Here is a 72089-nt window from a genome sequence, read left to right as displayed (position 1 = left end):
CACAAAACATTCCTCAAGTTCACGCACCTATCACAAATGGTCTTTGCGAAATTTTTTAATTTTTTAATTTAAAATTCATAAAATTTTGGTTTTCTTTTTCAAATTTAAAAAAAATATATATTGTATTTTAAATACATGTGAAACTATATTTTTGAAGGTGTGAGCTCCACATATATGCCACATCAACAAACTAATGAAGTTTTTTTTTTTTTAAAATAATTTAAAATTCATAAAATTTAAAATTGAAAAAACCATTTATAGAAGATTTTAACCTTGCGGACCATTTATGAACCCTAAACACTTGATTTTTTTTCATTTTTAAGTTTTATGAATTTTAAATTATTTAAAAAAAAACTCTATTAGTTTGTTGATGTGGTATATATGTGGAGCCCACGCATATCTAATAATATATGTCACGTGCATTTAAAATTCATAAAATTTAAAAAGAAAACCAAAATTTTATGAATTTTAAATTAAAAAATTTCGCAGGGACCATTTGTGATAGGTGTGTGAACCTTAGGGATGTTTTGTGATATATATATGTCACGTCAGCAAATTAACAGAGTTTTTGATGGAACCTAATGGCAGGGACCATTTGTGATCACACATACTAACCTTGAGGACCATGAATGACTATTTATACATTTATATATTTCGATAGAGAAAGAGAGTTCGTAGGCCACTTTGTTTGGCCTTTAGGCCCCGTTTGGTTCACGGAATGGATTTGAGGGGAAATCAATTCCCATGTCATTTTCCAAGGAATGGGAATGAAAGATTCCTTTCCCACGTTTGTTAATGTTGGGAAAGTAATCGGGAGATTTCACTTTGTTTCCTTTCCCATGTTTGTTTTGAGTAGGAATGGAAAAAAAAATTTGTATAATTTTCCAATTATACCCATATTAAATCAAAGAAAAAAAGAATGCATTTAATGATACGTTGTAATTATAAATTGTTCATAGGGACAAAATAGTCATGAAAATTGTGCATTGAATGTTGGCATATTTTCCCAAACTTTCCCATGAGGAGGGAAAGCAAAACCCAAGTTAAGAGGGGGGCATCACTTTCCCCCCTACTTTCCCATGTGCCAGGAATCCGTTTCCCATTCCCGGACTTACCAAACATGGGAAAGCAATTGAATTCCCATTCCTATGCCTCCTTTCCCATGAACCAAACGGCCCCTTAATTCTTGTCCCCAACCTCCCAGGCCATAGGCCTTTAATTTATTATATAATTACACACATATATAAGATATAATATGCAATATATATTGCTCACAGCCATTTTAACACCCATGCCAAGTTGACCCAAGTTTGAGAATACCAAGGTAAACCCACGTGGGTCCTCCCATGCCCAAAACCATCTCTTCAGCCAAGACTTTTATTCTCTAGCCAACTCACCGACATGGGAAGCCAAGACCTTGACTTGGTTTCAGCTAATTATTTGGCCATCCTCTCAGCTAACTTTTAAAAGGACATTCTTTCAGCCAACATATATTCTTCCAGCTATGATAGGACTCGACCCAAATTCCACTTTGGGATTCGACAAATGGCGGGTGCCAGACACAATTGACTAAATTGCCCTTCCGAACAAAATCCAAATAAATTCAAGTACGACTTCTGCCGAAAATTCGACGGAGTCCCCCTTTGTAAATTGAACATTTCCCAAAATTTCCACTTGTAAAACAAGCATACATATATAAATATAACCCATTTGCCAGCATGCATAAAATTATGTCCAAGAAAATCAAGCATCATATCATTTTGTTAACAAACTCAATTCTAATTCTTAAAACATTCTCAGAATGGTATTAGATTTCAAATAACTTAACTGGACTACCTTTCAATCAATTATCCTTGTGGCTGCACCTAGAATTCCAGGTTGCCTATGTACCCTTACCCAGGGATCAAGCCACACATAGTTCTTCCCCTTTATATATTGCATTGTTATACTTATATAGAAACCGAACATGTTCACATATTTTTATATATCCATTCATACGTTTGCATAAGTCTTCACACCAGTTTAAAGCATTGTAAAACAAACATTCCTCTTCCACCTGGGTGTGTCTATCATTATCCGTTAATTCCTCGTGTATAAGTTTGTGACACGCTCTTGCAGGTCCTGGTAACACAAGGTCGCCCGAGCCGCAATTCTCGCAGGATTCAGGAGACGTTTAGTCGGCCTGATCTGCATTCCTTGACATAGTTCATATTCAAACATATGTAAATCACTTATTGACTTCCTCTAGTTCATAAATCAATTTATATATATTTTATATGTCATTGGCTTAAATTATATATACAACGTAATAATAAAAGATAAAGACAAAAATATAGAATGAAGCAAAAATAGAAATGTAAATAAAAATAAAACCGACAAGCTTCGAAGACGCTTTTATCCTTGTTTCAAAACTCACATAAGGTTCATATATATATATATATATATATATATATATATATATATATATATATATATATATATATATATCACAACTTAATTAGAATCTATATCTATATATCTATACATATATATTCATATTTCACTTGTAAAACAACTTTGTCGCTTAAGAAAATAACGGTAATTGTATAAATTCTCCTTTTTAATTTAAAAGCATCTCAAAACTTAAGTTCTCTCCACCTAGGCATACCCCCATTCATATTTCGTCAATTTCGTTATTAATCCGTCAATTACATCCTCGCAGGCCTCGATAACACAAGGTTAATCCGAGCCGCATTCCTTGCAGGCCTCGGTGACACCAAGTCAACCTGAGCCGCAATCCTCGCAGGCCTCGGAGATACCACTTCTATCTGAGCCGCAATCCTCGCACCACACGGTTCAGGGGTCCTCGAAACACGTAGGGCATTATTTATAAATGACATTGTTTCCAGCAACTAGGGGGTACCATTGTGGTGGGTTTGAAAATCATATTCCAAACTTATATCAATAGACCTTTATTTCACAATCCATATCCCGCCCTTAATATCAACTTTCAACAATTTGATTCTCAATTATACATTAAAACATATATGCCATATTCTGATAAAGACCAAGGGCCATGACTCATCATTTTCAGCTACTGAGTGTATGCATATAAACATTTAACTAGTTTGCTAATCACCTCGAACTCTAATTAACAAACCACATCAATACTATTTTTATAGTCTCACTAACTACAAATAACAATATAATTAAATAACAGATAACTAAATAATTAAATATGCAGTCACTACTTCTGAAGATTCCATCATCTCCAACTATGCATACTCATTCCAAAATCATATATATATATATATATATATTCATTAATAACTGCCGTGATTAAGCAAATGAACCCACGCACATACATGCACTTCCTAAAAGTTGACACCCATTCAATATAGCTCATCAACATTAATTAATTTGAAACCCTGGCCCTGGGTTCCTAGATGTACGTGCATCGAGTTTAATGTCATTCCTATGTCCACCTAAGCTTTTCCAAAGTTAAGAATGGTTTAAAATTGCCTCGGGACTCAAAAGTGCTAAAGCCCCAAAAAGTCAACCTGGGACCCCATGGAGTCCACAACCTCAAAATTCCGATATGAGAGTTCCTAGAGGTTCCAATATACTTAGGACACATGTCCCGAGAGTTTGGTCTCAATTGGAGGGTCGGATTTCTCACGATTGCATGATCGGATGAACGAACTATTTTCGTAACCCTCGCCCTAGGGTTGGCATTTTCGGACTATTCGAGACTCCGATTCACGATCCGTCAAATCCCACACGATCCTGGAATTACCTAGATCAACATATTTCAGTTTGACTACGATCCAACAGTCTAAACATATTGAACCCGGAAATCACACAATAGGCGAGATCCGTTCGGGGTTCAAACGTTGTCCAAATTGAAATCCGTAAGTTCCTACACCCTCGTGAGGACACAAGGATCATTCTAGGGCTAGAAGTGGTCCACGATACCTGGCCCACGCGCCGGCAGTGCATGGGTGTGCATAGTAAATTTTGGCAACCGGAAATTCTCCAAACCGCTAGCCCATACTCCTACCCTAGGTAAAACACCTAATTTGGAACCACTTTTGTTCTTGGACTAGGGCCAAAAAGTGGCCGGAATCATGATCTCAAAACGGGCAGAACTTTGAATCCAAAATCAACCCACCTAGGCTAGAAATTTCTCAAATCCTACCAAACTATCAGCTAAAGCATGGAAAATAGGTGGAAAAGCATACCTCACACGACCGGATTGGTGGCCGGAAGAGGGAGAAACCGGCGATGCAAAAATTTCCAAAATTCGGCTATTTTTGCTGCTGTTTCCAGTGGGATTTTTCAGCTGCTGGCGGCAGGGTTGGTCAAGAAGGACGGCTGGGGTGGCGGCGGCTCTGACCCGACCTGTCTGGTGGCCGGTGACGCAAGGTGGCGGCGGTTATGGCGACTTGGACAACCGGCTAGAGAGAGAGAGAGAGAGAGAGAGAGAGAGAGAGAGAGAGAGTTTGTTTTTTAAAAAAAAATATGATTTTCGAAATTACCATTTTGCCCCTCATTGCATTTTAATCGTAACTCTCTCGTTACAACTTGGATTTGAGCCCACTACGTGTCTACGGACTCGTCTTGACGTGCTCTACGCAATGGTCCCATTAAAAATTTCCAAATTACTTCCCGAACTTAAAATGACCTTTTGCCCCTTTTAATATTAAATAATATTTTAATTTTCAAAAATCTTAATTAATTCAAATCATTTTATTTTATCTCAATTTATTTCCTCATTTAAACTTATTTCCTCTTATTTTATTTATATAATCATTCCCGGGGTAAAATTGTCTTTTTCCGGAATAATTTAATATTTAACTATTAATTTAGGACCGGGTTGTTACAAGCCAAGTATTCGACATATGCTCCCTTAATCAACCAATTTAATATTTAACTATTAATTTTTGGCCATCCTCACAGCTAACTTTCAAAAGGACATTCTTTCAGCCAACATATATTCTTCCAGCCAAGTATTCGACATATGCTCCATTAATTAACCAACTTGAAAAAGCCATCCTCTTTCCTCTCACTCTTTGAAGAGCCTCAGCTGCCATGCCATTCTAAGTAGATTATCCATAACAAAAAAGCTTTCAGTGTTGCATAGCTAACAAAAAGATAAAAGACAAGATAATTAGGGGCGGTCCTGAGGTGGTGGAAGTGGCGTCACCGCATAGGGCCCAGAAAAAAAATTTCTTTATATTATATTATATTATATATATATATATATTAATATTATAAGAATCGTATATATAGTATAGCGTCTGGATAATTGTACAATAGCGTGTCTAGGGGAGTTGGCTGGAGCACATATCTATTTAACCAAAGTGCCAGAATTCAATTCAACCTGAGGTCGATCTATTGCCTTTTTTTAATATTATTTTTGCATTCAAACTTTACATAATTATAAATTTAAAAAAAAAAAAAAACAGAAAGCCTTTTAACAGGAGGAGTACACATATCCCCCAAACTATCGTTCTTAAAAATAAAATAAAAAAGGTTTTCTCCTCCAAAATAAGTACTTTCTTCATTCAAAACGAAATGAAAAAAACTTCATGGCTTCTTCTTTCTCTTAAACTCTGATTTTCTGGTAAGTAATTGTCATTATTCATCAATCTCTCTTTGGTTTTTTTTTTCTTTTGGGGGAAAAGCTCTCGTAATAGTTTTAATTCTTCAAATAAGACAACAAATACAATGTGAATGATTTTTGGATAGTCAGGTATGTTTTGTTGTTGCTTTTGTGTTTAATGCAATATAATCTAATTTGTTAATGACATTTGTGTGCAACTGCTCTTTAATTTGTGATTGCCAATTTTTTTTTCCTATTAAACACAGATTGCGTATTGGAGGCAACAAGAGACCTTATAGGGGCACAAGGAGCTTATTTTTGTACCAAGCATTTAACTTTATCAAATGGAAACATTTAAATTTTTATGAATTTGATTTCTGATTGTCATTACATATTTATTGATGGTGACTTTTAGTTATACAAAAATTGTTTATGACATTAAGTTATGGCAAATTTTTATAGTATTTTCATATTAAATTATGTGAGGTCCCATTTTAAGTTTCGCACAGGGCCCTCAAAATCTTAGGGACGGCCCTGGTCATGACATTCATATAGTGTGTGAGTTTAGTATACTTCGTCTCAATAGAAAAGACCCTTAAAAAAAATATCCGAAGAACGGTTTCCTCAAAACAAAAAGAAAGACAATTTTAGTATAAAATCATGCGCAATTCCTCACAAGCTAGCTAAAGACTCTTTCTTCTAAGATGATATGGATTGCAAGTAGAACTTCAGTTTCAATAATTTCCTATTTTCTCCTCCATTTTTGCTTCATCAACATTCATTGCTGAGCTGTTTTTTTTTTTTTTTTTTTTTTTGACATTACATTGCTGAGCTGCTGGATTTACCTTTATATTTTATTTTCTTTTAGACCAATTAACTCACGAACTAACTTCCATTAAAAACCCAAATTGTTTCTTATATTACAAAACACATAAAATTCAAGATCAATGGTTGTTGGGGGTTTCAGGAATTTCCTCTTTGGGGTCCACGTATAAAAGCTCATAAATTTTTTTAGACAAATCTAAAATGCACCATATTATTATTAACCAATCTACAAATATTTAAGACCATATTATTATTAACCAATCTTACAAAGATTCAATGCCTAAAGTAAGCAACTTTAAATTTATCACCCTACTAAGAAAATTTATAAATGTTGCAGCTACAGGGCAAAAATATGTGAAAAACTCCAATAATTACTTGGCGAAAAAAGTGGAAAAAATTAACACAAAAACTAGACTAGTTCTCGACCAAAAAAAAAAAAAACAAGACTAGCTAAATTTAATAACAAAAAATAAAAACTAACACAAAAACTAAACTAATTAACCAAAACATTCTTTAATACTTAATTAAAGCATACAAAAGCTAGAGATATACGACAATCTTTATTAATTAATTAAAGCATAAAAAAAAAGGATAGGAATGCTCTAAGAGCACTTTTTCACCCCTATAGGCAAGGGCAAGGCAAGGCTGTCACTATTCACATGAATAGTGGCAGCCCTTGCAATTTTGTTTCCACCCCTATGGGCAAGGGTAAGGGCAATGGCAATTACTATTCACTTTAATTTATTTTCTATTTTTTTATATTTAAGCGATTAATATTGATAAGATTTTCGGTTTCCACGTGTCACTATTTATTATAAAATTCTCATCTCAAATTTCAGATAAAATTTGCGGATAAATTTTTTTGTTGCCACGTGTCCATATTTATTATAAAATTCACATCTCAAATTTCAGATAAAATTTTTGGATAAGATTTTCGGTTGCCACATGTCCATATTTATTATAAAATTCATATCTCACTCATCATACAATTGAAAATACTCTCGGTCCTCATAGTCCGACACAATCGAGTACAAGGACGACTCAATCATTGGCGGAGTCAATTCCACCGGATCACGATGTGGGGGAGTATTTTCCTTTTGAGGACGTAATAGTGCCATTATTTTCGACACGGAACGCACCACGGGAGCCGACTGTGGGCATTGTTCACTTGAGGAGCCATGTGTAATGGTTTTCCTCTTTTTTGTTTTGCCTTGAATAATCTATTGAAAAATGAAATTGGAAATGCAAGAAAATATCAACAAAAAAAGACATTAAATTGAATAAAACAGCAATTAATTTTTTTTTACCTCATCACCAAGATTTTGACCGCTTCGAATGTTTGTCCACTGGCCTCCTGCTTCGATGGAAAAGGCCATTTGTAATTTACACAAATGGAATTTAGTAGTAGAAAATTTGGTGTGGAAAGTGAAAAATATTGGAAGGAGAAGAATTTGTATGAAGATTTGGTGTGGAAAGTGAATAATATCAGTAGGTATTTATAGGAAATTTTTAAAGAAATTTTAGATATTTTTTACAAATTTTTAAGATTTATTTTAGCCAAAAAATGGGCATTGGAGGTGATTTTCGGATCTGAGCCTCCAGGAGAAGCCACGTGGCTTGTAGCCATTGGTTTCAAGCAACACTGACGCAATGCTAGCGTCAGCACTGACGTCATCTGCCCAAAGGCAATACGATGGGCCAGATCTCCCCATGGGCTTGCTCGGGCTCATGGGTCCTACTTCTTGCCCGGGCTGGGTCTTGCCGGCTGGAGCTTCCTTCCTGGGCTACACCCATGCGGTGGACTTGCTCTAAGGGGGTTCAAGCCCCTTGCCCCAATGCGGATCCGCCCCTTCAAATGCAAGTGGAGGTTGAGACGGAAAGGGCGACTTTGATTCAATTGAAAGTTTGAGGGGAAATGTTTAGAGCTTCAGAAACAAAGCTAGGAGACTACTTTAGCATACGATGCGAAAACAAAACATAAAATGAAATCCTAATGGAAAGCTTCAACTTAAACTATGTCCTTGAAGTGTTGGAGTAGGTCCTCCATGCTCATGACTGTGACATCGGCCTTATCTCTAACCCTTACGCGTGCTAACCTGAAACCATTAGAGGATCAAAGATTAACTTCCCACTAGAAGACTTCACAACTGACTTTAACTTACAACAAAGAACCATGCTCTCTCTCTCTCTCTCTCTCTCTCTCTCTCTCTCTCTCTTAGATAAAATTAGAAAATTAGGGAAAAAAAATTGGACCTATCCATTTTAAACTTCCTCCAGACCGACAACCAAAATGTAATTGTACTGTGCCATCTGAGTTTGTCGAACCTGCAAACACAAGAACAATATCAGTAAACAAACACAAGGCTAGGTTAAACAAGGTTTGGTTCAGGTATTATGTGTTGGAAGTTTGAATGAAATTCAAGGATATTTTTCCCATATTGGTAGAAAGAAGAAATAGTGAGGTCTTTATAAGTGTGGGACTCCCACTCTTGGTAAATGGAAGTGGGCCAAGTGGAAGCCAGTTGGGCTTCAAAATCGATTTGGGCTTTGAATATTATATAAATAATATATAATATTTAATTGTCAAAAAGATGGGCCTTGGGCCTTGGGGCACTTTCAGATTTATGTCTTTAGGACATTTCATCAAATCTGCAAGCCTCTATCTCGAATCTAAGTTAGTTTAATTTGTTATTTGTTTACTGTATTTTGAATTACAGTTGGTTATAAATACAATTTCATTGGTTTATATATATATATATATATGTATATATATGTATATATATATATATATTGTTAATATATAATGATTTTAAATAGTCACTGATTGTTATTTTTTCAACATTATGTCTTGGTTTAGCAAAGAAATCGACAATATCGGAGCCATATTCATAACAAAAATGAATGGGGTGTTGCCCTCACTATGTTCATGCAGTGCAAGAGAGACTGAATCTCTAGGCTCATCAGAATGGTATTATAACATACCTCTCCATCTTGCCATCTTCACCCTCCGCTGAATAATACAGCTTAAAGCAATCGAGAATCAAGCTGCAACCACAACTTTTTTCCAAAATGGTAACAACAACAAGATGAAACGTCAAGAGATCATGAAACGAAAAAAAATAAAAATGCGATCATCATATAATTGTAATGTTACCAACTAGTGATCTTTGCTCAATGCATTAGATATAGTGACATCTATCAATTCTGTTGTACCCACAGATATTCCCGTGGCTAACCTATAAAAATATAAGTATTTAACGCAATTATTAGAGATGAGAAATTTGAAGAGAGTCGGGATAAGGACAAAGATAAGGGACAAGGTTCTCTCAGTGTATTCCTTGTATAGTGTTCTCCTTTCAAGATTCCCTAAGGCCATCTCCAACCCAATGGGTGGAAACCCAAATTATAGGTTTTGAGTCCTAAAAACTTCTCCAACCCATGTATTTTGGGGGGTGGAAATTTGAGAAATCTCAAATCTTGGGTGGAATTCCACCCTAAGTATTGCCTGGACTTATAATTTTTGTGGGCTCGAAATCTGTTTTTTCTTTTTTGTTTTTCTGGTTGGAAGCCCAAGTGAACACCAAAAATTGATGGGCCCCATGTGCATTTTGCTATCTGCCAGCAGTTTGTGCAACAAGCTGGCCCACGTGGCATTTTGAAGCTAACCAACGGTCATATTTTCAAATACATGCTGTGCTATTTTCAAATACAGATAAATAATCGTACAGGGTCTCGCCAGGCTCCGGTTTAGAGAGGATGGGAGTGGCCCTCATGTGCATTTTCATGCTTCGGAAGGTGTCATTGCATTTCTCTGTCCAGTTGATGTGCCTTTGCGCCCCCCATATGGCTTTCAAGAATGGTAGGCATCGGTCGGTGGATTGCGAGATGAAGTGGTTGAGGGTGGCCACACGGCCGGTGAGACTTTGTATTTCCTTTTTGTTCTTAGGGGGAACCATTTCAACCAATGCTCGGATTTTTTCGGGGTTGGCCTCGATTCGTCACTGTCTAACCATGAATCATAGGAATTTCCCTAACTCGACTCCAAACACACATTTGGCGGGGTTCAACTGCATTTTGTATTGCTAGAGAACTGCAAACATCTCGGCGAGGCGATCAACATGCTGGTCGATGGTAAGACTTTTGATAAGCATCCACATATACCTCGATGGACTGACTAAGGTATTTGGCGAACATCCTATTCATAAGTCGCTAGTATGTGGCACCTACATTTTTAAGCCAGAAAGGCATAACTTTGTAACAGTAGAGCCCCCGGTCGATGATGAACGAGGTGTCTTCTTCGTTGGCGGGGTCCATGTGGATCTCTTTGTACCTAGAGTAGGCGTCTAGGAAGTTGAGGAGGGCAAAGCCCGCAATGGCATCGACTAGTTAGTCATTTCTGGGGAGGGGAAAACTGTCTTTGGGAAATTCTTTGTTAAGATTTGTGAAGTCCACACACATCCTCTATTTCTCGGGTGTCTTCCTGACCATGGCGAAGTTTGATACCCCCTTTGGATAATCCACCTCACGGATAAAGCCGACCTCTCTGAGCTTTTGGAGTTTTCCTTCATGGCAGAGTACCAGGCGTTGTCATAGGGTCGACGCTTCTGTCGGATAGGTTGAGCCTCGGGGTCGATCCCTAAGAGATGAGTTATAATCCAGGGGTCGATGCCAGGTACTTTGACATGAGACCATGTGAAGTTGTTCGTGTTGTTGCGTAGAAAGGTGATGAGGCTCTCCCTCTCTGCTAGCTCCATTCCGAATACCTTTCAGAAATGACCACTGACTCAAGGTCTTCCAAGGGTTGGGGTCGGGGATACTCATCCTGGGGGTCGTCCATGGGGGCAGTCAGCTGGCATTCCGTGGAGACGGCATAGACTCCGTTGGTGCTACTCTCGGTTCGGTTGCCAAAGATTGTCACTACCCCTTGGGAGGTCGGGAGGCGCAGCGTTAACGAGCGATAGTGCAATGTTATGCGAAAAGTCCTTAAGAGGGGTCGACCAAAAATGGCGAAGTACGGGCTCGAGTGATCGACCACTACAAAGTGTGCCAGTGCTCCGGACTGTGTTGGGAACATCCCTATTGAGATATGGAGGTCGATACTGCCAAGGGTGAGCACTCTCGCGCCGTCGAAAGCATGTAAGTCACGGTGGTAGGGGGCGAGTGCTCTGGCTTCTAGACTGAGGTGGGAAACTGTTGGGAAGAAAAAGATATTAACTGGGCTTTTTCCTTTAAGAAGGACACGGGGTGTGTCCTGTTGTGCTATGCCGGTTGTGATCGTGAAAGGCCGATCGCAAATATGAGGTTGGTAATTACTCGAAGAAGGGCAAGGCTGGGCCACTGGGCGACTGACGTTGGTAACGACAGCATTGCAAGGGGCATTTTTCAGCCTCATAGCCGTGATGTAGTAGTTCCGTCGCAAGACCTGGTCCCTCTAGACAGTCCATATCCCGTGGGGCGTTCTGAATTTCAGCATGAGATTGCGGTAGCTGATGGTGACATCGAGCTCTGTGAGTGCGGGTCGGCCCAAAATCACATTGTAAGCGGTTAGACAATCCACAACGACAAAGTTGGCAACGATGGTCACTTAGCAAGGACATTCTCCTGTGGTAAGGGCAAGATGGATATTGCTAAGGGGTTGCACTCGAGTTCCTTCGAAAGCATACAGCGGGGGTGTTCTTTTGTCAAGGAGTGCTCGGTTTATCCCAAGTTGATCGAATACGAGCGTGAAGATGATATTGGAGGAACTTCCTTCGTCGATGAGGACTCGGTTTACATCACAATTCGCGATACCAACGGAGATAACCAGTGGGTTGTTGTGAGGTTGCGAGGCATGCTCGTCATCTGGGCTAAAAAAATGGGCTCCTCGTCATCCATACTAGCCCGCTTGCAAGGTTGGGTAGTATCACCGATGAAGAGTTGACTTGGCATTCGTGTCGTGTTTGTAGTGTTTGTGTCAACCTGGTTTTCTTAACGGGTTGACACGACACGACACGATAAGAAAACGGGTGGAAAAAATGAAACACGAACACGACTAGTTACATTTGCGAATCACACGACACGACCCGTTTCACTCGTTAAGAAAATAAATTTTTATTATAAACCTATATTTTTGAACAAATTTTAAATGCAAACAGTACATGCCCAAAAAAATCAATATCATTCCAACAAAAGCTAAAATTCTTGAATTTAATCCAAACTTCAACATCCATGATAACAAAAGGAAAATGCAAAACAAATATGAAGTAACATCCATGAAGATCCTCATTAAAATAAAACATCCATGAAGATGATCCAAACTTCAACATTTCACAAATTGCAATTTTTCAGGAAGAAAAAAAAAATCATAGACAACTATGAGAAAAGTATACAATTATTGAGAAATATTATATTGATAAAATATCAATTACTCTTCAATACCTCTCATCAATCTTCAAGAGAAATACTATTGGAGCTTTGTCCTGATCTAGTATCTTGACAAGTAAGTTTGAAGATATCTTCAGTAAGGCTTTCCACAATAGCACTTTCTTCCTCCATAGCTAAGCATCGAAAACTAAAAAGTTACAAAAAAACATTCACATAATGAAAAAAACAGAAAATAAAACATTAGTTTTAAGTTATATAAAATTTAACTCCCTTGCCAAAAAGCCAATCTCAAGTACACACCAAAGTTTGAACAATTTCAGGCAATAATGAACTACGGTATTGATCTAGTACTTTACCACCAATACTAAAAGCGGATTCGATGCAACCGTAGAAATAGGAATTGTTAACACATCATGAGCTAGATTTGAAAGTATCGGATAATGAAAATACTCCATTTGCCACCAAGCAGGAGATCTTAGTCTACGCTTACCCACATTGGCTCTAACCTTTTTCTTTATAGGGCTTAACTCTTCTTTCTCTTCTATATTTTCAGTATTTGCTGCATCAATACCCATTGAAACGTCAACTGACTGCTCATCATTAATATCAATAGCATTGGCAGTGCTATTTTCTGTAACATCATCCATCCCCTTCAAAAATAAAAACAAAGAGATATAGATATTATTAGACACAACAATAGAACGAACACAACTAATATGAGAACCAATATCAGGTAGTTTGAGAAGTCCAAACTCACAGAAACATCAATAAAATGCAAAAATAAAATAGGCAAGACAAATTTTTGGTCTTTTGAAAAAAAGGAACCAATATCAAAGCCTGTAAATAATAAATTCAAAAAAGATATACCAAGAAATTGTGTTTTTTTTTTCTTCAACAATTGCTTTATGAGAATCCTACCCTTAAACAATTACTTTCTGAGAATCCTTTAATGGTTGGGGAAAGCATTGTGTTTATTTGCAACCAGTCCAAAACTATTTGTTTGATCTCAAAGTCCACATAAATATATCAATTCCAAACTGAAAGTCAAACAAATTTACCAAAAAAAATTAAGAAAAACATTTGTACCTTGAGAGAGGATTTGGCAGGGGAAGATGTTCAAAGACAGAGAGAGGAGAGATCGCAAGAAGAAGGAGAAGATGAGGACTTGAGAGATAGAGAGAGAAAGCTGCGGAGAGGAGAGGAGGAGACGTTCTTGGACTACTTAGCCGACGTGGAATGAAGAGATGCTAGGGTTAGGAGGTAATTTTTTTTTCTTCTGAAATTGAAAATTACAAAATTATCCCTGCTTAATGGGTTGGTTCGTGTATTCACGAATGGGCACCGAAACGACCCGTTAGCTTAATGGGTCAACACGATAGCAACACGGCACGATAACTCAAACCCGAATACTGAATTTTTTGTGCGAATTAGTGTTGTGTTAACGGCTCGTGTGCGATATTGCCAGGTCTAATGGGGAGGGCGTGCCCTGCTGCCTATCTGAGCGATCAAGCATATCGTTTCTTGGAGCTATTGGTGTCGCCGCCTAACAAGGAGCCTCCTCCGATCGTGGCTATCAGCCTCCGGGAGACCGAGGCTTGGGTCGATCTTCTGGAAGGGTCGGTGGCGGTGTCAGGGTGAGCTACATACTCTTTGAGTTTCCCCCTCCTGACGAGCGTCTTGATCTCTTCTTTCAGTTTATAGCAGTCTTTGGTCGAGTGTCCGTACGTGCGGTGGTATTTGCAGTACCGAGCCTTATTGCACTTCCCGATGTATTCGTTCCAGCCATGGCATGGTGCGGGCAATTCTTTCTCGGTGATTGCCAGAATGGCCTCCTTATTGGTATTCAAGGGAGTGTAACTTGAGTAGCGTTCTGAGACATTGTTTGGTCGGTTGGCATTTTTCTGCTATCGGTGCTCCTTCTTTTGAGGATTCCCCCGACGTGAATCTAGAATATGCCGAGGAGGTTCCACGCCTGTGACTTGCGTGCTCGAGACACTGGTTCGAGCCATGCTTAGTTGCTCGGCCCGACTGTAGCACGTGGCCTCTTGGAGGTGTTGGTTTTAAAACATTTTTAAGAAGTTGATTTGAACATTAAACATACAAATTAATCAAATTAATTGTAGCGGAAGAATATGGTGGTTGTTTAAATTCAAAACAAAACTTCTTCCAAGTATCTTAAGCCATGAACATTGATATGATTTCATAAAGTGAAAGTACAAGAGAAAAGGATAAGATATAATTACCCTTGAAGCAATTATATGAACCAATTTGTGTTTGGTCTTCTCTTGATGATTTCCCTTTGTTGATCTCCTCTTTGATCTTTCTCCTCCTTGTGAGCCACAAAAGTATATGGCCTCTAAGTCTCCACACCAATGGAACCTTGAGATGAGAAGAAGTATCTTGAGAATACAAGGATGCTAGTGCAAGATCCTCAAGATTGGTTTCAATCTAAACCCCTTTGAAAGATGATTGTGTTTCACTCTTGAAAACTCACAATTGTCTCTCTTTGATCTCCCAAACCCATTTGGTTGATGTTGGATTGTGTTTGTGTGTAAATTAGCTTATGGAAACAATTTCCATACACATCTACTTAAGCATTTTCGGCCAAACCCCATTGGGCTTCCAAACTTGGGCCTTATGACACTTAAACCATAATATTTAGATGTCTTAAGTCCTTGGGCTTGATACCCAACCATTTGGGCTTCTCATTAACTATTACCGAGGCCCAAATACATTTTTACATGTAGTAAATCATCCACATCAAATCAATCAAATTGATTTCCTCATTCTCATTTGTATTACTCAAAGTTAACCATTTAAGGTGTGCGATCCATTAGGTTCTAATTTACCAAAGCAGTGGGAAAACATTAGAACTCTTTCTAACCAACTGGAATTAAAACCCCCTTTTAATTCTTCCTTTATTTGGATTGATCACAATCAGTCCTAGGACTTCCACAAGCCAAGAGTGACATCTAGCAATATATCATGGCTACCCAAGCTAATTAGAATAGATGAAGAACCTATTCAGTTGGAATTGCAATGCAATACGGTCCTTCTCTTATACAATGTTTCCAATCATATTGTTAGGGTACGGATTGATAATGTCAAACCCCTAATATGATTAACCTCATGTGATTCAATAGAACATAATTAAAAACCACTTTCTAAATAATGTTCAAGTACTTTGGCCGAAGATTCACTGAATCATATCTTGAAACATTCTCCTTTTCTTATCAAAGGTAGAGAGATTCCTTATTGTACATTCACATGCCTCCATGATGAATTAAGAGATCCCAATAACACATAAGGAAAATCTTTTACGACTTGCCTTTGCGAGCTATCAAAGATCAATAACGCATCACAAGACAACCATGATGCCTCAGGTCTAAGGACTAATTTGCATTATTACAACTATGAGTTCTCATTTGACATATAGATAGATACTCCATACGAGAACTACAATTGATCGCGTTCAGTGTACTCATTCACTAATGAGCACCCACATACTTGTATTAGTGTCAACTACACAAATGGTTTGAGACCAACCATCCTCATTATTGAGCATACATAGTATGTGCCAATCTTGACGGTTTATCAATGCCCATTTGATAACCCTATGATTAGGAACATTTTGGGATACTACAGTTAGAGATTAAAGGTCTCCCGAATCTAAACTTCTTTAGATTACTTTATCTCTTATTTAGTACACCTTGGACTTTTGTTTCTTTACTCGACATAAAAGATAACAAAATAATATTGCCCTTTATTTATCATATACGAAATGTATTCTAAGGAGTGTCTGCCGTGCAAATCTCACGGCCTGGAGTTCCGGGCCGAGGGGATGTGCGTTAACACGGGATTTCCTGCTTTTGGGTGCGGTGCGGTTGTGCGCGGGCGTGCCAGCACGGTTTACCGTGCGTTGATGAGTATTGGATGGATGAATGTTGCGCCTGTTTGATCTGTCTTCCTGGTCAAACGATTGTAGCCGAGAGAGGAACTGGTCTCGGCTGTTAGGTTCACGACCTGAACTACAAGGCCGTCGAGTGATGGTGTTGGTGGTGGATTTTGGGCGGTGCTCCGGCGCGCTGCTCAGGGAGCGACGGTCGTATGATATATGGGGTGAATGAACGAACAAACAAGGATGGTGCTCCAGCGCCTTGAAAATCAAGGGTCGTATGATATATTGATGAATGGATTCTGCTTACAACCTAACACTACTCCTAGGAAAGCAAGTAAAGATATTGAAAGTGCATTACAGGAAAAAATAAGTTGCTCCGTGGGAGGCTTGTTTTGGTGTTTGAACCCTTTGAATGTAGCTCGAGTCTTGTATTTATAGGAAGAATCCCTGGATGAGTAATCGAGGCTGAATTTACGCATAGTGGAGTCTGATTAGCGCAAGTGGGCAGTCCAATCGACATTTGGGATCGTGAAGTATGGTGGTAAGACTCCAGAAATCCCGGTGAATCTCGGCCGCCGCTCTCGATCGTGGGTTCTGAACCTCTGGCCGTGGAGACGCATTTATGGCCTGGATAGCTGGTGAACCAACATCTCAAGCTGTCAGAATTCTTGTGAGAATGTCCACGTCTAATCACTCTGATCTTCATCACCAAATCCTGACTTCAGTCACTTCCCACCTTCCCTCATGCATTAAATGCTACTTTGTGGCCAATGGGTTTTGCTGCATTAAACAGGCACTACTTCATTAAATGAAGCCTGGGACCCTGCTGTCACGTGATGATTTGCTTTTAATGCCTTGGCCGCAAATTTGTTCGGCCTCGGCCTCGGCCTATGCTTGAGGCCGAGATGATCATGCCTTAGCATTTCCTTCTTTTATTTTTAAGAAGGCGAAATACCCTGGCGAAACGCTGCGTTTCAGCCTCTGCAAACAAGTGCCAGGGCCGAGAGAAAGGGCTCCTTCGGCCAGCACATGGCCGAGATTTATCAGGCACAAACATTGCCCCCACATCCCTGGATTCTTCGGCCTCGGCATGGGTAGGGGCCGAATGGATTCCAAGGGATGGACCCTTTGCATTCCTTTCTGAAGTGATTGACAACTGGGGCATTAAATGCGCAGGCCAGTCGGCGCATTCCGCGCATTTAATGCCTCAAGCACGTCGTGTAGGCCATCATTGCCCAGGGCGTCGCTTCGCTTTGTCAGAGGAAGTGACGGCCTCTGGGCTTTTGACACGTCGCTGCGCCTGTTGAGCGTGCTGACAGAACGTTACGTCTCTCGAGAGAGACATGCCCTTTCGTTTCGAAATCTAGCGCCAATATAAAATCCAGACTTCCTTGCTTTCTCTTTACGCTTTCAAAATCTTCAGATGCCCAAGCTTTGTCAAAGACCTATTTCTCCAAACTTCAAAAACCCATCAAACCTTCGCACCTCCAAGTTTACCAGAGAACCCCTCGTGAGCTCGCGATTTTCCCCAGAAACCATAGACCTTATTCCCCCTTTTCAAAACACTCACTTTAAACCTTCTCTAATGGCCTCCAATACCTCCACCTCTGCGGAAGTTAGGTCCCAAACCTTCCAAACTGAATTCGAGGCTATTTGCCGAGATATTCAGGGTTCGGTCCTTCCTGACATCATCGCGCCCTGGACCGACGATGATGGCGTCCCCACTGACTCCTGCGTTCTCGGCCCCTCCATTAATGGCGGAATGCCAGAGAGACTCGTTGCCCATCTAAAGAACAACCTGGTGGATCACTCGGCCTTTGACGGGGGAGACTTCCAGGACTGGAACGTCCTCAGGCCGCAGCAACAGTGGCCAACTGCTACCCCAGACTGGGAGAAATGGCTGCCGAGGATGGAGCATTTCTTCGGTCAACAATGGAAGGATCAAGGCATCTACCACTTGATCAAGCTATTTGATCGGCCGCTCGTCATGGAACGGTCACTCTTGGCCGCGGCCCTGTGCTTCTAGTCGTCGGCCACCAACACCATGAATTTTCGGTTTGGCATGATGACGCCGACCGTTCTAGACATGGCCGCCCTGTTCGGCCTGTCTCCCCTCGGGGTGGAAGTGAACGCCGCCCTCGTTGCTCCCGAGGCGGAAGGGAGTTTCAAGGCCACGTGGCCTACTCTTGCGAGAGTTGCTGGGAGCAAGGCGAAGAACATGCTCAACTACTCCAGCTTCTACAGCAACTTCGGCGTAGAAGATAGTGATGAAGACGACGCCGTTGCCCCTCTCGGCGAGGTCGAACATGCTGCGTTCTTGCTATACTGGTTGTGCAAGTTCGTGTTTTGCACCCAGGCAAACAAGGTCACCCTGGAGTTCGCCCACCTGGCCGATTACCTAGCGCAGGGCGGTAGGTTGGCGCTCGGCCCGTTCCTACTCGGCCATATATACCGCACGCTTCATGACATCGTCACCGATGGGATGAAGCCGAAGCACGGTGGCCCACTGTGGGCCTTCCAGTTCTGGCTGCAAGCCTACTTCCCAGAACTGAGGGGGGTGGCCGCCCCTCAAGACAACGAGCCGCTGCTACAAATTCTTCTACAGCCTGGCCGAGAGAACTGGCACGCAGTTCCGAGTTTGCCTTGCTCGGCCGTTCCCTCTGTTCTTGACCCACGACCTCTCCGTCGTTCCTGATGTTGAGACGGAGAACGATCTGAAGGAGATCTGGGGCTCCTTCTTGGTCACACGCGACCTCCACTGCGGCCTGTCCAAAGTCGGGGCCGAGGTGTATCTGCCGAACCTCGTGGCGCGGCAGTTTGGCCTGATCCAGACGGCCCCACTCCTTCCTCTGTCAACGAACCGGCTATCGTCCTGGAGGGCCGACGTCTCCCAGCAGCACGGCGTGGCTGCGATCACCTTCCAGCTTCAAAAGGGAATGACCTTCCTGACTCTGACGCCTTGGTCACGCTGTAATGCGTATGACGAGGATGGAAGGGTCTGGTATGAAGAGTGCATCTCGGCCAGATTTCTTCGGCCTGTTGAAGAAGCCGTGAGGGCGGCCTTGACGAATGCAGATTGGGACCCTCTCACCCCCAAAGGCAGCAAAATGAAGAAGGTATCAGTTGGGCCGCCTCGGCCAAGTGCCCCGGCCGTGGTCGCCCCCAGGGTACCGGCCCCTTCCCTCGCCAGATCAGCGGCCGTGGCCTCTACCGCGGCCCCATCCTCAACCGTGGCCCCAGCTCCCAGGGCGACGCCTGTGGTGGGGGTCGCAAGACGCTGGCGCATAGGACCGTGCCGGCCTCCCCAACATCTCGACCATCCATTGCTGCTGGTAGGCTTTGCTTCTTTTCCTTTTTATTATTTATTTTTCATTGGCCTCTCTAAACCACTTCTGTCTCTGGTCATCCCATTCTTGTCCCTTTCCTTTGTATACGCAGCCTCGGGTCGCAAAAGGAGCCGAGAGGCATCGGGTGCTGAGGTCGCACCGGCCCAGAGTGCCGCGGCCGAGATGGCGGCCGTGCAACCGCCGAGGAAGAGGACCCTCTTTACCTCCCCGGAGGGCAGAAGTGAAGAGGAGGCTCCCTCTGTGACTGTGAGTGAGGCCCCCCCTGCGATCGTAAGTACCACTCCCTGGCACCCCCATTTTTCCATTATTTTTCTTATTTTTATGCACTCTGGTAATCTGGTTCTTTCCTCAGGACGTGGTAATAGTCGAGGAGGAGGCTACGGTCGAGGTGCCGTCCACAACGGAAACGGATGCTGTCCATACGGTGGTCGAGGAAATGGGAGCCGTAGGGGCGACGGTTGCGGAGGCGGCCGCTGCCGACGAAGGGGCTGAGGCGCAAGATGCTGAGATGGCGCCCGTAGAGGTGCCATCCGCCGAGGAGGCTGCAGAGGGGGCGACCGAAGAGATCGCCGAGGAAGTCACCGAAGAGGCCGCTGAGGGAACTGCCGAAGAGGCTGCTGACGAGGCCAGCGAGGAGGCCAATGAAGAGGCCGCTGAGGAAGTAACCGACGAGGCCGCCGAAGAACCTGCTGTGGACGTGCCAAGTGGGCCTTTGGCGTCCGCCCCTCGTCGCCCAAGCGGCATCTCCTTTTGCTCGGTAAGAATCCACTTTCAACATACTTGGCTTTATTGTCTTCTTTTGATATGTTCCACACTTCTGACCGAACCGTTTGTCTCTAGCCTCCCCAATCGTCGCCGCCGCTGGCAATGGTTGCCGCCGCTGGCAATGGTTGCTGCGACCATGCCGCCTGTGCCGTCGTTCCAGGACTCTGATCTTCATCACCAAATCCTGACTTCAGTCACTTCCCACCTTCCCTCATGCATTAAATGCTACTTTGTGGCCAATGGGTTTTGCTGCATTAAATAGGCACTACTTCATTAAATGAAGCCTGAGACCCTGCTGTCACGTGATGATTTGCTTTTAATGCCTTGGCCGCAAATTTGTTCGGCCTCGGCCTCGGCCTATGCTTGAGGCCGAGATGATCATGCCTTAGCATTTTCTTCTTTTATTTTTAAGAAGGCGAAATACCCTGGCGAAACGCTGCGTTTCAGCCTCTGCAAACAAGTGCCAGGGCCGAGAGAAAGGGCTCCTTCGGCCAGCTCATGGCCGAGATTTATCAGGCACAAACAAGGAGATTACATCAAATGTATTGGCTCTTAGGGCACATTTCTAACAATCTCCCACTTGCACTAGAGCCATTTAGCCATGTATCTAATACCCATTTTCTCTGTATGTCTATCTAGTTGTGACTGTGACAGAGGCTTAGTGAGTGGATCTGCTACGTTGTCTGCTGATGCAACCTTTAGGATGCACACGTCACCATTCGAAATGAGTTCTCGAATCTTGTGGAATTTTCTTTCAATGTGCTTGGATCTCTGATGAGACTTGGGTTCTTTGGGTTGAGCTATCGCCCCATTGTTGTCACAGTACAAAGGTACTGGTGACATTATGGTTGGAACCACATTTAGTTCGGTAATGAACTTTTTCATCCAAACAACTTCCTTTGCCGCTTCTGAGGTAGCAATGTACTCAGCTTCAGTGGTGGAGTCAGCAGTAACACTTTGTTTACAGCTTCTCCAACTAAAAACGCCTCCATTCAGAATGAAGACATACCCAGATGTGGATTTACGATCATCAACATCATATACGAAATCCGAATCAGTAAACGCTTTCACTCGTAACTCTGATGTTCCTCCATAAATAAGGAACATATCCTTAGTCCTTCGTAAGTATTTAAGGATACACTTAACAGCTCCCCAATGATCTAATCCTGGGTTTGACTGGTATCTACTTGTTATACTAACAGCATAACTGATATCTGGTCTTGTACAAACCATGGTATACATGAGACTCCCTATTGCTGATGCATAAGGGATTTTACTCATCTGCTGTATCTCTTCAGGAGTTTTCGGACACATGTTCTTAGAAAGGTGAAGTCCATGTCTAACTGGAAGTAACCCTTTCTTAGATTGTTCCATATGAAATCTCTTTAGCACCTTATCTATATACAAGGATTGAGATAATCCAATTATTCTCTGAGATGTATCATGGTAAATCTTTATTCCAAGTATATAAGATGGCTCTCCTAAATCTTTCATTGAGAATGATTTAGTGAGCCACAGCTTCACTGAAGACAGCATTCCTATATCGTTTCCAATAATCAGTATGTCATCCACATACAACACTAGGAATACTACCGAACTCCCACTGACCTTTTTGTACACACATTGGTCATCCATGTTTTGCATGGAGTCAAACGATTTGACAACTTCATCAAAGCGGATGTTCCAACTCCTAGAAGCTTGCTTCAACCTATAAATGGATTTATGTAGCTTGCATACCTTATGCTTATCAGCTGTAGAAATGAAGCCTTCAAGTTGATCCATGTATAGTTCTTCCTGAAGGTGGCCCTTAAGAAAAGCCGTCTTCACATCCATTTGCCAAATCTCATAATCATGGTATGCAGCTATTGCAAGCAAAATCCGAATAGACTTTGTCATAGCGACAGGAGAGAAGGTTTCTTCATAGTCAATCCCTTCTCTCTGCTTGTAGCCCTTTGCTACTAGCCTTGCCTTGTAGGTTTCTATTTTCCCATCTGAGCCTATCTTCCTCTTAAAGATCCATTTATTTCCTATTGGTACAAAACCAGGAGGCAGATCAACTAGAGTCCAGACTTGGTTGGTATACATAGAATCCATTTCGGATTTCATGGCTCCAAGCCATTTCTGTGAGTCAATGTCTGACATTACCTCATTGTAGTTCGAAGGGTCTTCAATATCCTTATAATCACTTAGGAGATTTAACTCTCCTTCGTTTTCATGAAGGAAACCATAATACCTCTTAGGCATTCTTCTAACCCTACTTGAACTACGCGGAGTTTGTGTCATATCAGTTTGTGGATCTGGGATTGCATTCAGTTCAGTGTTGATTTCTAGCTCTTTGGACAATTCCTTGAGTTCTATCTCATGTCCCCCTTTCCCATCAAGAGCGTATTCTCTTTCCAGGAAGGTAGCTGACCTTGCGACGAACACCTTTTGCTCGTCGATGTGATAGAAGTAATATCCCATAGTTTCCTTGGGATACCAGATAAATCTACACTTCACTGACCTTGCATCTAGTTTATCCACATCTTGTCTTTTGACATATGCTGGACAACCCCAAATCTTGATATAACCAAGACTTGGTTTCTTCCCAAACCACATTTCGTATGGAGTTTGTGGAATATATTTGGAAGGCACTCTATTTAACAAATGAATTGCTGTTTCAAGTGCATATCCCCAAAAGGATATAGGTAAATCAGTATAGCTCATCATGGAACGAACTATATCCATTAAGGTTCGATTTCTCCTTTCAGAAACCCCATTATGTTGTGGAGTCCCTGGTGGAGTCCATTGTGATAAGATGCCATGTTCCTTGAGGTAATCAAGAAACTTTGTGCTTAAGTATTCACCTCCTCGATCAGATCTAAGGATTTTAATACTCTTGCCTTTTTGGTTTTCAACTTCATTTCTGAATTCCTGAAACTTTTCAAAAGATTCAGACTTATGCTTCATTAAGTATAAGTACCCGAACCGTGAATGATCATCAGTAAAGGTAATGAAGTATGAATAACCTCCCATTGTGTTTGTAGACAATGGTCCACAAACATCTGTGTGGATTAACTCCAACAACTCTGTAACTCTTTCTCCTTTTCCTGTAAAAGGAGACTTGGTCATTTTACCTTGTAGACAAGATTCACAAGTAGGCATAGGAGCAGGGTCTAAAGATCCAAGGCATCCATCTTTTGCCATCCGGTGAATCCTATCTTGGCCAATGTGTCCAAGTTTGAGGTGCCACAATTTAGTTGAGTTATCCACTTCTCTAGGCCTTTTAGGTCTAGGTGCATCTTTATCTATACAGTTAATACTACCATTCATTTCTAAATGAAAAAGACCATCAATCAAATTTGCATAAGCAATAATTCGATTATTATGTGAAATAGAACAAAGTAGTTTGTCAAACAAAACAACAAATATGTCTCTTAAAAGCATAGAGACAGATATTAAGTTCTTTATGTTAGAAATGTGCCCTAAGAGCCAATACATTTGATGTAATCTCCTTAGAATACATTTCGTATATGATAAATAAAGGGCAATATTATTTTGTTATCTTTTATGTCACATAAAGAAACAAAAGTCCAGGGTATACTAAATAAGAGATAAAGTAATCTAAAGAAGTTTAGATTCGGGAGACCTTTAATCTCTAACTGTAGTATCCCAAAATGTTCCTAATCATAGGGTTATCAAATGGGCATTGATAAACCGTCAAGATTGGCACATACTATGTATGCTCAATAATGAGGATGGTTGGTCTCAAACCATTTGTGTAGTTGACACTAATACAAGTATGTGGGTGCTCATTAGTGAATGAGTACACTGAACGCGATCAACCGCAGTTCTCGTATGGAGTATTTATCTATATGTCAAACGAGAACTTATAGTTGCAATAATGCAAATTAGTCCTTAGATCTGAGGCATCATGGTTGTCTTGTGATGCGTTATTGATCTTTGATAGCTCGCAAAGGCAAGTCGTAAAAGATTTTCCTTATGTGTTATTGGGATCTCTTAATTCATCATGGAGACATGTGAATGTACAATAAGGAATCTCTACCTTTGATAAGAAAAGGAGAATGTTTCAAGATATGATTCAGTGAATCTTCGGCCAAAGTACTTGAACATGATTTAGAAAGTGTTTTAATTATGTTCTATTGAATCATATGAGGTTAATCATATTAGGGGTTTGACATTATCAATCCGTACCCTAATAATATGATTGGAAACATTGTATAAGAGAAGGACCGTATTGATTCAGGAGCTAGTCAACATATTTGCAATTGTGTGCAGGGACTAGTAGGAAGTAGAAGTATTTCTCCTAGCTCCTGAATCAACTATCCAGGTAGAAGTATTAATTGTAAAAACTGATTCAAGAACAAGAGTGTTACCTTCCGAAGGCTTGTTCTTTAAGCTTGTGAGGTAATCCTTGCAATTTCTCTTCCAATGTCCATCCTTTCCACAGTGAAAGCAAGTTCCTTTCGGTTCCTTGCCTTTCTTTGTTATTTTTCTTTCCTTGGGTTTTAGAAAACCTTTCTTCTTCTTTCCCTTATCCTTACCTTTCGGTTTGGATTTGGAAGAGGAGGAAGAACTCTTTTCAAACACCGCAACTGTCCCTTTCAACCCTTTATCCTTTGAGATATTCTTTTCAGCTACTATAGCCATATTGAGTAGCTCAGGTAAGGAACTTTCCATTTTTCCCATATTATAGTTCATAACAAATTGGGAAAAATCTGATGAGAGGGACGAAAGAAAAAAAAATCTTGTTGAACTTCAGCATTAAATGGACAATCCAATTTTTCCAATTTCTCAAGCAATGATATTATCTTGAGACCATGCTGATTAACCGGAGTCCCTCTTGTCATCTCTGTGTTGACAAGTTCACATATTGTATTGAATCGCAAGCTACGAGTAGCTTCACCATAAAGCTCTTTAAGGTGAAGCAATATGGAAGCACAATCATCCATATCTTCATGTTGTTAAGTAGCTCATCATTCATGGATGCTAGTAAGTAACATTTACCTCTACTATCATCCTTAACATGCTTCTCATAAGCAGTTATCTCTTCCTGAGTAGCTTCTTCATCAGGAGCAATATGTGGTGGGGCTTGTGTCAACACTTAATCAATCTCATCCATTTTAAGGACAAGTTTCATTTTGCGAAGCCAACCCGGATAGTTCGTGCCATCAAGGATGTAATTGTTAAGTATCGATGAGATTGGGTTTTTAACGGCCATTTGAAAATTCTGCAACAACGTAAACAAATTTTAGTTTAGATTAATCTTCTACCAAAAACTTAGGGTCTTTAAGTCATGATGGTAGCTCCCACTATTTTTGGCAAATTTCATATCCCTCTTGAAATCCGAGAGTTTCCGTTGAAACTCTTAGTGGGGATGGGAGTCTCAATTTCAAATAGTTTTCCTCAACCTAACAGTTTGTTGGATTGCTATCTTACTAATGAGAGGATACTCTTATCCAATCACATCATTCATGTGAATACCCATCACTATGGCCTCTAGAGAACTAGACCTCAACCTAACAGTTTGTTGGTTTCGTTCGTCTTAGTTAAGTTATTCCCACCATGCTTGTGGGTATAGGGTTTCAAGCATGACCTCAACCTAACAATTTGTTGGCCACACTCGTTATCTATCCGCACTACATCAAGTATGTGTAATAGGCTTCCCTTGGATGGTTACAAGTACTGGATGTTGCCTCACTGAGGTACAACAAAGTGTAAATGTGCCACCCAATAAGAGACTACCACGGTGGAAGGCCACAAAATAGCATTCAAAATGCCATTTCGCTTATCAACTTAATATTGCTTTGAGGGTAGTTAATTTGGTCTCATTTTAATCCAATTTTAATCCTGTTAAAATTACCTATCTAATCTCATTAAATGGTTCCCAATGCAACATATTAGTAGCACATAATACTCCCACTAATTATTTTAGAAACCATTTGCTTAAGATAGCGAGAATACATGGTGCTACTAATTGGTTAATTATTGTCATTACCGAACATTCCAATTGCATTGGGCTTATAGGATGATTATGGACTTTCTTGTTGATCCAACACGAGCCACCATGTTGGATCATGGTCTTGGAAGGTGATTCATTTTAATTACGCGCGCATAACAATAAATTAGGCATGAAAGCCATTTCATTATTACATAGCCAAATAAATTAGGCATGAAAGCCATTTCATTAATACATAGCCAATCAAAATCGAATACATATCCAATAAGCGGCCAATCACATAGCTCAATTGTTTGGTCTAAGTCCATAACCATCCTTTAATTATTTAAACGCTTTAAACAATTAAACTAGCAATGTAAATACATGCTCTTGGGTTGCATACATATGTGGGTTTAATTCAAGTGGTAACCATATTCAAAATAAATTTACCATGGAGTGAAAACGTTTTACTACAATAGCAAAAGTAATTGTGGAAATCTTTTGGACATAGTTACACTTATCATATATTGCAAGTCCAAAATTATTCATCAATTAATAATGGATCCAATGTTGATCCACTAAGGTGTGGGGTTAAAGCATGCATTTGTTTAACACAAAGTGGTGATCATGATTATTCCAACAAGGTGAATAATCATGAATGTGACTAGGTAGGCCAACCACACTCACCAAAGTAATCAAAAATAATTTTAGTGTGGTAGGTAAATAATTAGTGATATGAATAAATTGATCAACTTTTGCATTTTATATCAAATCACCAACATTTATACCTAGAAAGCCCCACACACTCACCAAAGTAATCTTATTAATTTTAGTGTGGTGGGTAAATGTTTATTGAGTGGAAACATTTTTGAAAAACTTTTAATTTTATAATAAAACACCATCATCATCTTTTGACCTATTTTGGTGGAAAATTCCACTAAACACAATCATCAAGATTAGCCACCCAACTTATGGATCAAAAGGATCCCATAACAAGAACATCAAGAACACCAAGAACATGCATATGAACTTATATGAATGTTCATGCTATTTCCGAAAAAATCCATATTCCATTTTAACCATCTCATGCTCTTAATATCATATATTTCATGAAGTTAAAATCATGGGGGTTTTAATGCAACTATGCTCTAATGTTTGTACATACATATATGCATTCAAAGAGAGCATCAATCATCAAAACACAAATCCGGAAATTCAAAATCCCAAACAACCCCTTTCACTCCATTTGATTTTTATTCAATCAAATCAAAATAAATCAAGTATAACTATTATACTTTTAAATGAATTCACAACCCACATATGCATCTCTAAACCCTAGAAACATATCAAGTTCATAACCTATGGCTCTGATACCAATTGTTGGTTTTAAAACATTTTTAAGAAGTTCTTTTGAACATTAAACATACAATTAATCAAATTAATCGCAGCGGAAGAATATGGTAGTTGTTTAAATTCAAAACAAAACTTCTTCCAAGTATCTTAAGCCATGAACATTGATATGTTTTTCATAAATGAAAATTCAAGAGAAAGGATAAGTTCTAATTACCCTTGAAGCTATAATATGAACCAAGTTGTGTTTTGGTCTTCTCTTGATGATTTCCCTTTGTTGATCTCCTCTTGATCTTTCTCCTCCTTGTGAGCCACAAAAGTATATGGCCTCTAAGTCTCCACACCAATGGAACCTTGAGATGAGAAGAAGTATCTTGAGAATACTTGGATGCTAGTGCAAGATTCTCAAGATTGGTTTCAATCTAAACCCCTTTGAAAGAAGATAGTGTTTCACTCTTGAAAACTCACAACTATCTCTCTTTGATCTCCCAAACCTATTTGGTTGATGTTGGATTGTGTTTGTTGTGTTAATTAGCTTATAGAAACAATTCCCATACACCTTTACTTAAGCATTTTCGGCCAAACCCCATTGGGTTTCCAAAATTGGGCCTTATGACACTTAAGCCATAATTTAGGTGTCTTAAGTCCATGGGCTTGATACCCAACCATTTGGGCTTCTCTTAACTATTACCGAGGCCCAAATACATTTTTACACGTAGTAAATCATCCACATCAAATCAATCAAATTGATTTCCTCATTCTCATTTGTATTACTCAAAGTTAACCATTTAAGGTGTGCGATCCATTAGGTTCTAATTTAGCAAGGCAGTGGGAAAACATTAGAACTTTTTCTAACCAACTGGAATTAAAACCCCCTTTTAATTCTTCCTTTATTTGGATTGATCACAATCAGTCCTAGGACTTCCACAAGCCAAGAGTGACATCTAGAAATATATCATGGCTATCCAAGCTAATTAGAATAGATGAAGAACCTATTCAGTTGGAATTGCAATGCAATACGGTCCTTCTCTTATACAATGTTTCCAATCATATTGTTAGGGTACGGATTGATAATGTCAAACCCCTAATATGATTAACCTCATGTGATTCAATAGAACATAATTAAAAACCACTTTCTAAATAATGTTCAAGTACTTCGGCCGAAGATTCACTGAATCATATCTTGAAACATTCTCCTTTTCTTATCAAAGGTAGAGAGATTCCTTATTGTACATTCACATGCCTCCATCATGAATTAAGAGATCCCAATAACACATAAGGAAAATCTTTTACGACTTGCCTTTGCGAGCTATCAAAGATCAATAACGCATCACAAGACAACCATGATGCCTCAGGTCTAAGGACTAATTTGCATTATTGCAACTATGAGTTCTCATTTGACATATAGATAGATACTCCATACGAGAACTGCAATTGATCGCGTTCAGTGTACTCATTCACTAATGAGCACCCACATACTTGTATTAGTGTCAACTACACAAATGGTTTGAGACCAACCATCCTCATTATTGAGCATACATAGTATGTGCCAATCTTGACGGTTTATCAATGCCCATTTGATAACCCTATGATTAGGAACATTTTGGGATACTACAGTTAGAGATTAAAGGTCTCCCGAATCTAAACTTCTTTAGATTACTTTATCTCTTATTTAGTACACCTTGGACTTTTGTTTCTTTACGCGACATAAAAGATAACAAAATAATATTGCCCTTTATTTATCATATACGAAATGTATTCTAAGGAGATTACATCAAATGTATTGGCTCTTAGGGCACATTTCTAACAGGAGGAGGTCTTTATATGTCTTAGGGGGATTTTTGGTGAGGTGGAAGAAAAAGTCCCCACCCTGGAAGCCTCTTATGAGGGCGTTATGAGTCGTTGCCTCATCGCAGCCCTCACATTGAGCATATTCGTTGTTAAAGCGGGTGACATAGTCGTGTAGTGATTCGTTCGGTCTCTGTCGTACAGCCGAGAGGTCGTTGGCGGTATGTAATCGACTTGATATGATCATGTACCTGTCCAGAAACGCCCGGCGCAGCTCAGCAAACAAGTCGATGGATTCGAGATTCATCCTTTTGAACCAATTCAGGGCTGCTCTTTTCAAGGTGGTTGGGAAGAGTCTGCATTTGGTTGCCTCATTCGCCCCCCAGCCCTCCATGGTATAGTGGAAATTGTCGAGGTGGTCATACGGGTCAGGGAGTCCCTCGTAGGGAGTAATTTTCGGGGCCTTCGTGTCATCGACGACAGTCGCTTCGAGAAGTTCTTTGGTATAGGGGATGGGGATTTTGTCTTTCGAAAAATGAGGGGACAAGCGGGTTGTGGGTCCTTTTGACCTTGCTGAGCCTATCCCATACGCTCCCCATCTCTCCTTTGATCATGGCCTTCATTGCTGCTCTCAAGTCGAGCTCATGGGAAAGAACGATAGGTTCGTCCAGGGTTTGGCTGTCAATCTCGGCGATGTGATCTTTTCTTTTGCTTGAGCTGCGATCGGCGGGGATGGTTTCCTTAGAGTTGGTGCTCTCGGGGTCAGGGTTGGGGGCAACGTTACCATGTTGAGGCATCAAAGCAGACGTCGACTCCTCGCTAAATAGGCATCTTTCCACTCTCTTGGTACGGCTTGAATCCCTAATGACTTTCCTCTGTGCTCTTCATAGGTTCTCTTGGAGGCTAATCTGCTGCTCTTGCAAGCGCTCATTATGGTTATGAAGAGTTTTGTTTAGATCTTGCATGGCGTCGGCCTCGTTAAGGAGTAGTTCAACTTTGGCTTCGAGGGCACTTATCCTTTGTTTTTTTGCCTTCCGGCGTTTCGTGTTTCTTTGATCGGGAGTGCCGGGGGTGGAGATCCCCTTCATCTTTCGACCCAACATGTTGGTAGTGGAGTAGCTAACGCGTAACCTTTGAGTGTAGTTTCCCACAGACGGCGCCAGATGTTGTACCCACAGATATTCCCATGGCTAACGTATAAAAATATAAGTATTTAACGCAATTCTTATGAAGATAAGGGACAAGGTTCTCTCTGTGTATTCCTTGTATATTGTTCTCCTTTCAAGATTCCCTAAGGCCATCTCCAACCCAATGGGTGGAAACCCAAATTATAGGTTTTGAGTCCTAAAAACTTCTCCAACCCATGTATTTTGGGGGGTGGAAATTTGAGAAATCTCAAATCTTGGGTGGAATTCCACCCTAAGTATTGCCTGGACTTATAATTTTTGTGGGCCCGAAATCTGTTTTTTCTTTTTTGTTTTTCTGGCTGGAAGCCCAAGTGAACACCAAAAATTGATAGGCCCCATGTGCATTTTGCTGTATGCTAGCAGCTTGTGCAACAAGTTGGCCCACGTGGCATTTTGAACTGACCAACGGTCATATTTTCAAATATATGCTGTGCTATTTTAAAAATAAAAATAAAAATTTCAACAACTTATTTTTATTTAACTTTATTTATAATTATCATTTATCTTTTTTTATGATTGTCGTTTATCTTTTTTTATGAAGGGTTCGAATTATTCCCGGCATACGCATGGTGTTGTACTTGTTTTTATTTTAAAGTGAAATTCTATTATGTTTTGGAATTTTAATTTTTTTAGGTTAAAACGTTTAGAAAATTAAATCACGAATGTTGAAACAAAAATCATGTCAAGAAAAATTAACTAGAAAAAAAATTTAGAGGTTAATCATTCTTAAACAATTTAATAAAGTTGCGGACTCAAATTATGAGTTTGCAAGGTTGAATGAAATTTTTTTTTGAGTCCTGAAAATACATGAATAGTTGTATTTTGGAGGGTGAAAATTTGAGTTTAGCCCCAACATGGTTGGAGATGGCCTGAAAGAGAGAAAAAGATGGATCCCTTTTTACAAAATCACATGTTCTATTTATAGAAAGATTTTAAACAAGATAATTTACAAGCCGGTCACCTCGGCTCGAAGTCGAGCCGTTCATGTCACATCAAATTTGTCAGGTGATGGGCGGTCGGGGTTCACCCACATCCTCTTCTCATGATGACTTTACGTTTTTAATAGGGTGCGGGTGTGGGCAGAGTAGCCTGTCACGCGCAGCAATAATCCCATCTGGTTAGGTGGTGATTTAGGCAGTTTAGACGTGGCTTTTGAGAGGACATGGGCACACTTTATGAGGCACGACGGAGAGGAGGTCTTGTCATCGACGTGCTAATTGGTATCCTTTCGAGTTTCCCCAAGGTGACTCCAAGGCCGAGGCAGAGGGCAGTTTGGTCGTTTTCCGACGTAGTGCACAAGGTCCACATGTTATGCTTTTATTGGGCAATCAGCAATCAGGCTCAGTGTGTGCCGAGTGTCAACAAATTCGGGGTCAGGGCTAGCACCATCCCCTTCATTCACCTGCGCTTGCAACATGACTAACGATGTAAGCACGTCCAGACACAAACAAGAAATTCTGGGGGCCCAACTGTAGTGCTTTAAAAAAGTACAGATAATGGACCAAAACAGCAACATCAGTCACAGAATTTGACCATTCTATCCTCACCAAGTGAATGAGTAGAGAAGAAACTGGGTTAGCTTCTCCAATCCAAACCAATCCATCTGGCTCAGTTCCAGCTAAGCCAATTATGAAAACTGTACTGACCGAGCTTCGTCAAGTTTTTAACCCACTGAGCTTATAAATAAATAAGCTAGAAGCCATTGGGGTTAGCCCAAGTGGTAAGGGTGGGTGGGGGAATCAGTTAGGATGTCATAGGTTTCCAAGGTAACCAAAGGAAAGAGAGAGAGTGAGAGAGCAAGCAACTAAGCTAGTATACAATGAACACCCGTACTTCATAGAGCAACATAGCCTTCTTCTTCATGACATTATCCAATATTTGGTATCATTCATATACACAGAACTAATAATAAATAAACATACATTTTCAAATCTGAGTATTGACCTTAATTTCATGTTTATCCAGCAATCTGTCTTCCCAGTACTTAATCACTCACAGTTAGATTACTTTTAAGAAATATGAACTCAATGCATAACCTAACTGGGTCAAAAAAGAAAAGCTCTTGATATTTACCCAACACCCTATGATCATATTTTTTTGCTTCTTCTAGCTTCTGGATATGTGCCAAAGACCTGCAAGTTTCCCCCTTCCCCTTCTTAACTTTGGCACAAAAAAAATAAACACATGTTTCCATTTTCTGTTTAAAAAAAATGAAAATGAAAACTAAAAATTAAAAAAGCAATGGATATCAAAAAACAACGTAACTGTAATTTTCAAAGCTGCATCACGATGATGGAGCCTAGTCACAATTAGGCATCAACCTCATTACAAATACATATCATCATCGTCATTCATATAAGTCGAACTTTAGATCTCCTCCAATTAAGTGAAGAAATACCACTAGACTAGATAAAACTGCCTTTTAACTTAGTAAATAATGTTTAATTGAATCATGTCGAATTTTCTGTCCAGATTATCATTACTAAATTTTATATACTATTCTTCGACTAAAATATTTCCAGACAGCTTTATCTTGGAATCTATAGCATTTTGAGCACCACCAACAAATGTGGCCATTTTGTGCACAAGATCACATGGTGATAGAAGTGGGCAATAACAATCATGGAAACAAAATGAAGCTAAGAACACTTTACTTCCACCATTAAATCAGTGTAAATTTATCATCAAAGTTCTAATAGGGTACATAATCACTTTTCTCTTTTTCCTCTCATCTGAGTAATAAGAAAAGCTTGAACAAATCAGTATTGTTGTATCTCATCACAGCCAATCATGTCCTCCACAGAAAAAGGTTCTGGATACAGAGGCACACAACCATGGTGACTAAATATTGGCAGATCCAATGAAGCACTCGCAATAGACTTACATTCCTTGAGTGTTTCTGCATCCAAGGATGTAATTTCCTGCAGTACATGCATAGTTTTGCTTTAGAACATATACTAATTTGACTAATGATACATTCATTGCATTAAAATAACAAAATATCAATAAGAATTTAATGTTTGTTATACTTCATGAGCTGAAACCCCAGGCCAGTTCACAGTCACAGAGTTTGGACTTGAACATCGGGAAAATGGTTTCATCGATTCAAATTAGAGGCACTACTCAACAAAAAGAACAGGGCAGGATATAAACTATATGATGTCCCCCATATCTTTAAACTGTATCAGTTTACAAACATGCTGTTACCTTATTCGATCCCCGGATGTAGCCGACAAGCAGCAGTTTCATTTGCTGATTAGATATACAGCAATTGTTTCCATCAACTGTGTATATTTGCTACATCAAAGGGCAAAAACATCTTCTTCAATATAACTTTTTGAATTGATAAAAACATAGTGCATCTCAAAATGGAACTAACCGCATCCATGCAAACTTAGGAATCAACATAGAAATAACTTGTTTTAGATAAAGTTGGAAGAAAGCAAAACAGAATCACTTTATAAAATGGCCAGTTGGTAAGCTAATTCTTTTCAACAGATTCCAATTACAGACTTAATAAACAGATTGAATGAAATTAACTAGTTAGGGTAGAATACTCACAATGTTTTTATTAGGAGAACAGGAACTGTAATCTAATCCAATTCCAACCACTACTCTGTAGGTCTTCTCCATATCAGCTACAGCCCAACCAAAGAAAACTCCCCAAACTTGGTCAGGGAGAGTTGATCTTCCATCCTCTGGTTATTTTTAGAGTTTTGGTTAAGTTGAATACAAATTTCCACAAATCTTAACCACAAACTTAGAATGTATTAAACTCCTGCTCGGTCAAACAAATTGATGAACAGATATATTACATCATGCTAAGTTATGTAATAAAATGATTCACCAACCTGTGACTTCACTGACAAACCCATTGACATTGAGACCACTGAAATAAATTGGTTCAATCGGCAGTGCATTATCTACCCCTGCAACCATTAACCGACCAATTATTGAACAGGTAAGGAAAGCCCCATTACCAATTACATGCAAATATTTGAAGAGAGATATACAGTCTTCAAATGGAGGAAGACCCCAATGCTCAGGCTGAAACTCCAAAAGCGAGTGAAGCACAGTATTTGCAAGGGAAGAACAAGTAGCTTCACCACGAGGTGGAACAGCCACTACCTCCATTCGGGCAGCATTGGCAGCTTTAACACCAACCCTGTTGAAATATATTTGATTAATTACAAATGTATGTGATTAACTACAGTCAGCAAAGCTCTCTCTCTCTCTCTCTCTCTCTCTCTCTCTCTCTCTCTCTCTCTCTCTCTCTTTTGGCTGCATAAGGAACATCAATGACCTGGCAGCAAATGCTGCATCAGTAACCACCACTTGAATGAAACGTTTAACGAAAAGACAGCTTAAATTAATCAGCAATGTATATCTGTAAATATCAACTCTACTTAGCATACTGTGGAATCTGATGGACTATTGATAAGACTGAAACAAATTTCATATCAGATGTATATGTTTGTGACTAATCTTACACTGAGTCTTCAATCACAAGGCAGTGAACTGCATCCACGCCCATTTGCTTTGCTGCCTCTTCAAATCTGTAAAAGTTTGGGAAGTACATTAATATCAGCTAAAAGGAAAATAAAATGTATATGAGACGATATTTTATTCTTAACAGAAAATTGAAGCGAACACTAGTGGAAATGTTATCGTTCTGATACTAGTGAACACTAGAAAACGGAAGTACAGTAATGAAATTTTTTCCTGCCACAAGTTTTTGCTGACATCATTTCAGCAGATTTCTTTTCTATTTTCATGGAGACTGATCAGGCCTTTAGATGCCTTCCATGTTGAAAGGGGTGGAGAATTCCAAAGTTCCATTTGTATATGTTCAAGGAAGCATTAAGTTTTCTGTGAATTCACTACTTACAAATCTGGAGAGGGCTTCCCCGCTTTAACCTGGTCACTGCCAAGAATCACTGAAAACCTTTCTTTCCAACCTATATCGATGTTTAAATAAATAAGACATGAGAATATCAGAGAAACCACAGGCCATCCATTATGTTAAGGAAATTTGAATGAGAATAACACAGACTTGAAGGTTATTTTAGAACATTTTAACATGAGAGAGAGAGAGAGAGAGAGAGAGAGAGGCAATCTCCATAATTACTATAAAGATCAAATTGGCTCAAGGAATGAAATAAGTCAACAAAATCATGCCAATTTGCCAAATAATCAAATTTTTTAAATTACTTAGCAGCAGTAGCTTCAATCTCAGCTACCTTTATTAAAGACTACAATTAAGAAAATAAAAGTAACAATCAATAGTAGGGCAAGAGGCAGCAACACAATGACTTTTCATTTCATTTTCAAATTTTGGATCAGCAAAGTGATATTATATATGTTATTAACAACAACAATCAAAAGCTAAGTATTTAGGAACCTGGAGAGGTAAAGAGGAAATTGTACAAACCTCGATGGTGAGAGATCTTTGCATCTATGTATTCTCGTAAGGAGTTCGAAGCAAGCGCTATAGGCACGCCACGGTCATGGAAATGTTTGATAAGGCGATTAGCACCAGGAAGAGCTTTCGTGTACAACCACCTAAATGTACACACTCAACAACTTAGCACATAAGGAGACAATTCAAAGGCCAGCAACAACACATGCACATACAAGTAAATCATAAAATGATAATGCTTATCAATTATCACCACGCTGAAATCGGTACTACATAGCTACTATTTTAAAACGTGGGGCTTGATATCACAAAAGCTCTTTGCTTGCTTCCAGAGAACTTTCTTGCTTCCAGAGAACTTTCAAATGTGTTGAGACATCTAAATGAATGCTCACATCACATGTACACTAATGATATGAGATAAATTTGAAAACTGGGAGCAGCTCAAACAAGTATGATTATATATATAATTATGGTTATCTGTGGCATAGAGAAAAGCCTTACTTTTCTTGATACATGGGGATGATTTCTTGGATAAACTGATCAGGGGTCAATGGGAGATCATAGTCCTTAACAACAGAAGTTGCCGAGTCTTTCAATGTCATCCCCAAACTCTTCTTCTCTTCCCTTTCCTTATCCAAAACTTTCCCATACCTGGCCAAGAATTCCTGGAAAACCCCCCTTGTAGCCCGCTCTGAACCACAGGCACAAACAAAAGACACAAGAGTTTGATACTTAAACAAAAAAGAGAGTAATCCAGCAAGCCAAAACAAATGGGGTTTTGAATTAGGAGAAGATATTTGAGACCTGTGTCTATAAGGGTCCCATCCAAATCAAAAATGACAGCCAAGATCTTGGGTTTTGGGGCCTCTGCATTGCAGTGTTTGGAGGCACAGTCACAGCAGCTCATGGCTGGGCCAAAAGGGTCAGTCTTTTTTGTGTGTGTGCAAATGAGGAATTGTCAAGAGAGGTTTTCCAAAGACTGAGGAAAACTGTAAACCAAGAATTTGATTGGAATTGGTTTTCTTCTGTTTGTGTATGTCATTATATAAACCATCTGATGGGCAGGGCAAGTTGTGAGTGGTTAAGCCAAAATATCTTTTTTGGGTGTTGTGAGGAAGAAGATGGGTTTGCTAGCTTAATGGGCATTCGAATGGCATTGTTCTAAAGGTGCTTACGAATTGAATGCAAGTTGTGATGGAGATGAGATATTGCAAATTGAAGGAAGACAAATTCACTCTCCTCTGTTTTTCCTCTCTTTTATTTTCAGCAGAATGATTCTTCACAATACGTACTTCCACATGATATTTTTTTGGATCAATTGCCACGATTTATATATATATATATTTTCTTTTGCTGAAAAAACGATGCAAAGTATTTTTTTTTTCTTTGTTTGGTAAAATGGGCTGGGCAGAGTCTTTCTCTTATGTTTGGTAAGCAAAACGTTACGTAGTGTTCCAATTCTCTACGGACTTGGCATTTCCTATGGCGGATCCGGATATGCCTTCTCTTTGTTTTGATACTATGCCGACGGATAAAACTACAAACAACCTCCAATTAAAGATAAATAAATAAATGAAACAAAAAAAAACTCATACTAACATTTTTGTTCTTATTTTTATTTTTATTGTTGGACCAAACTAACACCGTTGCAGTTTCGACACCGAAAATGGCTCTTTAATATTTTAGCAAAAAATGTAAACGTTAATATTCGTCTTTAACAAAAAAAATTAGAAGAAAATAATGAAAGTCTATCTATGCTGATAGCAAAATTTGTAAATTTTCAAAGTCTTCATAATGAAATTCAACACAAGGATATAGCCGGCTGGCTTCTCATGCCAATTGGAGCCATTGAGTTGAGAAGGTGCACGTTGGCATGATAAACTTTTGATTGTAATGGCAATTGGAGCCATTAATTCAATCTTGTATTTCTTGTTTTGAAAAAAGAGAGTCTTGCAATCATGTTTATGATTAGCAAACCAATACCCTTTTTTTTATACCAAAAAATATGTAAATTATATTGGGGAATGGGAATTCGAACATGGAGCGGCATTATTATTGTTAAAGTGATTACAGAGGCATTATCAAACATGCTGGAACGAATATGTTCTTTAATTACAATCCCACTTCAAACAACAGCTTTCAGCTGGTAGCCAGCCCAGGAACCTGTTCCTTTATACTTAAAGTTCACGCCATTCCAGCGTTCGAGCACGACAAGACCCATACCAAGAAGAAGCTACTTGGGTTGACAGGTTAAAGGTGGTGCCGATTAGATAACTCACAAGATCCGAGGTATGTTTTAATACGAAACGAACGAACGTCGACTTCGAAACTTTGTCCAAGTTGAAGGAACTATACTCTTGTGAGTTATCTAATCAGATCCATTCCTAGACACCAAACACAGGCTCAATGTGACAAAGCGGATTACTTTTCTCACCATATTCTTCCATGTCGTCATTCGATGGGTAGTAATGTCTAAAGTGCATTTTATAGATTGTTGCAAACAGTATCCAACATGAAACAATCAAACTAGATACCACTTAACATACACGTCTAAAGCATAACAACAAAGTAAGAAGCAAGAAGACCGAGTAGACTTCTAATATAACAGCGTCAACATACATTCAAATTTAGTACACCAAACAGCGCAGATCAGTATGAATTCGTCCATCCGGGCTATGGCATTTTCACTAATACAAGAAAATCACCCTAAGCAATCAGGTCAAATCCTCTATACTTCATCCGAGATCACCGAAAGGGGAAAGGTAGTGCGAATGCAGCTCATACCATGTCCAGATACAATGCTATAATAAACCACACCACATAACACGGGACTTGACTCAAATGGAAAAATAAAAATAAAAAAGAAAGAAAATCAGTACAAAAATAAGAACATGGTAAACAATAAACTCCTAATTTTGTCCAACACCAAGGTACACAAGACTCAGATCCATCCTTGATCCATAATACACAGTGAGTGCATTCTAAGGTGCTACCTGCATCACTGCCAGAGAGAAATAAATGAGCAGAGTGGTCAAACAAATCAGAATACTAATTGACAGCTAAGAAATATGCGAGATACTCACGGCTGCATCTTCCAGCCCACCAACCTTGGCAGTGCCATTCACCTTCTGGGAATCTTCTGCAGCAGAAATACGAAAAACGATAGTAAGAATTAAAGAAGGTGCTTGGTATTTAAAATTGATCCAATTTGCTACCCATCAACAAGCTTATATTTCATACTTGGTTATTTATGGCAGGTCAGTTTTCTACTTCAATTTTACAAAAAAAAATTGGTGCCCTCAATTGCTACTATACCAAAAAGGCATCATTCAAAGCAGCAAATAAGGGTGGAGAGATCTCTTATTAATCATTAGATTCCATTCCATCAAACCCTCTAAACATCAAGGATAACAATTTTTCTCAACTCTACATATCATTTCAAAGTGTAGAAAAACAAATATAAACTAAATGCTTGGAATGTACATCAGAAATGCATGCTCAACGTTAATTACTGAATTAAAGTTATCATAGGTGCGCTTACTGAAAACTTGTTTTGTTCTGACATCCACTCACTAAGTCATAATTAGAGACAGAAGCTTTTTTGCTAGTCAAGAATCAACTTATACAATGTAAAACATCAGAGACAAAAAGTTGTCCAACAAGCAGCCAAGTTGTACATAATTTATGTTTCCTACCCTATTCTGCTATTCCTAAATTTTTCACACAATAAAAAATTCAGTGAAATGCTATTTAAACCACTAAGGAAACAAATGTTTGTACACTTTCCTAACCACACCATTCCCCCACCCTTTTTCCTCAATATGTGCACATGTGCACATACGCACATATGCACACTCTGTGAAAAAGATGTGTTGAACAATAACCATAAATGATAGTAACATTTTATTTCCTTCCGTCTTTTTTTTTGTCTAAGATGATAGCATTTTCATAAGCTAACTTTCTTCTAACTGATATGTTTGCAATGCAGAAATTACCTGCCAAGATACTGAACAACTAAATGCATGCACACCAGGCCTTCTTACAATTCAAATTTCATACTCTTAACAAACTTGATGCGAACCAATCCAATTTTGTTTACAATGTTTCAAACTCTGAATGCTATATAGCGCATTTCGTAATCCAAGCTCATAAAACTACTAACACATTCATATCCATTCATTATAGTGTTCAATTAATTATTTAAAGTTCAGATAACACAAACTTACTACCAATTCTGATCTCTAACATGCAAATATATTTCCTTCCAACATGATTAACAGGGAGAATATAGAATCAATAAAATATGTTAACATGCATTTCAACAGCCAATCCTTTAAAACCTTTCTGACACTGACATTACTGCAATGTCTCTTCATTTATAGATGATTTTTACTTATCCATTCTGAATGGTAATTTGAGCTCTCTATTTATGGTCAACTTGTCCCACTCTGAAGAAAACTCAAGTCTTCCTGTCGTAGTTAGACCAGTATATTACTGGCCTTCTTCACATAGAAAGTTATTTTGGAAAACTACCATGATGAAATTCAATACAATTCAGAAAATAAAAATGAAGGTCACAACTCAATGGGACCGTTTTCACTGGTTTTCCACCTTCAAGTACCATTTATCTAAAATTTCTCTTCTATAGAATCACATCATCACAGTCCTCCCCTAAATTTTTTTTTTTTTCCATTTAACTTATGTTCACTAAAATTCATCAATTTCATACAAACCATGTACATTTTAATTTATTTTTCAAAGCAAGTTTTTTAAGAGCTTAGAAATCCGAGTAAGTTTAATTTTCAAGATGATGGTGGGGTAGTTAATGCAATGCAATGCACTATTGTCAATTATCATGAGTCCGTTGGCACATTTATTGTTTAACAATTTTTTTTTTAAAAAAAAACCCAACAAGATCCCTTAAAATCAACTATACTGCAACAAGTGCCATCCTAGAACTTACACTTCCAAAGGCTAAGGTTTACATGTTTTGTTCTTAAAGTTTCCCTTTCATAACAACCTTGATCTCATTGGTTGTGGTGGGTGACTGATGAGTTGCAGAAGAGGCAACTCACTGAAGGACAGAACCTGCACACCTATATTGACCCAAGGATGCCAACAGGTCTAACCCAGTGGAAAAAGGACTTGACTTTAAGACTAGTGGTCTCAGGTTCGAACCCCCATGGCATCATAGTAGTGTGTGTGTGAGAAACCCCCCTCCCCTGTAGTTTAGACTATCGCTTGTGCTATAAAAAATATATATTGACCCAAGGATAATTGTGATACACTTGTTTGTCTTTTTTGGTCAACAATACATTTGTTTGTCACCAGAAACAATCTCAGTCCCAAATTAGGAAAGGAGCATTTCCTTTGAAGGGTATTTGATTCTAAGAATACATATAAAATAGAGATATTCTGCTAGCAATAAATGAAATATGAGCTAGGTTTTAGATAAGTGACATTTAACTCACAAGCCAAACAATATTTCACCAACCAAGATGCCAAGTTTATCAGTTACCAAACTAGCAGATTTTGCTTAGAGAAATCATACGCACACTACATGACCATTTTGCCCATGAAGTTTATATGACATTCAAAATTCCATTTAAAAAATCCTAGGTCTTTTAATTTAATCTTCTTTCCATAGTAATTTTTCACAAAATTAAAATTTGACCAGAAAATTTTGAAAACACTGCAAATGTTAATAGCCAATTCCTTTGAACCATGAAATTTGAAGAGAGAGGAATGGCAGCCAGTCTATGATTGTAAATCCTAATAAACAACATAGTTTCTCAACTAGCTTATGCAACCTTTTAAAGCGATTACTCTACAATAGTGGGCGAGACTTGAGCACGCACACCATTGTTTTCCCTTTAAGAAGATCATTGAAAAGTACACACACACACACACCCCACAAGCATAAGAATGGCAACATCATGTAACTTTATAAAGCATATAGCAAGACACCCTAAGAAATGCAATTAATTTAAAATCCAATCCAACCAAGGAACAAATAACCAAAGCATATAGCCTGAAGCAAATCCTGAAAAGTGGGGAAAGCAATAATAGGAGGGGAAGGGGACTAATCCAATATAACATACTAATCCTCTAAACTTTCCTACACATGGGAATTAATTGCATGATTAACTCCTGAAATGATTAATACTATCACCTCCATCCTCTGGAAGGTCCGAAGTCCACAATGTGAGGTTGTCCCTTAGAAGCTGCATGATTAAGGTGCTATCTTTGTATGACTCCTCATTCAGCGAGTCAAGCTCAGCAATAGCTTCATCAAAAGCCATCTTTGCAAGGTGGCAAGCCCTGGAAAACAGTATTCACATCAAGAAGGGTATTATAACATAAATTAACACTAATCAACCAGAAGATAGCATCCTACAAACCTTTCTGGAGAATTCATGATCTCATAATAGAAGACTGAAAAATTCAAAGCCAGACCCAAGCGGATGGGATGTGTAGTTGGCAACTCACCCTCAGCAGCAATAGTGGCACTCTGCAAAGGGCATAAATTTTAAAAAGATAGGCAAGTGAGAGAGAGAGAGAGAGAGAGAGAGAGAGAGAGAGAGAGAGAGAGATCATGGAGAGATTTTTTTTTTCAGGGACAATGTTTGCCATGTTAAGCAGATGAACAAAAACTTCACGAGACAACATCCATATGCAAAAGTAATTCTGGCAAACAAATAAGTTATGCACAAATGCAGCTGACATACATTTTCAATTAACCAAAGATGAGAAACATTTTCTTTTATCAATCAAGACGATAAGTCCTATAAAAACAAGTTGAAAATCTGAATTAAAATAGAGGAAAACAGGGCTTTAACATTGACAGAACAAGAAAAGCCAAGATGCCAATTTGTCTTCCAAAAAAATCCTCAGTTGATAGTTAAGAAAGCATCCATTAGTTAGTGCGAATCCTTTTATGTATAAACAATAGAGGACAAGAAAAACGACCTTTCCAGATAGAAAAAAACAGTAACAGCCCTCAAACAACAATTTTATAGCATCAGAGAGAGAGAGAGAGAGAGAGAGAGAGTAACCTCATATGCTTTCTTCGACTGTTCAGCAGCCTCCTTTTTATCATCACCGCTCTTGAATTCTGCAAGATACCTATAATAATCTCCTTTCCTAAAACCAAATTATTTCAAGGTCAACATTAGTTACCTTCATGATGCTCATTTCAAAACCAAATGAAAAGATAAAAGAAAAATATCGCTTGGGTTTGGAGAAATGTAGTCTCACATCTTATAATAGAAAACAGTAGATTCACCAACTGTAGCTGAAGGAATTAGATGCTCATCGATCACTGTCATGATATCACCACAAATGGTCGAGAGCTCTGATTCAACCTTCTGCCTATACTCCTTGAGTTGCTTCACATGATTCTCATTTCCTTTTGCTTCCTCTTTCTGTTCTATTGATGATAGGATCCTCCATGATGCTCGACGAGAACCAACAACATTCTTGTACCCAACAGAGAGCAAGTTTCTCTCTTCAACTGTCAATTCAACATCAAGATTTGCAACCTTCTTCATTGCATCCACCATCTCTGTTAAAATTGAGAGGAGAAGTCACAAAAAATAATCATTGTTTCAATCTACGATCAAGTAAAAGAACCCACACTTTTCACCACGGCATAAATATATTTAAGTAAGTGGAGCAATTCCCCTATTTAAAATCTCCATGGAGTTTTACTCTTTCACATTGGAGCTCCAAACAAGATCCAATTATAATAAAATCTTCTGGAAATAGATCAACTATGTTAATGGGTAATAAAATGCACACAAAATATAAATAGCAATAACTATCCCTCCTTTACACTAACTATCTGAACGATCCTTAGTTCAGATCAGCATACAACGCAAAAATTTAAAGATTCTCCATTTTCCTTCACTTTCTCACCAACCAAACACTGAGTTAGCAAAAACGAAGCGACAGGAAAATAATATCAAACTCCATAACACACAGATACAGCAAGGAACGTGATTCACAAAATAATCACAATCAGTGTCAAACAGAAATGTGTAGCTGAAGAAGCCAAATTAGAGGGAGAAACCCTAACCATCGTATCGCTCTGCCTGCTCAGAGAGCTTAGCAAGGTAGACGAAGTTTTCACGCTCTGTAGCGAAACCCATGGCGGATCTCAGAGAAAGAAAATCAGAGAATTCAGGGTTTTTCACAGCGTCGAGTTTGGGGTTTGGGCCTCGCGAATTCTTTGTTCTTTGATCTTACAGTCGACTCACAGACGCGCAAACTCTTTTATAAAAAATAAAAAAATAAAAAAATAAAAAAATAAAAAAATAAAAACCAAAACGGTCCAAGATTTAGTTTTATTAATATTTTTTAATTTATTTATTTTTGTCCCTTTGTCGCTAGAATTCGAATTTCGAGTCACACAAAAGAATTGGAATTTCTTCGACAAAAATAAAAATAAAAATAAAAAAGAAGAATAGGAATTTCCAGACAGTGTCTTAGACGTGTGGCCTATGAAAACGTGCCACGTGTGATTAGGACGAATATCACGAGGTTTTCCAGGGACGAATTAGAATATGCCAAGTAATCGTCTAGGACCAATGCGGATTATACTTTCGATAAAAAAATATAAAAAAAATTGCGGATTATACTTGTTTTTGTGTTTTTCGATTTTATATGGTTCAGACTACCGATTTAGCCCCTCTGAATCTGATCTGTTTTACTCTTCTTCCAGTTGCCAATTAAAGGGGAATATAGGCAAAACCATAGTTGGCACATATTTAAGATACAATTAAATTGATATTTTACCAAATTCTTCGTTGCTCAACAACATGCTGCACATGTTATTTATTTATTTATTTATTGATAGGAAAAGGAAACTTACAACCGAAAATCACGAGGGCACGCAGACCCAACTAAATCAAAATAAAACGAAATAGAACAACTAAGAGGAAGTCCCTGCTCCCAGAGTTGGGAAGGGTTCAACTTATGGCCTAAATTAGCTAAAGCATTAGCAGTAAAGTTTGCTTCCCGAAAGACATGGTGGAAAGAGATATCTTTGCAGTAGGAGCTGAGCAGTCGAATGTCTTGAACCAAAAGACGAATGCACCAAGGAACCAACACTTTGTTGTTGATACAGTCAATGACGAGTTTAGAATCACCTTCAATCAACACTTTACTCTAGCCATTGTTGATAGCATGGGCCAGGCCATCTCGTAGAGCCAAACATCCAGCCACATTGATTGAGACTTGCCCCAAGTTCTTAGCTCCTGCAAGCCTAACATTCCCATTCCAGTCTCGGATAACAAACCCAGCAGTAGCCATATTGTCGTGCACCGAGCCATCAAAGTTCACTTTTATCCAGTCGCGGGGAGGCATTTTCCATTTGATAGTAGGCCCAGCCCTAGGTTTCTGGAGGGGGATGGAATTAATTCTCCAATAATCAAGACCAACCTGACCGGCAACATTGAGGGCTCTAACCGGGTGAGGGGCAATGTCTTTAAAAACACAGTTGTTACGAGTCTCCCAGACTTGCCAGCAAAGAAGGAGAGCTTTTGAAAGACTATTCAGACCATCCAACTCCTTTAAATGAGGGAGCGTATCCAGTCACTTGATACCATCAAAATTCTGATGAGAGGTTGAGGGGATCATAGAAGTACATCTCCAAATGTTAGGAGCAAACTGACATTCAAAAAATAGATGGTTAATAGTCTCCAAATGGTTATTACACAGGGGCAATCTGGATTAATATTGGGCATAAATTTGTGTAAATGGCTTCTGACTTGAAGTCTTTTCCAAATAAATAACCAAGCAAAGAGCTTGACTTTGGGGGCAGAGTTAACCTCCACATTTTCTTAAGTAAGGAAGCGCTAGGGTGGGAAGAGTCATTTTGTAATTGAAGATTATAAGCAAATTTGATGGTAAACTTTCCATTGGGGTTTGGCCCCTAGATTAGTTCATCCTGTATAGGAGAGAGGGGGAGGGGGGTAGCAAGGATTCTTTCCAGAATGTCTTCATCAACTTCCTGGAGAAGCTTGTCATGCTGCCAAACCTGGTTCTGAATAAAGTATGCAACTTTGACATTTAAATTAATGTTATTTTGCATAAAAATAGGAATTAAACCAAGCAAGGGAAAAGGGAAGACCCAATTATCAATCCAGAAGTGGATGGATTGCCCATTACCAACAATCCATCTAATACCTTTGTGCAAAACTGTACGAGCTTCAAGGATGGCCTTCCACGTAGCTGAATGAGAATTCTTTTTGCAGGCTGAAAGAAAACTGTCTTTTCTTAAGTATTTCTTAATCATGATCTGAGCCCACCAATTGGAAGGATCCACCAGGCATATCCAGCCTAATTTGGCTAAAGCCGCTTGATAGAAATGAGCCGCCGATCTGACCCCAAGACCCCCAAGATGTTTAGGCAAACAAATATCTTTCTAAGCAACTGGGGGGACCTTATTACCACTACCCCAGAAAAAACGTCTGCTACAGGCATTCATTTCCTTACAAATATCTTTAGGACACTTGAAACAGGAAAGGGTATGGTTAGGGATACCAGAGACACTAGCTTTAATAAGGGTTAGACGACCAGCTTTAGATAACGTTTGAGCCTTCCAGCCTGCAAACTTCGAACGAATTCTTTCAATCATTAATTTGGCATTATGATCGGTTCATAATTGTATATCATTTTGTACCCTTCTAGCTTATGATTTGGTTATGTTATTGAGTTAAACTTGTGCTTTTAATCCATTTTCTGTTTTGATAAGTCCATAATTTCATACACTTGCTTGCCTTCTTTACTTAGTGATTTTGCTTAGTTTCTCTTTATTTTGAGTCACTTACCTCTATTTGTGTGTTTTGTAGGTTAAGATAGCAAGAGATCACATTTGATGCAATCCATGCATGCTAAGGGCTGATTGGCATAAGAGCAAGAGCTTAAAGACAAAACCAAAGTTGGGCCACACTCCTTGTCAGTCCAGTTTCGTAAGTCACCTTGCAGGTCTCATTTCAGCAATCTGTACAACTCGGATGAGGAGACATTCTTCATAGAAATTGTTCAATTGGGTGTCTAGTATAACATATCCAACATTCAGCCCAATTGAACATATGTGGAGTCCTTAGCCCGTCCAACACTGAACCATGCTCAGGAGGATTTGCAGCTGCCAGCTTTGAGCCTTGTCTCCTCCTTTAAGCCATGTGCCTCACCCATGCTGCAATTGACTTTGGATCCAACATAATGAGTGAAGTGGGGAGGCATTCCAGCTATGAAAGTCTAAAGGATCAAGTTGGTACATGATGGAGCTATTAAAGAGAAAGCATGTGCATGCATGTAAAGCATAAATGAAATGAAGTCAATTCCAGTCTCTGTTCGGCAGCCAAATTGCAAGGCCCAAAACGCACACTTCTACTGCTCCGATGGGAATACTTTCTTCATAGAAGTTGTTCCAATGGGTGTCTACTATAACATATCCAAATTTAAGCCCCATTGGATAAGTTTTGAAACATCTGGCCTTCCTACACCAAGTCTGGTTCAGAAGACTCGTTTTTATTCAACAACCAAAAGAAGACCACATGGGTTGGCAGCAAAAGGCAGCCACAATTGATCACCTTTGATCCCATGTGAAGAAAGCTTGAGGTGCAGCAAAAGAAGTATGGGATGAGATTGATTCCAACCACACTAACATAGACAAGATGAAGTGTGAGTTATGGGTTGTATTAAAAGATGAAGGATGGTGTGGAAATCCATCATGATGTTCCTCCCTCTTAGCCCTATAAATAGAGAAGCCTTCAAGCTTCAAATCACACCCCAAGGGGGGGAGCTCTCAAACACTTCTCTAGAGCTCCATTTCCTTCTCTCCCTCAAATTCTCTTAGTTTCCTTTCAAGTTGTCAATTGTTGTAACAAAATGAGTTTACTAAATTTTCTTTCAAGTTTTCTTAGTTCCACTTTACTTTTATTGTAATGTACATTCTTTCTTAAGTATTCAAGTTTAATTATTTTCCAAGTTTCAATTATGGTTTTTGTTCTTATTCATTATGCTTATAAGTTAATATGCTAGTTTGAATGATTGATCACCATTTAGGCTTGCATGTTAGCTATCTTGGTTTGAATTAAGAGTAGACCCCATGCTTTAATTCGAATTGAACTATGGATAAGAAGAGTATGTATGGACATTCGACAACAGGGATTAGATACATGCTTGGTTGTTTAAATTGTTCTTCTATGCTTAATGGGTTCCTAATGCTTAGTTTTAGGTTAGACAACAAATGATCAAATTAGGGAATTAGGAACACAAGGTTATGACCAAACACCATGGCTTAATCATACTTCAGCTAGAATCAATCCGTTAATCTAATTGAACTTGGGAACTTATTTGCTTGAGTTATTTCCTTTTTATTTATTTATTTATTTTCTTTTTCATTTCTATTTTGTGTAGGGGAAACAAATTGGATCATTCAATCACCAATCCTCGTGGGATCGACCTCGCACTTACATATGCTATACTACCAAACGGCTCGTGCACTTGCGAGTATCACAAGTTGAGGATGCAGTTGAAACCATTTTGGTGCAGCTGAATCGAAGCAACAAGTTTTTGGCGCCGTTGCCGGGGATCGGTAACATTGCTTGATTCTATTTGGTTTTCCTACTTTTTTTTATTTATAATGTTTAAAGTCTACTTAGTTCTCTATTGTTCATTCCTAATCCTTTTAATTCCATTTCAAGTTTGTGTGTTGGTTTTAGCAATTTATTATAGCTCAATAATAAAGGGAAAGAGAAGGCAACTTCAATCATAAAGATAGGAAGTGTGGAGTAGTGGGAGAAGTCGCAACCTCCAAATGCATCACGCTCGACCTAATCGCTTCAAGGGGGAGTATTCCAATCCTTTCTCATTAGTTGTTTTGTTATTATTTCAATAATTTTAATTTTCTATTTCTTTTATAAGAAAATAAAAAAAGATTTTTTATATGAGCTGACTCGTGGTAACTCCAGTGAGCACTTCCGTCAATACAGTGTCTAGGAGTTCTTTAGGCGACACCTTCGGTGTCTAAGAAGTTTGGGTTTTAAGCGGGACCATTGTGACCCCTCCAACCTTCCCGGATCCCCTGGCTGTGTTTTCTGAGGCCCTTAACTGGTCATCTGTGAGTTGCTTGTATATTCGTGTGTTTTTAAATTATTTTTTTATTTGATTTTCTTTGTTTTCTTTTCTGTATAGTATTTGTTTTTGTTTTGCTAAGTTAGTTTATTTATTTATTTACGTGGTATGGTTAGTTAGTTTATTTCTGAGTGTTAAAAACACATTTTTATTTCACTTCAAACTCTGCATTAAATAAAAAAAAATAAAAATAAAAAATAAAAATAAAAAACAACATCATCATCATCTTCTTCTTCATCTTCATATTCATCATCATCATGGCTTGCCTCTATTATCTCGCACTTGTAGAATCTGCAACAGCTCTACATGGTCCTCATTCTTTCTCTGCAGTGCTTCCACATGCTGATTGGCACAGTAAAGCCGCTTCTGCAAATCTGCCACCATAGCCTTTAAGGAAGCCACTTCCTCGTTCAGCGCTGTGCACTCCCGCATCCTCGCCAGTAATCGCATGCCCAAATTGGTAGCCGAGACCGCATGGAGCACAGATAAAGTGTGGGACTCCTCCACTGCCACCTTGTCCGACCGCTGTGCCACATGCAGATGATCTGCCGGTGTGAGTATACTGCCAATCATGCCACCCAGTAGCACTGCTCTGTTCGGCATTGCCTCAGCAAAGTTCGGTATTGCCTCAGCAAAGTTTGAGGCCGTGCCGTGATGATATGTGGAGTTTGGGAAGACAGGAGTTGGAGGAGCCCTTGTCTGGGCATTCGGTGGTGCAAGTGAGAGCTCAAGGTTTAGATCATCAAGGTGAGTACATGAGGATGCCAATTGTTTTGCTTCTGAATTTTTTGATGTTTTTCCTTGAGTTTGCAGGAAGAAATGTTGGGTATCATCCGCTTGCAGAGGTGTGGTTTAAATAGACATATGATGATGAGAGAGAGCCAACACCATTTCGGATTTCCCGGGCATGCTCGACCTAATCGCTTCAAGGGGGAGCACATTAACTTTCACTTTACTTTTCTTTTTTCCGTGTTTTCTGGTGTTTTATGTTTTTGCCCGTTACTTTTATTTTCTAGTGCTTTGTGTTTTTGCCTTTCCCTTTCGGCTATCATCTTTGTCTTATTTTAGTTAGGGAAATGTGTTTTCTTTTTCGTTTGTCGTCTTTGTTTTATTTAAGTTTGGGAACTGTGTTTTCTTTTCCGTTTGTCGTCTTTGTTTTATTTTAGTTGGGAAGTGTGTTTTCTTTTTCTTTTTCGTTCTGCAACCTTACTCTTTTATTTCCGAAAAAAAAAAACAAAAACAAAAACAAAAACAACCAAAAAAATAAAATAAAAACAACAATAATGCAGTAGAAGTCATTTCTTCACAGTGCTCGGTGTCTCGACCATTGGAGCTTTGAGTTTGGCCCTATGGCTGTCCTCTTCTGGATTTTCACGCACAGCCTCTTGGGGCTCATCACTTGAGCTCCCAAAGATCGCACTCTTAGCTTGAGCGTAACGTATCTCGCGATCTGCTTGCTTGCGTTTACCCGGTCGGTCTAGGTCCTCCAGCTGCTTTCGCATGTCGCGAGAATACAACTCTACCATCTTTGATAGGTTTTTATTCTCGTCCCGCAATACTTCTAGCTGGTGTCGATTCACCTCCACTATCCTTGCCCTCTCCCTTTTCAAGCTTTTTATAGCACTCTGACACTCTTCAACCATACTTCGCTCCGCTGCCAACTGACCCTTTAGCACCTCTACCTCATGGGACTTCGCAAGTAGGCGATGACCCAAACTTGCGACTGTTGCCGTACTCTGCACGCTCAGTGCCAGGGCATCGCTCACGACCCGGTTGTCATCCCTTGTCCCCAGGACACGTATATCTTTAGGAGTCACTAAATTTCTAGCCACTCCAATGGCAACATCGTTGTCCAGGAGTATTGAGTCAGTTACTGTCACAGGCCCCCGTGCGGAAGCAAAGTAGGGCATCCATACTGGTGCCGCTGCTTGGCCTCGTGTCTGAGTCGGTGGAGCTAGGTTGAGATCCAACGAAAAAGGGTAGGAAGAGGCCATTTGATTTCTCACTCTTTGTTCTTCTTTCTTTTCTGTTTTGTGTGTTTCTGAGTTTGTGTTTTTCACCCGTTCTTTTTACCTTTTTATAGACTTAGTCTGCTAAACCCTAGCCGTTGCGGTTCTGGGTTATGTGTGGCCCTTACGGCTTATCTCTATATATCGCCGCACCCATTTCCCAACCTCCCCTTAATTGCATTTTCACCTTTCACAACCTTCAAAGTGAAAAAGTCGTCCCGCTTCACCCAAGAGGCCAATAATTCTGGCTTGGGGGATGTGAAAGCGGCCTCTGCGCGCCGACACGTCCCTCACCTCTTTTGCCCGTGACCTCACAAGAGCCGAGACATCAAGGACCACATTTTCTCTTTTCAGAAATCCCGCCTTTGTGCTCCCAATTCACGTTTCTTCTTAAAAATAAAAAATAAAAAAAATAAAAAACGTGTGGGCTTCGGATTTCATTGTGGGTCGGGTTTTCACCGTTGTTTAGGTTTCAAAGTGGGTTAACCTTCTTTTGGGTTGGGCTTTCAATCGTTTGGGTTTTGGTTTGCGTAAGATTGTTTGTTTAGGACTTTTTGTTTCGAGTGTTTTACTGTTTCATTTCTTTTTATTTGTTTGTTTGTTTTGTAATTTTTATTTTGTAATTATTTTCTTTTATTTTATTTTTGTATTTTGTTATTTTTATTTGCTTTAATACCTTCATGTGTTGTTATGACATTGCTTGTGGCTAATTTTTAAACATTGAGGACAATGTTCATTTCTAGGTTTGGGGGTATTGGAGTTTAGCATGTAAATTTGGTTTTTCCTTAATTTTAAATTTTTTTTTATTTGCTTGTTTTTATTTTTATTTTATTTTGTTTAAGTCTTGCTTTTATTTTTATTTTATTTTTATTTTATTCACTTTCCGAACACATTTGATGAGATTGTGATAAATGTTTGCATGACTTAAATGAAAATTGAATTTTATTTATTTATTTTCCTTGTAAATTTTTGTAAAAAAAAAAATTAAAAATAATAATAATAATTAATTTGGCATCGTTCTAGCATGATATGTTCGAAACCTTCTTTGCACTTGCCATTTGTTTCATAATTCTCCAATTAAAGGATTTGCATGACCTAAAGAATTGTATCAAGCATAAATTAGACTTATAATGTGAGCTTTTGAGCCTTGTGCTTCATTTCATGAGTGTTATACACATACTCTTATTTTCTTGTCATCAAAGTTGTTGTTTGATCTCATTATTCATTGATTTGGTTGAACACTTAAAAGTCATTCATTCTTATGCAATTTGATTTCATGACATTTAAGAAGTGATATTAAGGCCCTCTTTGGATCGTTTGTGCCTTTCAAGCTAACCTTATGCATGCTTAAGCATGATTTTCCATTGTTAACCATTTTGAGCCTACATGTAAACCTTTTCTTTCATTTTACCAATTATATTTCCTCGCCTTAGCACGAAAAACAAATATTTACCTTTCTAAGGAACTCTTGAGCTCTAATTCGGATGTGTTTTTCATGCTAAGTTTGGGAAGGGATATTACATAAAGGAAAAAAAAAAATTCACTCAATTGGTGAAAAAAAAAAAGAAAAAGAAAAAAAAGTTGTGATTAAGTGGTGGTTGATTGAAAATTCATTTTTGGGCCTTCAAAATAAATTGGCATTTGGAAAGGAGTGTGAATCAATGTAAATGAAGGTATAAGGAGTTTTGATCATGTAAAAGAAAAAATCTATTCGTGATGATTCGAAGTCTTGTAAACAATTATTTTATGCTCTTACATTTTTGAGTTCCTTGGACTTTGTATTATCCATACCTTTCATTTCTTACTCACCTTACACCATTGGCCCCATTACAACCTATGTTAAAGACCTAAATTGATCTTAAATGTCATATGGTTGAATTGCATGCATTTTCTTACTTTTAAGTGTTTGGCATCCTTCTTGAGATCATATTAATGCAAGTTCTTCATCTTCCTATTTTGAGTTAACTCCTTTACGGTTTAACTCTAATCTCATGTTTATAACTGAGTGATGCATTGTAGCCCTCTTCTGAGTGATTCATTTGTGAGAGGACAACTTTGGTGAGATTTGAAGTTGAACTTGTGCTTTGTATGATTTTTGAAATTGTGTAAAAACTAAGATTGGGGAATTTGTTGCATTTGGCTATCACACTACTACACTTTGAGCATGTTGTGTTTTGAACTTTGCCACCCTGTAAATATTGTCTAAAAACTGAGATTTTATTTTTGAGTCATGTGCATGAGTCATTTCTCTTCAGAAAATGTTCGGAAAGATTGTTTTGAGTTTTTTTTGTTTTGTTTTTATTTTTGTAATTATTTTATTTTATTTTTATTTCTTTTATTTTTGTTTTTGTTTTTGTAATTATTTTTGTTTTGGTTTTTGTTTTTGTTTTTGCTTAAGGACTAACAAATCTAATAAGTTTTCTAACCACTTTGTTTTGTAGAGTTAGTAAAACGTTTGTGGGTATCGTTTCTGTTAAACCCTCAGGAGACACAACTCCTCCTACTAGGGATGCCTAGAGGTTTAAAGGCTTGTTGCATATGCTCAATCCAATCGAGTTACCTGCGGAAGTGGTTTAGTTAACTTCTTGTTTAGTTTTTATCTTTGTTTTCCTTTTGTTTTGCTCGAGGACTAGCAAAATCTAGGTTTGGGGGTATTTGATCGGTTCATAATTGTATATCATTTTGTACCCTTCTAGCTTATGATTTGGTTATGTTATTGAGTTAAACTTGTGCTTTTAATCCATTTTCTGTTTTGATAAGTCCATAATTTCATACACTTGCTTGCCTTCTTTACTTAGTGATTTTGCTTAGTTTCTCTTTATTTTGAGTCACTTACCTCTGTTTGTGTGTTTTGTAGGTTAAGATAGCAAGAGATCACATTTGATGCAATCCATGCATGTTAAGGGCTGATTGGCATAAGAGCAAGAGCTTAAAGACAAAACCAAAGTTGGGCCACACTCCTTGTCAGTCCAGTTTCGTAAGTCACCTTGCAGGTCTCATTTCAGCAATCTGTACAACTCGGATGAGGAGACATTCTTCATAGAAATTGTTCAATTGGGTGTCTAGTATAACATATCCAACATTCAGCCCAATTGAACATATGTGGAGTCTTTAGCCCGTCCAACACTGAACCATGCTCAGGAGGATTTGCAGCTGCCAGCTTTGAGCCTTGTCTCCTCCTTTAAGCCATGTGCCTCACCCATGCTGCAATTGACTTTGGATCCAACATAATGAGTGAAGTGGGGAGGCATTCCAGCTATGAAAGTCTAAAGGATCAAGTTGGTACATGATGGAGCTATTAAAGAGAAAGCATGTGCATGCATGTAAAGCATAAATGAAATGAAGTCAATTCCAGTCTCTGTTCGGCAGCCAAATTGCAAGGCCCAAAACGCACACTTCTACTGCTCCGATGGGAATACTTTCTTCATAGAAGTTGTTCCAATGGGTGTCTACTATAACATATCCAAATTTGAGCCCCATTGGATAAGTTTTGAAACATCTGGCCTTCCTACACCAAGTCTGGTTCAGAAGACTCGTTTTTATTCAACAACCAAAAGAAGACCACATGGGTTGGCAGCAAAAGGCAGCCACAATTGATCACCTTTGATCCCATGTGAAGAAAGCTTGAGGTGCAGCAAAAGAAGTATGGGATGAGATTGATTCCAACCACACTAACATAGACAAGATGAAGTGTGAGTTATGGGTTGTATTAAAAGATGAAGGATGGTGTGGAAATCCATCATGATGTTCCTCCCTCTTAGCCCTATAAATAGAGAAGCCTTCAAGCTTCAAATCACACCCCAAGGGGGGGAGCTCTCAAACACTTCTCTAGAGCTCCCTTTCCTTCTCTCCCTCAAATTCTCTTAGTTTCCTTTCAAGTTGTCAATTGTTGTAACAAAATGAGTTTACTAAATTTTCTTTCAAGTTTTCTTAGTTCCACTTTACTTTTATTGTAATGTACATTCTTTCTTAAGTATTCAAGTTTAATTATTTTCCAAGTTTCAATTATGGTTTTTGTTCTTATTCATTATGCTTATAAGTTAATATGCTAGTTTGAATGATTGTTCACCATTTAGGCTTGCATGTTAGCTATCTTGGTTTGAATTAAGAGTAGACACCATGCTTTAATTCGAATTGAACTATGGATAAGAAGAGTATGTATGGACATTCGACAACAGGGATTAGATACATGCTTGGTTGTTTAAATTGTTCTTCTATGCTTAATGGGTTCCTAATGCTTAGTTTTAGGTTAGACAACAAATGATCAAATTAGGGAATTAGGAACACAAGGTTATGACCAAACACCATGGCTTAATCATACTTCAGCTAGAATCAATCCGTTAATCTAATTGAACTTGGGAACTTATTTGCTTGAGTTATTTCCTTTTTATTTATTTATTTATTTTCTTTTTCATTTCTATTTTGTGTAGGGGAAACAAATTGGATCATTCAATCACCAATCCTCGTGGGATCGACCTCGCACTTACATATGCTATACTACCAAACGGCTCGTGCACTTGCGAGTATCACAAGTTGAGGATGCAGTTGAAACCATTTTGGTGCAGCTGAATCGAAGCAACACATTAGCTGGATCTTTCCAGAAGATGATATTGTGGATGCCAAGGTAGTGCCCTAAGGTAGTCTTATGCTAGATTTGCAGAAGATTACTTAGAGCAGTTCTAACTTGAGAATGAACATTTCTTGAAAAATAAACAGTAGATTTATGTAAGTTAATTTTCTGACTAGACACTTTGGCAAAATTTTCTAATAAAGTATTGATATTTTTGGCAGCCACAACAGTAGCCCTGGCAAAAATAAGACAATCATCAACAAACACCAAGTTAGAAATTCGATCGCCTCCAGGGGAGGAGAGCAAACCCACATTAGATTTGAGATTCTTAGCAAGATTATTAAAATGCCTAATAAAAGGCTCCATACACAGGATAAAAATATAAGGAGATAAAGGATCTCCTTGCCTAATTCCCCTAGAGGCACTAAAGTGGCCATAGGAAGAACCATTAATAAGCAAGGAGAAAGATGTACTAGAAATACAATTCATAATTCGATCACACCACTCATGACTAAAACCAAATTGAGACAAGCAACCTCTAATAAACCCCTAGTCAAGGAGGTCATAGGCCTTTTCAAGGTCAAGCTTGATAGCCATGGCTCCCCGGGAGCCTTTCTTACGTTTAAAGTCATGGAATAAATCGTGGCAATGAGAATATTGTCAAATATAGATCTCCCTGGTTCCTGGAGATGCATTTTGCAAGTAACGGTCTAAGCCTATTGACAAGAATTTTGGTGATGATTTTATAACAAACATTGCAAAGGCTAATAGGCCTATAATGATTAACAGTCTCAAGGGAATCTACTTTAGGAATAAGGGCTATGTTCGTGTGATTAACATCCCGCAAAGGAACATTATTGGTGAAGAAATCATTGACAAGGTCTTTAATCATTAACTTAGTATTTTCCCAGCATCTTTGGAAGAAGACTGCTTGCAAGCCATTAGGGCCAGGGGCTTTAGAGAGGCCCGATACTCTTAACAACACATTCAAGTTCATAATCTATGATAGGAGCCAACATATTAGCGTTATATTGGCTAGTAACACAAGGATTGATCACATGGAGAAAGTTAGCCATAAGAGTAGGGTTAGGAGTCTGATCAGCCGTAAATCTTTGCTTGAAAGCTTTATTAAAGGTCTGATGGAGGACTTCACCCTCAACCCACATGCCATTATGGTCTTTAATTCTAGTGATTTGATTTCGTTTTCTTCTAATGAGGGCTTGGGTGTGGAAGTATTTGGTGTTTTAGTCACCAAGCTGGAGCCAGTTAGCTCTAGCTTTCTGGGCATAGAAAACTTCTTCTTGCTCAAGCAAAATCTTTAAATTAACTTGAGGTCTTTGTCTAAGAGGTACTAGTCGTGGGGATTCTGGGCTAGCTGCTCCTGGATGAGGAGTAACTTCTCTTGGGTTGATCTAAGAGTTTGGAATAGGTCTCCAAACACATTCTTGTTCCAAGATCTTAGTTTATGTTTAAAGGAATTACAGCACAATTGGATTTTCTGTGCAGCATTTCCACTGTACGAATTATTCTAGGTTTGGGTGACCACTTTGTTGAAATCTCTATGGGCTAACCACATGGCTTCAAATCTAAAGGCTTTAGAAACTCTTCTAGGGGGGTCATTAGATGTGAGGAGGATGGGACCATGGTATGATCTTAGAATAGGCAGATTTTGAAGCTCAGAATTAGGAAAAAGAGTCATCCATTCCGGGTTAACAAGAGCTCTATCTAGTCTTTCTGTCTGCCGCGCAAATCTCACGGCCTGGAGTTCCGGGCCGAGGGGATGTGCGTTGACACGCGGTTTCCTGCTTTTGGGTGCGGTGCGGTTGTGTGCAGGCGTGCCAGCACGGTCTACCGTGCGTTGAGTTGGTTGATGGGGATAGAATGGTTAAGTGGTGCGCCTGTTTGACCTCATCTTCTAATCAAACGATTGTAGCCGAGAGAGGAACTAATATCGGCTATTAGGTTCACGGCCTGAACTACAAGGCCGTTGAGTAATGGTGTTGGTGGTGGGTTTTGGGTGGTGCTCCGGCGCGTCGCTCAGGGAGCGACGGTCGTATGATATATGGGGTGAGGGAATGAACAAACAGAGATGGTGCTCCGGCGCCTTGAAAATCAAGGGTCGTATGATATATTGATGAATGAATTTTCCTTACAAACTATCACTACTCATAGGAAAGCAAGTAAAGATATTGAAAGTGCATTACAGGAAAAAATAAGTTGCTCCGTGGGAGGCTTTTGTTTGGTGTTGAACCTTTTGAATGGAGCTCGAGCCCTGTATTTATAGGAAGAGTTCCTGGATGAGTAATCGAGGCTGAATTTACGCATAGTGGAGTCTGATTAGCGCAAGTGGGTGTCCAATCGACATTTGGGATCGTGAAGCATGGTGGTGTGACCCCATAAATCCTGGTGAATCTCGGCCGCCGCCCTAATCGTGGTTCCTGCGCAGCTGGCCGTGGAGACGCATTTATTGTTCTGATAGTTGGTGACCTAATCTCTCAAGCTGCAAGAATTCTTGTGAGAATGTCTACGTCTAATCACTCTGTCTTCTGTCGCCAAGACCTGACTTCAGTCACTTCCCACCTTCCCCTATGCATTAAATGCTTATTTGTGGCCAGTGGGTTTGCTGCATTAAACAGACACTACTTCATTAAATGAAGCATGGGTCCCTGCTATCACATGACGATCTGACTTTAATATCTCTGGCTGTGATTTCGCTTGGCCTCGGCCTCGGCCTGCACTCGAGGCCGAGATGATCATGCCTTAGCATTTTCCTCTTGTTCTTAGGAAGGCAAAGCACCTTGTTGAAACGCTGCGTTTCAGTGTTACGAGCAAGTGCCAGGGCCGAGAAAGGGAGCTCCTTCGGCCGGCTTATGACCGTGATTTATTAGGCACAAACACTTTCATAGATAACAGAATTATCGTGGTGACCATTGCACCAAGTGAAGGGAACACTTGAAGCATTCATAGTGAACACCTCACAATCATTAAGAAATTTATTAAAATTTATCATGGCTGGAGTCATCACCTGAGAACCTTTCATCTCAAATAACCTACAACTACAAGAGACATCACCATCTTTCTGTTTTCTAACACATTGCCCGTTTGAGTTACCATGTAGGACAACTATATATACCAAATCATCACCATCTTCGTCACAAGATATCATGTCTAATTCAAGTGATTTAATATACTGAGCTTGGAAATCTTTAAATATTGCTTTGGTATAAATATTTCCTGCCTTAACCACCATTGAAACAGGTATTGTCACCTTAGGTAACTTTTGACACAAAGCGTACTTTGCTTCTAACTCCTTATATCGCTTATCATTAAGTACCCTTTCAAAATGCATGAAAAACTGCACCACATCATGGTCCACATTCAAATAGTCTTTTAAGGTAGCATTAAAACTTTCACTTATCTGTGTGGTTTTTACTCCTGCAGACCAAGACCACTTACAGTATGCCATTGCCCATTTCTTCCTTAAATAAAAAATGCTTTCTAACCAAGGATGTCCACGCACATTGTATTCATCCAACATTGAATCCCAAGTAACTAAGAACTCATCTTCCTCCTCATAGTAATCCATAAATTGTGTTAAAACGCTCCTAACTCCACCTGTGCACCTAAATAAACTGTTTACATGTTTCATGGCATTTTGCATTATGTGCCATGTGCAAAGCCTGTGATATGTATCAGGCATCACATGTGCACAAGGCTTAGCCATCGCAGCATCTTGATTAGTAAATAAGGTTTTTGGGGCCTTCTTGGACATGGCCTCTAAAAATGTTTCAATTAAACAACCATATAAATGAATTGGCAGTCTCATCGTACAACAATGCTGCCCCAAAAATGGCAATCTCATGATGATGATTAAATCCCACAAACACTCCGAATGGAAGATTTGCTTCATTAGTTTTGTATGTGGTGTCTGTTGTTAATATTATGTTAACTCGCAATTGTACGGGGCAATTAGTAGTATAGCAAGACAAGTACGAGGTCGTACCCACGAAGACTGAGAAGTTAAAACTAGTTATGTACTTAGATTACCAAATTCAAGAAAGTAGGAGGTTATGTCTAAAACAGAATTTAAAGTAAGAGTGGTTGTGATTGTTGAACAAAAGAAGCAAAATGAAATTGCAAACAAAAACAAGTAAACAAATGTAACAAAGAGTGGTTTTAAGAGTTGGAAAACAGATTTGGAGACTAGGGCATTCGAATCACCATATCAATTCAATTCTGGGTTATAAGGAGTCAAGTAACAAGTCTAATTCATATTCAAAGATTGATTCTAGCTAAAGTATGATTAGGCCATGATGTCTAGTTCTAACCTTGTGTTCCTAATTCCCTAATTTGATCATTTGTTGTTTAACCTAAATTAAGCATTATGAACCCATTAAGCATAGAAGAATAATTTAAACAACCAAGCATGTATCTAATCCCTGTTGTCAAATATCCATACATACTCTTCCTATTCATAGTTCAATTTGAATCAAAGCATGGTGTCTACTCTTGATTCAAACCAAGATAGCTAACATACAAGTTCCAATGGTGATCAATCATTCAAACAAGTATATTAACTGATAAGCATAATGAATAAAAACATGAATCATGAATCAAACTTGAAACTCCAAACTTCAAACTTATAAACCCAGAATATTCATGTTAGGTTACATCGAAGCCCTAGTTATGAAATTAGCTGCTCATAATGGAAAAGAAACTTAGATAGAAATGAGAAAACATAAGGAATGCAATAAGAGTAGAAAAACCCATTTTCTGAAGTTCTTGTGGTGTCCAAGACTTCTTCAAGTGCTTCTCCACATCTAATGTTTCTCCAAGAGCTTCCCTACGTCTAGAATGATGTATGACAGCTAGTAAGTGTATGATGATGATTTCTGGATGTGTTGATGGAATGATGGAAGTGTGGAGGATGGCTGAAGTGAATTTTGTAGCTTGAAGACTTCTCTATTTATAGGGCTAAGTGGGAGGAACATCATGATGAAATCCAACACCACCATTCCTCCTTTAATACAATCCATAACTCCCACTTTATCTTGTCTATTTTAGTGTGGTTGGAATCAATCCCATCCCATACTTCTTTTGCTGCACCTCAAGCTTTCTTCACATGGGTGATCAAAGGTGTTCAATTGTGGCTGCCTTTTGCTGCCAACCCATGTGGGTTTTCTTTTGGTTGCTGGAAATAAAAGATTCTTCTGAACCAGGCTTGGTGTAGGAAGGCCTGAGGTTTCAATATGTATCCAATGGGGCTCAAATTTAGATATGTCATAATAGACACCTATTGGAACAACTTGTATGAAGAATGCATTCCCATCTGAGCAGTACAAGTGTACGTTTTGGGCCTTGCAAGTTGACTGCCGAAAAATAGACTGGAATGTATGGTGTGCATTTTGATGAGCCCACGGATTGGGCTTGACTTCATCAATTGATACGTTTTAGTAGTCCATCTTGCAGTTCAGAATCTCTTCTTTCCAACCACATATAAATTGGGCCAATACAAGTTGGGAGGAGGAAGTTAAGGGCAAAACAAATTGCTAACTCAGTCTGCTCGTTTTTGCACCATTTTGCATCTTTTCCTATCCAAAGCCACCATTGCTACCTAAGGCCCAATGAACTGAATGATAAACAGAAAAGGGATTAAAAGCACAAGTTTAACTCAATAACATAACCAAATCATAAGCTAGAGGGGTGCAAACTGAAATACAATTAAGAACTGATCAGTGTCAAAACACACAAAATCACCAAATTTACCATAATCAACAATCATCTTCGCATCGGCCCAAAATATATTCGTAATTTGCTCATCACAATCTAATTGCACAGCATAAAAAAATGAGGGGTTTTCCAATGCTTCATTCTCCATATGCCAATTTTCTTTGCCTCTTCGTCCGAAGGTAATTTTTTTGATCTTGTTTGATATATCCAAGAGATTCTCTTCCACCAACTTGCCTACCCATTAACTCATATGCCTGCCTAAGTGGAATCCCTGATTCTTCTGTCAAATCTACATCAGTAGCTTGTGAAGCAGATATTCTTCTATGAGACGGTAACATATGAGTGCATTCTTGTCTTACAAGAGGATGATTGTGGTTTTCCATAAAATGGCTAACCCAATACTTACCATTAGATTTATTCAACTTAATGCTCATTTTAGCATTACAACCCGTCCTTGTTTCTGCCCGAGAACTTTTAGTTAAATAATCTCACTTATCTTTCGGTCGAAAACCTTCCTTGCAACAAACAAATACTCTTGAAATTATTTGACCAGTATTCTTATTCTTGTTATGTGAATCTCTTCTAATATTGAATCCTGCTCTTCGCCCATACTCATTATAAAACTCATATGCAGCTTGTTCTGAAAGAAATTCCATATCACATATGGGCTTATAATCTAAATTATCTTCATAGATTGTAGCCACTGAATCTTTCATTCTCAGTCTATAAAACAAATATAATAATGTTAATCTATCATACAATGATAATAGTCAAATTTATATTCACAAATTAAAAATGAAGGATGTAGGTAGATATACCAAAACATTAATTGAAATATTCAAAGCTTCACACATAGAAAACCAATTAGATAGTCTGAATGGGAAAGAGGGAAATTTCGAATTGTTGCAGACATAGGAACCAAAAAAGAAAAGGAAAAAAAGAAAGAAGCAAAGCTTACAACAGGGACCAATAAATGAAAGCATATGTAGGATGAACCAATAAATAAGAGTATGTATCAGGGATAAAAGAAAACGAACAGCACGCAAAATAATCCTACTTACTTTATGGGATCAAGTTCACGTCTTCACAGTAGCCTTGCCAATATATTCACACTAACCAAAGCTAAGGTAATATGAATATGAACGTAAATAAAGAGAAGAGGACAAAACCTGAAGCAAGAAGGAGAAGAGGACAAAACCTGAAGCAAGAAGGAGAAAAAGAAAAAGAAAAAAGAGGAGGACAGAACGAAGAAGAAGAAGAAGAAAAAAAAGAGCTTTGGGCGTTAACTACTGAATAAAGAGAAGAGGACAGAACCTGAAGCAAAAAGGAGAAAAAAAAAAAAGGAAAAAAGAGGAGGACAAAACGAAGAAGAAGAAGAACAAACATAAAGAGCTTTGGACGTTAACTACTGTTAGTTGGGTGTTAGGGTTTTTTTATTCTTTTTTAATTAGGAGTAAATTGAGTTTTTGTTTTAAGATGATGTGTCAACTTTTAAATCTGTTAGATTAAATTTTAATGATGTGGCGTATGGAGAACAAAAGTATAGCAGATCATGGTAGAGAAAATCAGATCAGAGGATCCGAATCCATTGAAGAAAAGCATTGTCAAATTCACAATATTTCATTCCAATTTGCAAATTGGTTTTGATAGTGTAATTGGTATCTAGGTTTTATGTAATTACTTTGAGCAAAACATAATTTTTTAAAATAAAAGTTCATATTGATATTCCCAACTCTAATTTTCTTGCCAGCCTGTAATTAGCACCGTAATATCAGAGTCCTAATCCTTGTGGGTTAAAAATAAAAAGTTTCTAAATTCAAACGCGTTTTGAACTAGCACTAGTTGTAGTTTTCCAACTGTTATTTAGTAGCTTGGCGTCCAAGTCTCAGATCAAGGAAACCCCACCGACTTTATCCCCTTATAAAACCCCAAATTCACCTTCCTTTCATCTCACTGTTATTGCAGGCGTAATCATGAAGTGAACTGGGTAAGAGGAGAGCTGATCGGAAGAGGAAGATATGGGTCTGTTCATCTTGCCACTTCCACGAAACCAATCACACAATTTGACCCCGGAGAACATTCTGCTTGTGCCTACCACCACAAGTTGTGGAAGTACTAGTTTGGTGGCAAAGATAGCTGATTTCGGATTGGCTAAGAGAACAAAAGAAAAGATGGGTGGATCTGGATGTAAAGGCTCTCCTATGTATCTGTCTCCAGAAGCTTTGCTTGACAAGTTGCAGGATCAGCCCTCTGAAATTTGGTCTGTTGGTTGCGTTGTGCTTGAGATGCTCACTGGGAAGCCCCCATGGGATACGAGTTATTGTTGGAAGCCTCAGGATTTCCTGAACATGCTGGTTTTTTACTCTCCCAAGATTCCAGCTAAAATCTCAAAGGAGGGGAGGGATTTTCTAAAGATCTGCCCGGCCTCCAATCCCTGTAAAGGGTTAACTGCTGAAGAGTTCTTATCTCATCCGTTCTTTGCTCAGTCAATACCACCAGAAGAATGTAATGGAGCGTCACAATCTGATACTGCAAGTGTAACTTTGAGTTCAAGCAGTGAAGAAGTGACTGTGCTTTGATGTTATAAAGTGATCAGTTCAAGTTTGTAAGGGTAGAGACTGCACAAAATTTCTGTGTAATGATCCTAATTTCTGTCCTTTTATTGAAATAGAATTAATTACTGAGATATGATTCAAAAGTACAAAAATGATTAGCATTTGTAGCAGAGGGGATTTATTCAAGAAATAAATTTTTGGATTTGTTTGAATGTTTTCTAAGATCTCGATCTCTCTCTCTCTCTCTCTCTTCTACAGAAGTGAATGTTTAATGTGATAAATAATGTTGACAAACAGAGTAAAATCTGATAAATAATGCTGGAAACTAAGAATTGTTGGAATCCCACATCGGTGGGGTGAAAGAAAACAAATGGGTTTAAATAGAATTACCACACTCTAACTAATATCGAGGCCTTTTGTGGTAAAACTCCACACCTGATGGATTGGGCAGGTTGTAAAGTGGGAACAGTATCGGTGTTGTTAGAGTGGGACCCAACGGGCAGATCCAAAACTTCAATATGGTATCAGAGCCAAGGCCCGTACAAGCTAACGAAGCTTGTCACCAAGAAGGAGAAACAAGTCGGACTCTTAAAGGAAAAAAAAAAGAAAAAAAAGAAAAAGAAAAAAAAAGAAGCCAACGAAGCTTGAAAAGAGCCGACCTCTGAGTTCCATTGAAAACAAGTGGGCCCAACGAGAGCCGACCTCTGAGTTTCAATTGCCGATGTGTGGATCTTCACGTGTGAACCACTAAAAAGGGGTTACGAAAAAAAAGAAAAAGAAAAAAAAAGAAGCCAACGAAGCTTGAAAAGAGCCGACCTCTGAGTTCCATTGAAAACAAGTGGGCCCAACGAGAGTCGACCTCTGAGTTTCAATTGCCGATGTGTGGATCTTCACGTGTGAACCACTAAAAAGGGGTTACACGTGAGGAGGAGTGTTGGAATCCCACATCGGTGGGGTGAAAGAAAACAAATGGGTTTAAATAGAATTACCACACTCTAACTAATATCGAGGCCTTTTGTGGTAAAACCCCACACCTGACGGATTGGGTAGGTGATAAAGTGGGGACAGTATCGGTGTTGTTAGAGTGGGACCCAACGGGCAGATCCAAAACTTCAATAAGAATTGCACTAGTCTCCTGTTCAAATTTCATCGTCCTGCTTCATGTAGTCAATGATCAGTAAACCACCAGAAGACAAGGACACTGCAGCAATCTGGCAAACCAGAGAATCCCAGTAGAGAAAAACAGCTTCTGGTGTGAGAGTTTTAGGCCCTGAAACTCACAAATTCCTCTGAGCCAAGCTAAATAGAAAACTCACTATTATCTTCTATTGGAATATCACCTTCCATTATAATCGGTGCCTTGAGCCAATTATTCTCCCAAAAATATCCTCTCTCCAACCAACGAACTAAATTAAGGGGAGCACCCAACAGGCATATCCAACAAGAAAAATGGATTGCCATTCAGAAAACCACTAGAAGATTCTTCATTAACAGAAATGGATGGTTTACATCATCACCGATACGATCTCTATTAAGTATTACACTTACAAGTTCATACATATCATTGGATATACCTATAAGGTATATATTGTAGGCACTTATTTAAGTTGATGCTAAAACTATGCAGTGGGGTAAGAGGCAGACATCGCTATGCCACAAAGTCCTTCAGCTGCATCAACATCTCTTTGCATTCTTATGTACCCCTCTTCACCCCATTCTGTACCCCATGAGTTCTTTACTAACCAATACTTGGTCCCATCATCACTCACGCCGTAACCAACTGCAGTAACACCATGGTCTAGGCTCGTTCCACAAGTTCCCGTAAAGACACCACTTGAATAGAATTGGAAATCAGAACCACTAGCATCAATGGCAACAGAAACTGGTTGATGAGAAACAGCGGTAAGAAGAGCCTTTTCGCTGTTTGCTGGAACATCTTCATACCCAGTTATCCTGGCTGCAATGGTGGCTTCTTTCTTTGTGTTGCATGTACCATCAACACCGTTGTAGGGGTAACTAGCTTCCGTACTAATCCCATGATTTTGTTGGATGAACTGAAAGGCATCGTCCATCAAGCCACCTTCACAACCTTGGTCTTCTCCACTTGTATCACAATCAACCAACTCTTGCTCGGACAAAGAGATCAATTTACCAGTGGTAAGCTGAGTAATTCCTTCCGTGGCTGCCACTGCGGAAAAAGCCCAACAACATCCTGTATTTTGATTGCAATTAACAGTAGTTAGAATAACATAAACAATTTAATAAGCTCCAAAAGAAGTCTATCCAGTGTTTCTTTAAATTAATAAACTTAGCTAGACGCTTAATTACCACATTGGCCTTGGTCCTTGATAGGAGTTACAGCTCCTTTCTTTCTCCAGTCCATTGAAGCCGGGACCGCTGCTGTAACATTTTCGTATTTGAAAGAAGTCTTCTTTGCGGAACATTCATGCCCCTTGAATCCATTTCTTGAGGCCTTGAATTCTTCATTTGTAAGGTCTGCAAACTGGTTGATGCTCAATTTGTAAGATTTCTTTGCATTGTTATTGGAAGATTCGATAAACCCCACATTTTCTTTAAATATATTGAATCGCTTCTCGCTCTCGTTAATGTCGTTATATACGCGGCCATAACGAGCAAGCCATTGCTCATATCTCCCACGCATTGATGCATCTTGGAGACTGCGAGAAGTGGCTTCACAAGACCAAGCACCCATCAAGAGGATCAAGCCGAAACATATAGATAATTTGCACAGCTGGTTGTTAATCAATTCCATTGAAGCTAGTGCTAGTGGCAAAGCAGCTAGGATTTGATAAGGTAAATGAATCAATGAGCAGGTGTACTGAAATACTAGACTGCTCTGCAGTAGTTTAATTATATAGAGAACGTAATGGCCTTTCTTTACATCTTTGTGTCGTGCCCTACAAATTAATCTGCTATTATGATGTTGACTTGCAACATATGTAGCTCTTGATGCCACGGTAAGTTACTTGCTAAACGCCTAAACTAGGTGGACTCTAATACCTAGCTATTCAATACTATTCTCACAATTTTTGTCCCCACTTATTAAAACAAGACTATTATTCTGTCCATTAAAAGCCTTCACATTAAAAAATAATAAAGAATATTGTAAAGTTTGAATAAGATCTTAAATTTTGGGCATGGGTTCTACTAGTTCTTCAACCAAACTTAAGATAAAAAGGTCAAAACCAAAACTATATATATATATATGTTTAGCGGGAAGCGATATATAGTATCAAACTTTATTCATATGAAAGGTACATAGTACAACAATGTGGTCTCCTTGTCAACAAGTAATTGTACCTAGATTGGGAGAAGATTTTAGGGTAGTGTTTGAGATAAAAGGGATGATATCTTTAACAGTATACAAGGGACGATTATTTTCATCTGGGGTGGTAAGCAAGGCAGCCACAAGGCCACTTATGGCTGCAACCATATGAAAATAATATGCGAGCCTTAGATGCTTACGATCCAGCTTTTGCATATAGCCAACAAGAATGCAAAAATTAGTTAGATTTTTTTTTTGTTTTTTTAAAATAAAAAGCATGAGAAACACACCAACATCAAATTGTGAGAAGTGCAACAAACATGCTAGCTAGGTATAACAACACGTGATGATGTGACTAATCCACTCATATTGTAATATGCGTATTTATTAATTATATATATATATATATAATATATATATATATATATATATATATATATATGTATATATCTATAGTACTATGTGCTCCATATATAACATATGAATCTTGTGTTACACATGCCGACTTATCAGATCTCTTTCTCTCTCTCCTTTGTGTTACTACAGAAGTGAATGTTTAATGTGATAATGTTGACAAACTGAGTAAAATCTGATATTCTTTATTTGTTTAATTTTTTTTTTTCTAAAGTCCATTGCTGGAAGTTTAATTTGTGCGTAGAAGTTTTCGAATTCTACAAGTCTCTCCTGTTCAAATTTCATTGTCCAGCTTCATGTACTCAATGATCAGTAAACCACCAAAAGAGAAGGAAACTGCAGCAATTGGCAAACTAGAGAATCCCAGTAGAAATAGCACAACCTAAAAAATAACAAAATTCCTCTGAGCCAAGCTATACACATTCACACGCACACTAAATAGAAAACTCACTATCATTTTCTATTGCAATATCACCAGTCAAATCATTATAGATATCCATTTACGATCTAAAATATCATCAGTCACCCCACAAATCATATCCTTCATCCAATTATTCTTCCAAAATATCATCTTTCCAACCTGTCTCATAGACTACTAACAAAAAGTTGGTTTATTCAGAACCATCAGGCAAAGGGAGGAAAATGGATTTTCAGTTTAATAAACCAGCAAACCAAAAACCATCGAAATGGAAGTGAAGCTATTTTAAAGGCATAAATAGACAGCCCCCAGTTGCTGTAATATTACTATATTAAGACCATTAAAAGTACACAGTTATATGTAGTAAGTTTAGAGTAGAGAGCTAGTTCTTTAACAGGTGGTATCATAACGGATCATTAATGTCTATAGTTACAATAAGAAAAATAATTAATTCCAAATTACATTAGAATATATCAACTAAATCTACAATGATTGTAATACCCCGAAAAAAATTAAAAGTGGACTTTTGTATTTTAGTGAAAAACATTATTATGGTGAAGAATAATTATGGGTATTTTATCAAGTGATTTTGGACTGAGACTATTGGATTAAGTGTGTTTAATTTCAAGTTGGACAAAAATGCCCTTACGTAACATTTTGTGAATTTTTCAAAGGACATTTAAGAAATTGAGGTGAGACCATTATGACTCTTAGGTAGTACGATAGTAGTCGACTCAACGAACATGTAGGAAATCTTTTCTGAATTTTGGGCCAAAATTACCAAAATACCCCTATGTGTGAAAATTACCAAAATACCCTTGTAGGGAAAAAAAAAAGAAGAAGAAGAAGAAGAGGAATCTGCAACGTGTAGACAAACCCATCCTTTCCCTTAATTCTTCCCCCCTTCCCTTATATTTTTCTCTTCCAAAATGAAATTGTGATATTCAATTAGGGGTGAGTTGTTCACCTATTAGAGATGAATTACCTAGTCTAGGCTAAGTGTAATAATTGTTTAAGCTAAGATAATATTGTGGGTAGAAGGAGATGAAAACAGGGTGAGGAGGAGAAGGAAGAATAGGAGGAAGAAAGGAGAAATCTCCAAGTACGAGTCAAATTTCGGATTTTTGGTTTTTTTTTACTTTGTGTTTGTGTGATTCTAGTCCCTTGAAGAGTATTTTGAGTCACTTGAGTGATAGGGAAATTGAATTGGAAGAGTTTGAATTTTCATTTTTGGGTTGGGTGGATAAAGCAATTTTTCAAGTGTTGGTGTGTATGATTTTGGTTCCATTTTAAGTTTTTGACGAGTTCTAATGATAGTTACAAACTTTAGAAGAGTTTTAGAAGCTTTGGGAACAATATAGGAGTGATAGAATGGTTGAAAACGACTTAGAACCAAATCTGGAAAAGTTCGTTTCCTGGAAATTTGCAGTCCGTGAGCCTCACTTTGGCTCTCTTTTTATCCCACTCCTTTGCGTTTTTGAGAACTCCATTTGTTGGGTTTTAAACTAGACTTGGCAAGGAACAAAAAAAAAATTGGTTTCGTCAAATTTGGTTGAGTTTTGATACGTCAAACACATGTGCAAAGTTCGGAAAATTTTTTGTTTTCTGCAGAAAACCAACCACAAGTCCAACTTTGGAGCTAGTTTTCTCCTTCGTTTTAGCTTCGTTTTGAGTGTGGTTTGTTGGGTTAGAAACTAGAGGGAATAAGCTTTAAAACCACTGCAAGTTTGTCCCATTTTGTTAAATTTTGGTGGGTCAAAATGTCTCACAAAGTCTGGGTTTTAGTTTGGAAAAATAGGGGAAGTTTGCAGATTTTTTTGGGAAGATGATGAACAGTAACAGAAAACAAGCCCACTTGCGGCTGCAGTTAGTGGCGGTGCATGGCCTCTGTTTCGGTAGCCTCCGGAGCCATATTTTTAGTCCATCCGACTCAATTTCTCGATCCGAGTCTGATGATATAGGTTTCGGGTCATTTTGAGGGTTGGAGCTCTCTATGTTAAGAGAAAAAAATGTTTTTTTGAAAATTAGAATTTCTAACCTTATTTATGTTATATTTTTCAAATTTAGGAACGTGAGTGAACTCGGCAACCTCCGAAGGGTAATTTTATCATTTTAGCTTTTTTGGGACACGAGGTAGGGTTTCCTGATTCCCCAATGATTAGACTATATCACTTTTAATCTTGGTGTTTATATATAGTATTATAAATATGAATAGTATTGTTGTTTTGCTTGGTGAATATTATTTAATGTTAGGTGAGTACGATTGTTATTGTTTAATAAATATTATATGATGTTGGGTGAATAATATTATTGATATTGCTCCGTGGATTTTATTTGACGTTGACTGAATATTATTATTCATGGGATTAAACTTGAAGTATTTTTGTTATTATCTGTATTACTATTTTGCAGAGATTGATAATGTTTGAGTTGCATTACATATGCATCATAATTATGGCCGTGTGTTGGGTCTGTGTGTGTGTGTGTGTGTCGTTTGAGGTATATCTAAGGGGTGAGAGAAAGCTTTAGATATATCTGAGTAAAAAAAATGTGGAATATATTAAGGTGAAGGGAGCAGGGCTTGAATATATTAAGGTGATGGGAGCAAGGCCTCTAATAAAAAGTGAAAGTTGAGAAATTCGTAAACAAAAGAAAAATGGGTTAAGGGACGAATGGGCGCTAGTTCATATTTTAGGGTATTCAGAGCCACAATGGTAAAACGCATGGTATGGGACATGCATGCTTATTTCCATAAGATATGAATTAGTGAGATTAGAAGGGAGTGAGTTCATGACATCACCGCATATGCAAATTTATTTATCTGGTCTGATTGCATAATTTATATATCTTGTGTTGGTTGATGCATGACACTTTGATTAACTGTGATAGCCGACCTTGAGGGGTTTGACGGTACTCTACTGGGCATTAGAATGCTCATACTCTAATAAATTGTGCAGGATTCAAGACGAAATTTCAGGAAGCGGGTTTCAACTAAGCTGCTAGGCTTTTGTTGTTGATTTGTGTAATTAATGTTTGTAAGTAGTCAATCGTTTGATAAAGATCTTAGTGTGTATTTAATTACGAGCTACTGTGACTCTGATTTTGTGTTGTTAAGTAAATTTGTATTATTTGTGGCTCTATTTCTCATCATATCATGGTTGTAGGATTTTATTATTATGACTATGGTATGACTCATACAATGATTCGGGAATATTCCTTATTTTTGAATCCGGTCGTGACAATGATACTGTCTATTTTTTAGTTAAAATTTAGCTAAAAACACACAAAAGCTATTTTAGGAGCTCTCTATAAAATTTCAACTTGAATTATACCCTCTAATTTTTTATTTTTTTTATTTTTAATATATAGAGCAAATGGTATTTCATTAATCAATCATTAGAGCAAAAGGTTCGGCATGTAAAGGAGTGGCCTCATTAAAACCTCACCGAAGAAAACTTAGTGGGACAATAATCAGACAATGGGTAGTTTCAAAAACAGCG

The 72089-nt window shown here is 38.6% G+C and overlaps 5 protein-coding genes and 1 pseudogene across 5 annotated transcripts; 1 reads left to right on the top strand and 5 right to left on the bottom strand.

Annotated features, from left to right (window-relative positions):
• Window positions 1-21367: 21367 nt before the first annotated feature.
• On the bottom strand, window positions 21368-22193 carry LOC148295638 (secreted RxLR effector protein 161 pseudogene; annotated as a pseudogene).
• An 11477-nt stretch (window positions 22194-33670) lies between these two features.
• Window positions 33671-37765, bottom strand: LOC110766972 (bifunctional riboflavin kinase/FMN phosphatase-like). Its single transcript, XM_021970398.2, has 10 exons — window positions 37269-37765; window positions 36966-37155; window positions 36477-36607; window positions 35934-36003; window positions 35536-35601; window positions 35059-35210; window positions 34897-34974; window positions 34607-34743; window positions 34253-34342; window positions 33671-33966 (listed from the first exon to the last, which is right to left on the bottom strand). Exons 1-10 carry the CDS (start codon window positions 37369-37371, stop codon window positions 33805-33807), a joined length of 1179 nt encoding a protein of 392 aa, XP_021826090.2. The 5' UTR covers window positions 37372-37765; the 3' UTR covers window positions 33671-33804.
• Window positions 37766-39033: 1268 nt separating this feature from the next.
• On the bottom strand, window positions 39034-44719 carry LOC110766973 (14-3-3-like protein D). The gene is made up of 7 exons (XM_021970400.2): window positions 44542-44719; window positions 43722-44028; window positions 43520-43607; window positions 42866-42975; window positions 42637-42785; window positions 39548-39603; window positions 39034-39465 (listed from the first exon to the last, which is right to left on the bottom strand). Exons 1-7 carry the CDS (start codon window positions 44612-44614, stop codon window positions 39463-39465), a joined length of 786 nt encoding a protein of 261 aa, XP_021826092.1. The 5' UTR covers window positions 44615-44719; the 3' UTR covers window positions 39034-39462.
• A 913-nt stretch (window positions 44720-45632) lies between these two features.
• LOC148295637 (protein FAR1-RELATED SEQUENCE 5-like) lies at window positions 45633-59973 on the bottom strand. The gene is made up of 2 exons (XM_088250551.1): window positions 59212-59973; window positions 45633-46034 (listed from the first exon to the last, which is right to left on the bottom strand). Exons 1-2 carry the CDS (start codon window positions 59956-59958, stop codon window positions 45633-45635), a joined length of 1149 nt encoding a protein of 382 aa, XP_088106677.1. The 5' UTR covers window positions 59959-59973.
• A 3961-nt stretch (window positions 59974-63934) lies between these two features.
• Window positions 63935-64495, top strand: LOC110747639 (mitogen-activated protein kinase kinase kinase 5-like). Its single transcript, XM_021947786.2, has one exon. It carries the CDS (start codon window positions 63935-63937, stop codon window positions 64493-64495), a length of 561 nt encoding a protein of 186 aa, XP_021803478.2.
• A 1454-nt stretch (window positions 64496-65949) lies between these two features.
• Window positions 65950-67290, bottom strand: LOC148295636 (senescence-specific cysteine protease SAG39-like). Its single transcript, XM_088250842.1, has 2 exons — window positions 66800-67290; window positions 65950-66683 (listed from the first exon to the last, which is right to left on the bottom strand). Exons 1-2 carry the CDS (start codon window positions 67242-67244, stop codon window positions 66091-66093), a joined length of 1038 nt encoding a protein of 345 aa, XP_088106968.1. The 5' UTR covers window positions 67245-67290; the 3' UTR covers window positions 65950-66090.
• Between the last annotated feature and the right edge of the window lie 4799 nt (window positions 67291-72089).

Source organism: Prunus avium, chromosome 3 (assembly GCF_965620075.1).
Source record: "Prunus avium chromosome 3, drPruAviu1.hap1.1, whole genome shotgun sequence".
Taxonomy (NCBI): Eukaryota; Viridiplantae; Streptophyta; class Magnoliopsida; order Rosales; family Rosaceae; genus Prunus; species Prunus avium.
This window is presented reverse-complemented; position numbering and strand designations above follow the sequence as displayed.

Bases quoted from the DNA above. Each gene is read 5' to 3' on its own strand.
- LOC110747639 (XM_021947786.2), top strand. From the start codon at position 63,935: ATGGGTCTGTTCATCTTGCCACTTCCACGAAACCAATCACACAATTTG.
- LOC110766973 (XM_021970400.2), bottom strand. From the start codon at position 44,614: ATGGGTTTCGCTACAGAGCGTGAAAACTTCGTCTACCTTGCTAAGCTC. The intron at 42,976-43,519 runs GTTACTCTCTCT...TGCCCTTTGCAG, and splicing joins AGTCGAAGAAAGCATATGAG to AGTGCCACTATTGCTGCTGA. The intron at 39,604-42,636 runs GTGATAGTATTA...TTTCTGCTGCAG, and splicing joins GGACCTTCCAGAGGATGGAG to AAGATTCCCAGAAGGTGAAT.
- LOC110766972 (XM_021970398.2), bottom strand. From the start codon at position 37,371: ATGAGCTGCTGTGACTGTGCCTCCAAACACTGCAATGCAGAGGCCCCA. The intron at 37,156-37,268 runs GTCTCAAATATC...CCTGTGGTTCAG, and splicing joins TGGGACCCTTATAGACACAG to AGCGGGCTACAAGGGGGGTT. The intron at 35,211-35,535 runs GTAAGATTAGTC...ATATTTCAACAG, and splicing joins CTTGTGATTGAAGACTCAGT to GGTTGGTGTTAAAGCTGCCA.
- LOC148295637 (XM_088250551.1), bottom strand. From the start codon at position 59,958: ATGTCCAAGAAGGCCCCAAAAACCTTATTTACTAATCAAGATGCTGCG. The intron at 46,035-59,211 runs GTGATGACTCCA...CCTCATTTAAAG, and splicing joins TTGAGATGAAAGGTTCTCAG to GAGTTGGATGGTCTGAATAG.
- LOC148295636 (XM_088250842.1), bottom strand. From the start codon at position 67,244: ATGGAATTGATTAACAACCAGCTGTGCAAATTATCTATATGTTTCGGC. The intron at 66,684-66,799 runs GTAATTAAGCGT...ATCAAAATACAG, and splicing joins CAAGGACCAAGGCCAATGTG to GATGTTGTTGGGCTTTTTCC.